Raw genomic sequence first — 71,602 nt, forward strand, 5'->3', positions numbered from 1 at the left:
TCAAAAAATCCTGGGCATGAGCCCCCTTGAGACAAGCTAAAACTGTCTTTTGTCTCGGGGTCATATCGAATCGCTCCTCCAAATCATGTACGTGTTTACCATAAAGAGCACTCGTCAAGAAAATAAACAAAAGTATGAAAATCTTAAAAACGGAAACGAAATTATTTTGTTTTAAGAACAAAATACACTCTTGTTTTTTCATTGAAAAACTTTTGGTAAATTGTGTGTTTGGAGGAAAGTGTAGATTGCGGTATATATAGTTGTTAAAATAAAACGAAAAGAAAAAAAGAAATGATATGATATGATATTATATTACAGGGGTCATAAGAAACACGTGTTTCCAAAATCAAAATGAAAATGTAATTATTACCGACAAAAAGCTAATTATTATTTATATCGGACACAGAGGGGACAACAACGGTGACCTGGCTCAAGCCGCCGCCTGATCTCGGTTAATACAACCGCCACGTGTCGGTAATTCTAATTCTAATTCACAAGCTGCAATTCATTCCCAAATTCTTCTGCTCTGGCACAATTCCAAACCCTAATAATTCAATTAAACTCTGATTTCCGATTCTTCAGTTTTCGATTAATTAATTGGAAATACTACGTGTAAGTGTTTCATTTGATTTAGGGTTACGGTTTGCCGAGTGATATCTTACTGCTGAATTTTTAATCAGTTTATTCATCACAGATTCCGTTAGTTTCTTATTTGTTTACTTCAATTTATAAATAAACCTGTTATTCATTAGGGCTGTAAATGATTTTTCACGGTTAAGCTTTTACTGGACAAGCAGCTAATGGTAATTAAAATGGTCCGTGTTAACGGTTCGGTCCGCTTCCAAGTTTGTCTTGGTGTTTTTTTTAACATTCATATATATAATATGTTAATCACATAATACTCGTATAGTTTTCTATGGTTGATAGTTTTGCTTAAATCTATATATATCATAAGGTTAGAAAAGTCATTACCAAATATAAGAAACCTTTAGTAAACAGACATTAACAAAGATAAACGGACCTATACGAACACGACTGAATGAACATGGTCTCTGTTCGTGTTGCTGAACGAACATAAATGAACTTCCCGCCAGACGCTTGGTTCGTTTACAGCCCAGCCCTACTGTTCATGTTCTCAAACTCCCCTTATTATAACCAACATAAGTTCTATGCGTATGGTGAGTTCGTGAAAGTCGAATTCTGTTTGCTGATTACTATTCTGTAATTTTCAGGGTGAAGAAATTGGATGATTTGTCTTCTAAGTTTTTTTTTTTTTAAATCGGTTATTCTTCATGGCTGATCACATAAACCGGCTTGCTTCTGGTTTAGCCCTAATATTAAATGCCCAAGAAGATAGGAAAGAAAGTAGTCAGAAAAACCGTCTTATCTCGTATTGTAGTGATTTTGGTGAACAGTCACTTGAAAGAACTCTTGAACACATATTTGACCTTCCATTCAAGACAATCAATCCACTGACGTGTCAAATTGATGCTAGTGTAATCTGTTCTATTATAAAGAACGATTACTTAAACCATCACAAGAACTTATTAACAACTGATACATCAAAAGGAGTATCTGCCACTGTTGATGGCTCTAGACCTTACACCGTTAAACTTGAAGAATCAAGCGTGTGTGGTGAATTATTAATAATAAAATCGCCTTCACTAGTTGAAAGCCATGCAGTATTCAGTTCTGCACGCGCAAATGCATGCGTATGGAAAGGTAAATGGATGTATGAAGTAATCCTAGAAACCTATGGTTTACAGCAGCTAGGGTGGGCCACTATCTCCTGCCCGTTTACGGAACACTCAGGTGTCGGTTATGGTGATGATTCATATGCGTTTGATGGGAAACGTGCCTTTAAATGGAACTTTAGTGCTCAACCGTATGGTCAGTCATGGGTCATTGGTGATGTCATTGGGTGCTGCATAGATTTAGAAACTGATGTGATTTCATATTATAGAAATGGTGTTTCGCTCGGTGTCGCATTTAAAGGAATAAGGAAAATGGTACCTGGGCTAGGCTATTATCCTGCTATTTCACTCTCCCAAGGTGAACGGTGCGAATTAAACTTTGGGGCCCGCCCGTTTAGATACCCAGTCGAAGACTTTCACCCAATTCAAATCCCACCTTCAAATAATCAATTAGCTGTTCATTTACTTCATTGCTTTTCAAAGCTATTGAATATGGAAAAACTAAGAAGATTAAAACGGTTTATGCCTGTTAACGAGTTATATAATCCTGTTTCACATGGGATTTGCATGGCGTTATTCTCTTCTCTTGATGCAAATGTGGAGAATGTAGAATACATAAGTTGGGGCCCGCTTATGTCTTTTCTAATGGGTGTTTTCAAGGATCAAGCGCCTCATGATTATGAAAGTTTGGATAAGGTTCTTGACGTCTTACTCACGTTCGCGGAGTCCACTACGATGTTTGAACATCTTCTATCTGCACTCTCTTATTACTGTAAGACTGCTTCTATTGTGTTAACAGATAGTCCGTATACGGGTTCATATTCGTATCTTGCATTGGCGTGTCACATTTTAAGACGCGAAGATTTGATGGTTGTTTGGTGGAAGATGTCGGACTTTGAGGTTTTGTTTGAAGGGTTTTTGACTCAAAGATGTCCAAATAAAGAAGATCTTCAGTGTATGATACCTGATGTATGGTGGCCTGGCTCATGTGAAGATATATGTCATCAAAGTAGCATGATGTTGACCACTAGAACTTTGACCGAAGCAATTGATAAGGTTCGGTTCTGTGCTCTCCATTTGTTGTTCTGTTATTTTTTGTTTTTTGCTAGTCGAAGATGAAGAGAAAACCCTTAATATAAGTACAAGATTTAAAATGCTAATGAGTGAAGTTCTTTTTTGTAATAATTTCACAATTTATGAGTCCATCACTTATGCATAGGCCTGCAAACGTACTGAACGTATAATGAACACTTTGTGAACCTTTTGGCGGGAAGGTCAACGAAGAACATGAACAAGAAAGTTGGTTCATTTTGTTAAACGAACAAACATGAACACATGTCTCGTTCGTTCATTTATGTTTGTGAACATTAGTTTACGTTTGTTCTTTTAAATTCGTTTATGTCTGTTAGTGTACGTCCTTTATGATATTCTTTTAAAATTTTTGGCTACCACAACTTTGTGTAGTTTTAATAACACTTTAGGGCCAACACAATGTTCTTCACGATTACTTCTAATTAGTTTTAGTCTTTTAGAGCAGTTATGTTCGTTCATCTATCTTCAGTTATGGTCATTCGTTGATGTTTGTGAACTGTTCGTTTACACTCTTAACTAACATAAAAGAACACGGACATGCTCATTTTCTTAATGAACGAACAAGAACAAAAAACCTTGTTCGTTTAATTGTTTGTGTTCGTTCGGTTCATTTATAATTATGCACTACGTTTGCAGATCGAGGAGAAACATCGGGAACTTTGTTGTCTAGTGATGCAATTCATTCCACCTGTCACACCTACTCAGTTACCCGGTTCGGTCTTTAGAACGTTTTTACAGAATATCATATTAAGAAACAGGGGAGCAGATCGTGACATACCACCGGATGGCGTATCAAGCAACTCAGTTCTTGTTTCGTTGTTCACAGTTATACTTCATTTCTTATCAGAAGAATCTGCAATGGGCTGGATAACCGGTTCGCGAACTGCTGGGACCACTATTGGGTTTCTTCACAGAGGTGGTCAACAAAGTTTCCCACTTCCATTGATTCTCAAAAACGACCCTCACCGAGTTGAAATCCCAAGACTCGGTGGGTCCTACACTCATCTAGCTAATTCACACCCTGTAAATGTGGACCCTGAATCAGAACTGGTTAGGTGGGAGGAAGGATGTGTAGATGATGTGGATCAAGAATCTAGAATCAGTCATGCTGGGAGTCGTAAACCGTGTTGTTGTTTAAGTTTGGATGTTTATTTTGCAAGAAGTTCTAAGAATCCGTTTAGATATACAACTAAAGCTTCTCAGAGTCATTGCAATTCCATTCCAGAGAGGTCTGCGCAGGTGGCAGCTGAGTGCAGTGCTGGCAATTTGAATGCTGACATGGCAGATAAACCTAGTACAAGTGACCAGTCAGATTCTGAGTTTGGTTATCGCTCTGTGCAGCAAATGAGAGTTGTAGCATTAGAGAGCACTTCATCTTCTTCAACATTAGTAGAAGAGGAGCTTCTGGATGCTATGCTTTTGTTGTATCATTTGGGCGTTGCACCAAACTTTAAGCAGGTCAAATTTGTTTGTATATTTTTCAATACAATTTTTTGTTGACTATTTATGTATGCAGATGCTTTATTTGTTTGACATGAGTTGTTTTGACTGCAGGCATCTGATTACGTGACCCACCAGTCACATTCAATTGCACAGCTGGAAGAAACGGAGAGACAACTAAGAGAACGAGGTAGTGGTGAACAGTTAAGGCGATTTAAAGAGGCCCGAATTATCTACCGTGACGAGGTTATTGATTCTGTGCGCCATTGTGCTTGGTAAATGCTTATATTATTTATAAAGTTTGCAGTCATTTTATATCTTAGCTCTAATTTTCTTTGATCAGTATGTAAAATGTGAACAGAAAATTAAAGTCTAATATATATATATATATATATATATATTGAAAAATATGATTATAGCTATTTATATCTTGTATTTGTTATGGGAAATTTCATTGTCCTTTCCAATGTGGTGTAGTGGTAGGTAGCTTGGGTTTCTCAATGGAGACCCAAGTTCAATTCCCACTTACAACATTTTGTGGGGGATATGGGTGGCTCAATGAAGGAAGACTGGTCTCCAGTTCGATGGGCATCCGGGTTTTACCACTAGTACGGTTGGGTTGGACCAGCTGGCGGTGGCCTTTAGCCATTGGGTCACCCCGTACGGAGTACCTAGGCATTCTATGTTTGTTGGCCGTTCAAAAAAAAATTATGGGAAATTTCATGGGTCCCTAAAAAGTTGCATTCGGGAAATTTCATATATGCCCCCCCTAAAACAGGCATAAAATCTATTTACCCACCAAAAAAAGATATATCAAACATATTGATACGGCCCCATATCTTGGTCAAATCAGTTATTAAAAGAGGGGATATGGGGTTAACGAGTGGCTGAAATTTAGGCATGAAATTATTCTATTAATAAAGGGTTGCTTAAGTTTAGGGCAAGTTATTATTCTACTAGTGCTTACTTATATCTATTGTTCTAGTGAGGAGGATGTCAATGTTTATTATTATCTAAGTATTAGGTTTTCTTTAACCTTATATTGGAGACTTCCCATCTCGAATCGGGTAATTGGAGACCTCCCATCTCGAAATGGGTTATTATGTTTTAGTGATTAAATCGTTTGTTTGAGTCCAGATTCTAGATTCTATGACATATCTATCCAAGTACTAATTTCATGTGCACCCATGTCAATACAAATTATGATTTGACCAATGTACCCTTTACTTTCCTTTTACTGGGCTTGTAAATGAGCCAAACGTCCAGTGAACCGGTTGTCCCGTTTGGCAGGCTGTAAGTTTATATTTGTTTATTTAATAAATGAACAAACACGAGCTTATCTTTTTTTTTCTCGCTTAGTTAAAAGAAAGAACGGGAAGACATGTCTTCTTTGTTCATTTGTGCTCGTTTATGCTCATTTATATTCGTTAGTTTACGTTCAGTTCATTCTTTTGCATTTGTTTATACATGCATTTATAATATTTAGCCCATTACAATTTAGTCATGTTTTATGAAACTAAAACATCACATCTTACAATTTAGTCTAGTTTTATCAACTTTTTAGGTGCAACAGATTGATGTTCACGTTTACTTTTAACTGGTCTTGGCTTGATTTTGATCCATCTATGTTCAGTCATGTTTGTTCGTTTGTGATTGTTTATGTTCGTGAGCCGTTCGTTTATACTATCAACAAACGAGAACAAACACACTAGCTTTCTTAATGAAAGTACATGAACAAGAAATCCTCAATCATTTAGGTGTTCGTGTTCGATTGTTTGTTCGGATAATAAAGCTAAACGAGCTATAAGGGATGGTATAAATGTCATAATTTGAAAATGAGTATATTTGATATTATGATTTTTTTGTTCATTAAATGTAACATCATACTTAGTTTTGAAGCAGATATATGAAATCATCTCTTAATCTCTTATAATAGCATATGCATGTATGCAACTCTTAACTTAATTTGACTGTTTATATTATAGGTACCGTCTCTCTCTTTTTGCCAGATGGAAACAAAGAGGAATGTATGCACTATGCATATGGATTGTGGAATTGCTTCTGGTCCTTAGCAAAATGGATTTCGTTTTCAGTTACATTCCTGAGTTTTATTTGGAAACTCTGGTAAACATCAACCCTCACTTTACTTTTCTTTTTCTTAATTACAAATGCTATAAAATCATAACTTTGATATTCCTTTTAGGTTGATTGTTTTCACGTGCTGAGAAAAAGTGACCCTCCATTTGTCCCTGCAGGAATGTATATAAAACAAGGGCTTAATTCATTTGTATGTTCTCCCTTTTGTAACTTATCATGAGCTAATTACATAAATAGTCCCTGCAGTGAAACCTTTGGAGTCTAATGCTTAAAAGCTGCATGTTCAGGTTTCATGCTTTTATTTTTGTAACAATATTGGGTATTAAGCCAAACGGACGCTAGTTATCAACAGAAAATACTCTCATGCGCAAAAAGTGTGAGGGTATATCTGTGATTATCCAAATACTATGAATATATATGTTTATTTTGCCCCTCTCGTCTCTAATTTCATTCTACTTATAACAGAGAGAAAATAATATGTGGGTAATGACAGAAATACTCTCACGTTTTTACACGTGTATATATGTCTATAAACAACACGAACGGGGGCATGTTCATGTCTGTTCATATAACTGTAATCGAACACGAACAACTTAAAGAACAGTTCTTCTTGTTCATGTGCGTTTGTTAAGAAAATGAACTTGTTCGTGTTCGTTTGTTAGCATTCTAAGTGAACATTAATGGACAAGTATGTACTAACATAAACAATCATAAACGAACACCAGTTGAAGTCTAATACATAAGTATCCAATAATGAACATATATGAACGGCCATAAACGAGCGTTCACAAATATAAATGAACGAACAAAACATTTGTTTGTGTTCATTCGTTTAATTAAATGAACAAAAGTTTGAGTTCATGTTGGCTCGTTTATTAAATTGTTGGAACAAAATGAACGATTCACTGAACGTCCATTTCGTTTTCAAACCTACATATGAGGGAAGTGTGTTAATAATTAACGTTCGTTTGGCTAATGCCCGTTATTGTCACAATGGTGTTACTTGGGTCAAGCCACAAGGACTATGTGTAATTAACTCATCTTTATTTAATAACTTTGTAATTCCACATTAATGAATGTTTTTGATTATGTGTTTCTTCAGGTTACTTTTGTTGTTACCCATTTTAGTGACCCGAGAATAACAAGTGCAGAATTAAAAGATTTACTTTTGCAATCGGTTTCTGTATTGGTTCAATACAAGGAGTTTTTGGCTGCTTTTGAGAGCAACCGAGCAGCAACTAGTAGTCTGCCAACATCATTATTATCAGCGTTTGATAGTAGATCGTGGGTTCCTGTAACAAATATACTTATAAGGTTATCCAAAGGCTGCGGGTTTGGAGTTTCAAAGCATGCAGTCTCTTCATCTACTTCTAGTATTTTTCAGGTGAAGTAATTACATTGTTTTGTAATAGATTATAGATGTCTTAAAAAGTGCATGTTACACGGATAGTCCCTGGGGTTTGGCCATATTGCGACTTATTTAAAATTTGTAACTTTAATCCATCTGTTTGCACAAACCTACCAGCATTGGTTTTGTAAATGGACGTTATCCTGGTCTGTTAAGTGGGTGTAAAATTACCAAAATACCTAAAGCATTATAAAAATATAATAATGTTGATTCTAACATCTATGCTTGATTATTGGCAGAAATTGTTACGCGAGGCTTGTCTCAAAGACGAAGAATTATTTTCAGCATTTCTCAACCGTCTTTTTAATACCCTTAGCTGGGCAATGACAGAATTCTCAGTTTCCGTCAGAGAATTGCAAGAAAAAGACGAGGTATGATAATATTTTTCAATTAAGTGCAATTTTCTTCTCTCTTATTATTTTTTTTAATAAATGCACATTTTTTTTTGCAGATAGAATTTCAGCAGAGGAAATGCAGTATTGTATTTGATCTTTCAAGCAATCTAGCAAGAGTACTGGAGTTTTGCACATGTGAAATTCCTCAGGCTTTTTTGTCGGGTGCAGATACAAACTTGAAAAGATTAGTGGAGTTGGTTGTTTTTGTTCTCAATCATTTGACTTTGGTTGCTGACATGGAATTCTCAGACTTGTAAGTTTTTTTTTAAATGGTTGACTTGCATTTATTTCTTCAGGTAATAAAGTTATTTCACTTTTGGTCTCTGTTTGGATGTTCAATAATAGATTGTAGTTAGGCCTGTTAATGAACCGAATAAACCATGTTTGTGTTCATTTGTTTAGCTTTAAGCAAGCAAATGACCGAATATAAATAATTAAACGAACGTGTTCATGTTTGTGCTTGCTCGTTAAGAAAATTAAGTTGTTCCTTTTCGTTTATGTTCGTTCATTAATAGTATAAATGAACGGTTCACGAATATAGCTGATCAAACATCAATTATAAGTAAACGTGAACATCAACCTGTTTGGCCTAAAAATCAGTAAAACCAGACTAAATTGTAATGGACTAACAAAATTTAAATAGATGTATAAACTAATGTTCTTAAACAAATGTAAACCAATGAACATAAACGAATTTAAATGAATTTAAATGAACAAGTGTTCAAGAACATAAATGAACGCATGACAAATGTTTTCATGTTCGTTCGTTTAACTAAATGAACAAACGTTTCTGTTCATGCTTGTTCGCTTATTACATAAACGAACTTCCCGCCGAACAGTTTACAAACAGTTAACTGAACGCTTGGTCCGTTTGCAGGCCTATTTTTAGTGTTTTATAGTCTTAAATGGTGTTAAAAGTTTAACCCTTTTACTTGTAAACGGGTTGCTTCGGGTTATCTTTTATCTTCAATGGGTCAAATGGTTAAACTCCAAAATGGCCAACTAAAGGAAACAAGCTGTGGTTTTGCAGGACACTTAGAAGACCTGATCAAATTCCAGAAAAAGTCAACAGAGGCATGATTTTGGCGCCTTTAGTTGGTATCATCTTGAATTTGTTGGATGCTAGTCTTATAACAGACTCTAGAGAGCAGAATGATATTTTGGAGACTTTTGCAAGCATGGACTGTTCCGATACTCTTATAACTGGTTTTCAGTACCTATTAGAATTTAATTGGGTTAGTATTTTTCACTTTCTCACCCTTTTTTTCTACCTCACGATAAAACAGGTGTTTGCTTCTTTAATGGTTAGCATTATAAAAGTTGGTTATCAAAATTGAGTCGAGTTGTAATGCATAAAATCTTGTTTATATATATGTTTTTAAAATTTTGGATTATTAATGAGTTTTGACACACTGTTTACGTTTAGATAGTTAAAATTCTGCCAATAATTGTTTTACCCATATTATTAGCCCACACAAAATTACCACTTTTGAGGGGTGTTCAATGGATCGTGTTTGCTGGTTGGTGAGTCGAACACGATACGGGCCTGAAAATCATGTTAAGGCACACGAACCTTAGTCGGACGCACGTATGTGTGGATTAACATAAACATGGCATGTTAAACTTGCTTTTTTAGCGTGCTAATTATATTTTACAATAAAAAAAGTGTGTATAAAACAACTACGTTTTAACTATAAAACTTGATGCTGATTAAACTGTCCTAACTTCTTGTCATAAAAAAACAATCAATTTATGTCATGTCATAAAACACTATTTAAATTATAAAAATTAGCCGGTCATTTTGACTCGTCTGTTGATCGTTATAATTATATTCTCACGTTCTTTTTAATTACTTTGCCAGGCTGGCACTTTTAAGGGGGATGTTCATCCGGCAAAACTGAGGCAACTAGAAGATTTCTCTAGCCATCTTATCTCAAGAACATTGGGGAAAAGGGTGGTGCACAAAGAAGAAACCGAAAGTGATGATAACATGTGTTGCATATGCTACACTCGTGAAGCAGATGCCAAATTCATGCCATGCGACCATGTTTCATGTTTTGGCTGCATCAACCGCCATCTCGTCAACTGCGAAAGGTGCTTCTTTTGCAATGCAACCATACGTGAAGTCGTTGAAAACACTAGTTAAAAATGATTCAAAAGAAATGGATAAGTTAGGAGTTGGTATTTATAGAAAGTGGAAATTCGTAGAATATACTTGTGGTATAATCCTTATTTTGTTAAAACATGGAAAGTGTCGGCCGGGTACCAGAACGGTTATGAATTTTGTTGGGGGTGGGTGGCTATTATAGTCTGTAAATTTGCAGTACACGGCCAAACCCGTTTTCCCATCCACATAATCCGGTGAAGCTACAGCGGCTCCGGCGACCCTCGTCCAGCCATAAGTCACGCGTCTTTGACCCATTTGAACTTAATAACGACTTTAATATTTGATTTTAGAATAGTTTGCCCGCCAGGTGTTTGACAAAACGTCTCAATGAAATAATCTTTGTTTTTGGTGTTTTGAGGAGGGGAGGGCAACGGGTGGTTGCTCTCCTCCTTTCTCTTTGGTTCGGGTGTTCATTCCTCAAACTCAACTCGAGTTTTGTTTTATTATTATTTTTCTTGGTGTGGTACTTGGCTACCGGGGTGTTTTGTGGGTCGGGGGTGGTATGACCGGGGCTATTGAGGAGGTTGTTTGGCCGTGTCCGTTTAGAGGCTTCCACTGTTGCCCGGATGGATTACCGGGGTCCAAGGGGGTTCGATTGGCCGCACATATTAAGCGGCTTCATTTGTCATCGGATGACAAGAAAGAGACCTTACGGGAGGCGATCTCGACAAATTTGGATTTGTTTATTTCGGTTGGTGAGGCTTTAAAGGTCTCGCGTAGGTGGATGTGTGGAGCGTGTATGGAGTCACATGCTCTCCGTCGGGGGTGCCATCATGATGACGGGTCGGTCTGGTACAAGTGTGTCACGGGAGATGTGGAGGAATATATAGTGGGGATTGCGAAGCCACATGTTGGGAGGGAAGTTGTCGCGGTGGGAAGGGTGGAGGTGGATGTAGCTCTCCTTGAGCGTGTCTTCACTCTTCCTATTACGACTGTTAAAAACATTCCTCATAGTTGTCGTATGGCTTTTTCCCAAGCCTTAGTGGGTGCTCTGGGTAAGGTGGCGGCTATGCCAGAGTCTGTTGAGGCGTGGGTGAAACTGTTGTTACCACGTTGCACCTTACGAGTTTTCAGACCTTCTAATCGTCAGCAACACAGGTCTGGCAATAGAAAGTCTGAGCAATGCCGAATTATTCAACGGTCGCTATCCGCTTGGGGTGACCGTGACGGTTTCTTTGAGCTCCTTATATCGCTTTTTAACCAACCCCTAGGAGATGCCCCGGGTGGTGGCGCGTTTTTACCCGAGTCTGACAACGTCGGGTTGGGCGCCAATGTTAAACAATGTTTGCGAAAAGTTGCGGACGGGCATTTCACTGCTGCGGTCAAGGTATTATGCTCTTCAGGGGTTGCACCTTTCGGTAAGGATACTTTGAACGCTTTGTTGTCTAAGCATCCCATCATGGCACATCTGATTATGCCTGCTTCCTTGCTTTCTGAGTCTCCTCTTGTCGTGGACGTTGATAGTGTGCTTGGCTGCATTAAGTCTTTCCCTAAAGGGACTTCGTGTGGGCGGGACGGTTTGCGAGCCCAACACATTTTAGATGCGTTGTGCGGAGAGGGGTCTCCGATTGCGGATGGTTTGCTCAAGGCTATCTCTGCGGTGGTTAATTTATTTTTGGGGTGAAGGTGTCCTAAGGTGTTGGCAGAGTTTGTTGCGTCTGCCCCACTTACGCCGTTGCTTAAACCGGACAATGGGATTAGACCTATTGCCGTTGGGGCCATTTGGAGGCGGTTGGTCTCTAAGGTGGCTATGAGGGGTGTCGGGAAGGAGATGGTTAAATACCTCGGTGACTTTCAATTTGGGGTGGGAGTCCCCAGTGGGGCAGAGGCCGTGCTTCATAGCGCGAACAGGTTTCTAAATCAGTTTCATTCGGATGGGTCATTGGCTATGCTTACTGTTGATTTCTTCAATGCCTTCAACTTAGTAGATAGGACGACCCTTCTACATGAGGTTCGGAGTCGATGTCATTCCATTTCTCTTTGGGTGGATTTTTTTATATGGGCAGTCGGCTAGGTTATATGTGGGTGATACTTTCATTAAATCCACCACTGGGGTTCAACAGGGGGACCCTCTTGGGCCTCTCCTTTTTGCCTTAGCTTTGCACCCACTTGTTCACCAAATCAGAGATCGGTGCAAGCTTCTCTTTCATGCTTGGTACTTGGATGATGGCACGATTATCAGGAATACTAGAGAGGTAGCCAAAGCATTAGATATTATCAGGTCTGAGGGGCCTCGTTTAGGTCTTGAATTAAACGTTAAGAAAACAGAGTTATTTTGGCCAACATGCAATGGGGTGAAGGCACAGGAGGGGTTGTTCCCTTGCGGGATTGGAAGGCCGGTGCTTGGCGTGAAACTCCTTGGTGGTGCTGTAAGCCAGGATGCGGGGTTTATCAGCAGTTTGGCTATGAAAAGGGCATCTAGCGCTGTGGAACTGATGAGCTGTCTCCCAAGACTTCGGGATCCTCAATGCGAGCTTCTTTTGCTTCGCTCATGTATGGGAGTCACCAAGCTATTGTTCGGTTTGAGAACATGCCAACCTATGTATGTGGGGGAAGCTGTTTCTATATTTGACAATGGTCTTCGAAGGGCGATTGAGGACATCGTGGTTTCTGGAGGTCCGTTCTTTGGGGATCTCCAATGGAGGTTGGCATCACTTCCGATCCGTTATGGGGGGTTGGGTCTCTGTTCGGCCGAGGATGTATCTACATATGCTTTTGTGGCTTCGAGAGCACAGTCGTGGTGTTTGCAAGACCATATTCTTCGGGGTTGTGATATTTATGGGTTGGACTCTGATTATGGGTGTGCGATGGATCGTTTACGTACTTCACTTCCAGATTTTGATCTTAGCGGGTTCTCTAATAAGGACACCGCCCCCCCTAAAGCCCAACATGTTGTGGCGAGTGCCTTATTTAGTGGAATCGTCAAGAGTTTAGAAGTGAAGTTTGATCTATCCCCTCGCCAAAAGGCGGTGTTTGAATGCCTTCGGGCTCCTCGGGCTCAGGATTTTCTAACGGCCATCCCCATTGAAGGATTAGGCCAACGTATGTCGGGTTTGGAGTATCGGGCTATCCTTAAGTACCGGTTAATGATCCCTATGTTCCCGACGGATGAACCTTGCCCAATTTGTCGCAAGGTCTGTTTGGATTCTTTTGGTGACCATGCGGTGCATTGCAAAGAATTGCCTGGCTTTAAATACAGACATGATCTGGTTAGGGATGTTCTGTGTGATGTTCTTAAACGGGCAGGGATTTCTGCTAAAAAGGAGGCCCCTGTTAACTTTCTCACGGATCCTATTGAAGGGAGGTCTACTTTACGACCAGCTGATATTCTTGTGTTCGGGTGGGCAGGGGGAAACACGCCTGTGTGGATCTTACAGGAGTGTCTCCTCTTGTTGGGCTCAGGGACCGTGGGTTTGTTGTGGGTCAGGCTGCGTTGAAGGCTGAATCGGGCAAAGTTGTTAAACACGAGAAAGCTTGTTTAGATAATCAACATGTCTTTCTACCATTTGCCTTTGATACATTTGGTTTTCTGGCTCCAGAGGCTGTGAAATTTTTGAGTAGGGTTCAGCGTGTCGTACACGGAACCTCTTCAGCTTCTAGGTCCCAAAGCTTCGTTTTTAGCAGGATTGGCTTTGCTGTTCAAAAGGGGGTTGCGGCGCAGCTTGTTGCCTGTTTGCCTGCCACTTTATTGTAATCGTTTTATAGTAAATTATATAAAACTTCGATTGTGATGGAAAAAAAATTATATTTCTTTTCTCATATTTTTATTGAACTTGGAACAAATCAGTAGTGACCATCTTTTTAAGCTGCAAGGCTTGCACAATTTTTGAGATTATCTCATGTAAACAATGGTTAGACTCTATTATTTGGTCATCATTCCCATCTGGATTTGGGTTTTGAATCTTTGTGGATTTGGTTGTAGATCTGTGAACTTTTGCGGACTTACATTGACTTGAGTCGAGCTATGATTTGAATCTTGGTTTTTACATAGATATGAGTTTAGATTTGATTTGAATCATGGTTCTTACAATGTTGAATTCCGCTTTGGTTTGAATCTTGGCTTCGGCGAGCTTTTGCTGTTGTCACTTGTGCTTCTCAGGCAATTTAGGTGAGCTTTTGTTGTTGTCACTTGTGCTTTTCGGACATGCCAAAAGGTTGTTTAGATTAAAACAGCCGCTTATGAGAGGATTCACAAATTGAAGAGTTTATGATGAAAAGTTGTGCTGATTTATCTCTTGAGAGTGAGAGTTGGATACATGCTAGCTCAAGAGTAGTGTTCTTAAAACCGTAGTGGTGTTTTCACCGGTTTCCACTATTTCTTCGAATATTTACTCCTTGTTTGATGCCATAGTATATATGTAGCAAATGCTATCACTAGGTCTCCAAAAACAAAATACGATCTTTGACTGACAGTAGCTGAGAACATTACAAACGAGGGACAACGAAAACTGATATTAGATAGAGACGAAGATGACTGAAAAGACAAAAAAGAAGCGAGGGGTTTAAGTAGCACATACATAAAAGTTGTTTAATATGTAGACAAATCTTTTTAAGGTAAGACCATTGATAACAATCCTTCACGCTTTTGCCTTAACCTTAAACTTAAACACCAGTCTTTTAAGGGTGATCATAGTTGGTTGAGGACAAGATATTTGATCTCCTTTCCTCGTCTCGCTTATTGATGATGGTCGTCAACCTATGGACTCTGCAACCAATGATAAACTAGATAGATGTGCAACCACTTTTGAGTAACCAACAAACCCAAACGATTCAGAACAAAGTATGAACCATTTGGTCCATCACATTTTAAGGTTTGATATGATTTGGGAGTTTGTGTTTAGGTTTGCTATTATTGTTAGTATTAGTTTAGGTTTAAATTTTATGATTATGCTATTTTGCTTTTGTCGTTTTACACGTATCTTGTAGTGTGCTTGCTTATCTAATTAGGTTCATAACTAGAGGCACACAGAATACCCGACCCGCGGGTACGACATGGTATTGGGACTTGTACCCGAACCCACCGAACCGGTTCCACCTTTGCCTGGCCAAAAACCGACCCTACCTGAAACCCCAAAAAAACCCAAAAAACTCATCCAAGCACCCGACTATACCCAAGAACTGGTCCTACCCGACCCGGTTTTGACTTTTGTTGATCATACCCAGAACCGGCTAAATACCCGGTTTGTGGTGGTGTTTAAACAATGACTGCATCAATTTAACAAAAACCATGGTCGGAACATGAGTGGGATCGCCGAATCTCAGTTTACTCCAACATTGTTCTTGAATCGGTATTTAAACATAAGAAACAGGCTAATGGTTTTACCAAGCCAGGTGCGGTTTTCACCTTCTCCTTCGAACATACAAAGTTTCAGTCAAATACTTGCTTTTCTACAATGTTACACCGAGAATCAAAATTAACCGATCTAAAACACGAAAACATGAAAACAAAACAGACTATACATTCATAAGGTGACCAAAAGAGTAGGGGCATAATCGTCAATCTTCTTTTTCATGGGTTGAATCGAACCCCAAGCACTTAAGAAACGCATGTTTCGCAATCCCAAAGAAATGACATGGATGGTGTGAATGTTCAAACCTCACCCCACTGCTCTCATTTGCAGTGGACGATTCTGTCCTTGGTCTACCGCCGGGTTTCTTTGCTCTTTGGACCACTTCACTTGTGCTTGTTCCTGTCTCCTTTATTTCATTTTCTCTAACCTACAATTATCATAAAGTTGTACAGATTTATATATATATATATAAAATGACGTGTCATTAATTAATACTAATATATTTATATTAACATAAGAACACAGTGAAAGAATTCAGATGTCAATGTCTATGAAGAAGCGTGGATCGACTTACTTGTGTACGATCAACGTTCCTCGGGTACGAGTGTGCTATATCACCGATGGTTTTCCGAGATACGAGTTCTTCCACCTACAAAACGAACAGCACCGTGAGCTTACCCCTCAGAAAGGGACAGAGGGGTCCTCTTTGGGGTAACCCTCCGGTGTGAGAATCAGGTATTGTAGGAGAAGATAATCAAGATGTGAAAATGAGTAAAGGACTTAGAGCATATTTTCTTGCCTGCCTCCAACTGTGGAGGTGGTGTGGTATTTATAGTATTAGGGTTTCCAATGATTTGGCTCAGACCCAATTAGGGCCTTTTTGGCCTCCTATTGCTTCGCGCCACGTGTACTTAGGACACCTGGTGCTTTTTTATTGATTATTCTCTGACCAAGGTATTTCACCTGACCCATGTGCCATCACGTGGTGGCACATGGGCTTTGCTGAGTTGTCCACCCTTCATTGGCAGCTGTCAACATCAGCACATTCTTTATTCCTTAAAAGATACCTTCTGAAATGTTGCCTGATGAGTACAATCATGGTTGTCCTTATCCTGATTTGGATTAGACTATTGTCTCATTTGTTGTGTGTCGCTTACGCGCGGCCTTTATGCGCCTATCCCGGGGATGCGCAAGGTCTTCTTTTTATTCTCCCAGATGTTTCATGCGCCTGCGCGTATGTGATATGCGCCACGCGCAGATGTTTCATGCGCTTGCGAATAGGTTTTGGCTTTGTGTCTTCATGACATCCTGATTTCAAGCCTCTTGTCTATATCTTGTGGGTTGACCCGCCCCGCTCGATGTTAAGGCGGGTGCATACCCCTTCAGTCTAAGCTCACAACTATATTATAAATCCAACATATCTCATATCTACTTTTTCAACTTGTACTTTGGTGACAACAAGACAGACAATTACACATTATTTACATGTTAGATAATTGCACATGCCTCGATATAATACACATCAAAACAAAGAATAGCATACATATAATATATGATGGATAATGCAGAAGACAATAGAAGACAAATGGTAATATATTAAAGCACTAAAAACAAGCACATAGGTTTTCTAGCACATTATTAAACCACACATAAACATTAGTCAAAATTAGTCAAAATTGGTCACAATTTGCTGGTTGGAGGAGGCTGATATTTAAAAACCACCAAAGGCATGAATGAGTTATGAAAAGTTTACTTGGATCAAAAGGCTAATATGCAAATTGTACACGGACAAGAAAGATGCTTCTAGAAAGTATTCTAAAAAAATCAGAAACAATCAAGAATCTTGATGTATTAAGTACTTAATTGGTTATGATTAATTGATAATACGGTCTAAACAACAATGCAGAACATGAATGTTTCAATATTTGCTTAAAGATAAAGGCTTGTTACTTGATAACAACTTTCGGGCCACTTCTTTTATCTTACCTTTCTAAATGAACAGGTGTTTTGTTATTTCTTAAGTAGGAATATCTTTGTTTACAAGAAAGATACATATTACAGCATATTTTCTTTGAAAAAGGCCAGGGGAAATCTTTATCTATAATTCGATATGTGATCTGCGACAAGAACAGGAATCTAGATTCTTGAAATTGAGTAATTTGTAATTTGAGCTTAAAAGTTAACAATTCTTTATGATCAACTTATAAAGTTAACAAGAGATCGTATACAAGGTAAACAATGATTACATAGCTAATTCTATAAATATAAGGAATTATATTTTGCCAATTGCATAATTAATGTTTCCAGAAATTTTAGAATAATACATTAGAACTTGTGGCAAATGCTTCAAAACGTAATTTGTTAGTACCAAATTCGTTAAAAATCCATGGCAACTTGAATTTGAAGAACAATCAAATCGAAAAGTGGACAAATCATTAGCAACAATTTTTATAAAAATTGACAGTCAGATTAACCTCCAATAAGTCAAGTATAACAATATTTTCTCAATCACAACATCAATATGCATTAATCCACAGGATTCATTAATTCAGCTCATCAAGTCGAAAATCGCAAGAAGTTCAAAGTCAAAATTGACATTCAGATTAACCTCCAATAAATCAACAATTTCTCAATCGCAGCAACACCAATATGTATCATATAGGTTTCATTAATTAAGTCTAATAAGTCAAAAACAAATGGAAGTTTGAAGTCAAAACTAACATTCAGAGTAACTTCTAGAAAATCAAGTAAAACAACAAATTCCCAACCAATTATCATCAACATGATTCTGCATCATACAGGATTCGTTAAGCCAGCTAATCTCAAGTTGAAAAGTGATAGCAGAAGTTAGAATCAACATTCAGATGAACCTAGATAAATCAATTATAGCAACAACCTCTCAATGGCATAAATATGCATCAATCATATAGGATTCGTTAATTCAGCTAATAATAAAGTCAAGAATTCATAGCAGTTAGTTCAGATTAACCTCCATTAATAATAAATAAAGTAAAACAGCAGTTTCTCAACCTAAACCACAACAACATCAATATGCAGATTCAGCAGCGAATCAAGTCGAAAAGCGATAGCAGTTGGAATTCAAAAAGACATTCAGTGAATCAACAATTTCTCAACCATATGATATATATAGTGTATCATGAATTCAGCAGCTAGCTAATAAGTCGAAAATCAAAATTTGAAGTGAAAATGAAATCAACTAATAATTTATAAATCTGAATCTGAACATGTTTTTCATTCATTAATTCAGCCAATTCAATTGCAAACGGAATAACGAAGTCAAAGTCAACATTCAGATTAACCTCCAATAATAATAATAATAATAATAATAATAATAATAATAATTCTCAACCTAAATCTCAACAACATCAGTATATAATTATACACACAGAGAGAGATTCATTAACTCATCGGCAGCTAATGAAATGAAAATGAAGTTATAATCGATAGCATACCTTGGAGTTACGGTGAGTGTTTGCGGTGGCTGACGGCGGTGAGTCGGTGGCGGTGAAGTTAAGAGAGAAATCGTCGGTGAAGGAATAAAGAAGGAGAAGAAGAAGCATAGCGAGCAGCTGGATCCATATCAGCCATGGAATCCTATAACTGCTGATTATCACTTCATCCCCAAATTCATACATTCTTATTATTATTATTATTATTATTATTATGCATCCACAAAGAAAGAGAGGCGACCGAACGAACCAAAGAACTCGCTCGACTTCCAAATAAAATAAAATGATCCACGCCACTAATTATTTATTTCTTTTCTTGTTTTTTAAGTGACAAACTTACCCCCCCCCCCCCCGAACCTTTTGGCTATGCGTGATAACTGGATGGAATTCGTAAACTTTTGTTCCCTCCTTTGTCGGGTTCGAACCCAAGATTAAAGCGTTGATTCATCCATTTATCAAGATGTCCTTCGAACTGGCTAAAATGGAAATCGAACATGTGTATCCACATTAGATGGAACGGCCTCTTACCATTAAACACACCATTTTATAAAATATATAAGAAAATGATAATAATAATAATAATAATAATAATAATGTTATAAAAAAAGACCTAAAATTAAATGTCAGTCTCGATATGAATAACTACTTAGAAAAAATAAATATCTTTCAATTTGTATTTAAGCCACCTATGTTAGTGCGTCTAATCTTTGGTTCATGTTTTTCGTTATATGAACTATTATTAACTAGTACTTTACCTGTTCGGTGGACGGAAATATCAACATGAGAATATGACGCCTATATTATTATAATAATCTACCGACTTTAGACATTTGTCAACTTATGTTTGAGATTAACACGCCTTATAGCACTTACTTTTTTTGTTAGATTTGAAAATAAATGATTTAAATGAAGGCCATAGGCCTTTCAACAGTGATGTATTAAAACTTAATAAAGGTAATACGTAACGTTCATATTTCTTGTCAACTCAGTTTTAATTATTAATGGTATTTTATAAAACAAATGATACATCACTTGTAACATGTTTAAACCCTAATATATAATATAGATATCGTAACAATTATAATAACGTATAGAAAAAACTTGAAATACCAAACTTAAAAAGGTAACATAGAGTAAATTAAAATTACATGCATACATTCTACCAATGTTATTATAAAAAGTAGTTAAACTCGAACAATCTTGTTGCGGCTTAGAACACCAACTCTTGAAATCTTGGAAATACTTACCCGTTCCGTGGACAGAAACAGTAACGGGGAAATATGATGGATAAAATCACTTATTCCTTGGCATTAAGGACCACCACAAATGAGATCAGCATCACCCATTTATAATAATGAATTTTATTTTCCATTACCATCATATATTAATTGTTATATAAAAACACATTTGTGTACTAATCATGTCATATACCCGACCATTTTAGTGTCAAATAACAAACACATTTATTGTTTAAGTGTGCGCGGGTAGAACCGTCACTTGCACTTAGTAGGATGGCAAAACTTTACCCATACCTGACCTGCGTGTAGGTTTTTCTCACCTTTTTAAGAATTTTGTTTTGAACCGTTCGACGCGCGGTTGTCGATAGGTTAGTGTTCATCTTCCTTTCATGATTCGTGCGGATAGACCGGCACTTTCATTTAATGGAATAATTGAACTCTTCTCCTTCAACTGACCTGCGTGAAGGTTTGCCATGTTATTGGGTTCGTGCGGGTAAGACCGCCTTCCCACGCAACGACTTCACGTAATGTGAATGCCGTCACCAGTGTTGGATAGTTTTAACCGTTCGACGCGCGGTTGTTGATAGGTTAGTGTTCATTTTCCTTTCATGATTCATGCGGATAGACCGGCACTTTCATTTAATGGAATAATTGAACTCCTCCTTCAACTGACCTGCGTGAAGGTTTGCCTGTTGAGGATAAGTTAACCTTTGAACGTGGCTGATAATAGGTGTGAAGTTTTGCTTCCTCTTTCGTGATTGTGCGGGTAGACCCGTCACTTGCACTTAGTAGGATGGCATAACTTTACCCATATCTGACCTGCGTATAGGTTTACCTTTTCCTCTTAAGAATTTTGAACCGTCCCACGCGCGGTTGTTGATAGGTTGGTGCAGTTCCCTCGAATGATTCATGCGGATAGACCAGCACTTTCATATGGTAACTTTTTTCCCCTTCAACTGACCTGCGTGAAGGTTTATCATGCTTTTTGGGTTCGTGCGGGTAGGACCGCCTTCCCATGCAATGACGTTTTTTGTAATTATGCGGTGAAGACCGGCATATTAGTGTGTACAAAAGTATAAATGTAAATCATTAGCTTCGACGTTTGAAAGAGAATCATTTCCATTAGAAGTGACTCTTGGCCTTTTCTGTATAAATTGGAATTGATTACATGCAAACTGTGTAATTGAACTCCCTTCCATGTTGGGACAGGAGTGCCATCGAGCCGACACGCACCTGTTTCGGGATCTCGTTCTTTACGCAGCATGTAGTCTCCATATTGAAGCTGATTTTTTATTCATGTTTACCCCAGCCATGGTTCCACACGCACCTGCCTGCCTGCTTAGCTTTTATTTCGCCACGAGGTGTGCGAGCGTCCCATCTCTGACGAATGTTTCGACCATGTCTTTTACGTCTATGCATTCTTCAGTGTTGTGGCCTTTTGTTCTGTGATAGTCACAGTACTTGCTCCGATCAGCATCGTGACGATGTCGGATTACTGGAGGCTTTGGCCATGGGAGCTCTTCAGTAGCAAATATGTCAGTGACGCTTTTGGTAAGTGGCGTCCATCTGGAGTTCCGGTGCAGCTTTACATTATCCCTTTCACCCAATCGGTGCTGTAAGCCGGATGAGGTGTCAAAGTTTACCCTTGACTGCCAAATGCCTTGCTTCCGTTTTTTGTTCAATCGGGCGGTGAGGACGTTGTCCTCTCTCGTCCTCTGGGTGTAAAGGTTTGTGCTCTGCGGAAGGTCTCTACCCAGTTGCTTCTCCGTTTCCGCATAGCGTTTGGCTGCTGTCATGATGCCATCCCATGTGGATGGCATTCCATCTTTACCCGTTAGGGTGCGGATAAGCTCTGGGTCCTGCGCGCCCTGGATGAAGGCTGCGCGAACAAGATCCTCGCTGATATTGCCCAAACTTAACTTCTTTGAGTTGAAGCGAGTGATGAAGTTTGGCAGAGATTCATCTTCTTCCCGTATGCATTTGAGGATTGTCCATTGCTCCTCGGTATACTTTCGCTGCTGGCTGAAGTGTTGGCTAAACTTCTGCTGGAAGTCTGCCCAGTCGTAAATGTGGTTAACCGGTAAACGATCAAACCAAACCCTAGCAGCCCCCACCAGCGTCATTTGAAACATGTAACACCACGTGGGTTCCGTCCAGTTGCTGACGGTTGCCCCTGCTATGAACCTGTTCAAATGGTCGTCTGGGTCGGACATACCATCATAAGTGCCTATGTTGGGCATTTGTTTGGCACTTTTTGGGGCAATTGCTTCCGCAATGTCCCTTGCAAATTTGGACGTTCCCGCATTTGCAACGTTCGGTCTGAACGTTTTGGAGAAGTCTCGTGAACTTCCACCTGTGCTTTTTGGTTTGAAGGCTTGTCCAAAATGCCTTCTCGGTTGGGAGTCCGTTTCCTTACGCTTCCCTTTTGCCCTATGGCGAGGGTTCGCGTCGGAGTCAGATTCCTCCGAGTCATTGTCCAAGTATTCTTCGAATTCGTCGGCCTGTTGGACGGAACGCAAGCGTTCGTCCAACTCAGCTTGGAATTCCTTTTGTCGTGCCTCCGCCCATGCCTTAACTTCATCGAGAGTTTGGCGGGGGAGTCTTGTTCGTTTTTTAAACTGGGTATCGGTGAATCCCAGTGGGCGATTATTTACTGCACTTGCCCCAGCTTGGGTAACTGGGGTAGTGTTCGTAAAATTTACTTCACTTGCCCCGGCTTGGGTAACCGGGGTGGTGTTTGTAAAAACTGTGTTGCCGGTATTCCCTCCAGTAGCTGGGGTTGTGGTTACCGGAGTTTCTTTAACCATCTTTCTAGAAGTTTGAAAAAACTGGAGAAAAATGAAGTTCTAGCTTTATGCACGGATGGCGCCAATGAAGAAACACTAACCAGACCCCGGGCAGATTACTGGTAACCTGGGGGTTGGAGAGCTGTTTCCCACGAGGGGTTAGACCCTTGGAAGATGGTTCTTCTGATAACCTGCAAAATAGACACCGTGAGCTCGTCACTGAGAAGGGGGGGTTCCTCCTTGTGACCACCCTCCGGCGTGAGAATCAGACTAGATTGCTCTTTAAATATAAAAGTATATTAAGAGATTGCTAGAGCAGATATCAGGTATATATGATAAGATAAGATGTTATAAGATGATCATACCATTGGGGTATTTATAGCCGAAGGTAGGTTTCCAAGGGGTTTAGCCGGCCCAACACGCTACCAACTGTAACCTATGCACGTGCCCTGCCTGTGAGTGGTGGATAGGTAGCGGCTGACTCAGAGCAGGCGTGTCGTGCACTCTTCCTCTTCTGCCAACTACAGGCTAGGCACGTGGTATGGCAGGAGTTGGTGGGTAGGCGGCGGCTATTGGTCACAGTGCTGTGGCGTGCTGTCTGCCATGCTGCTGTCAGTGAGCTGTCGCATTCTTGGTCAGATCTTTTGTCTGTACCTCGTCAGGTATCACACAAAAGATCCTCCATCATACGGACTGGCTCATTTAGGCGGGAGTTTTCCCCCTCCCGCCTTTGCTCATTCCTTCAGGTGACACTGGGGAGAGTTAAGTGCCTTGTGCGTGTAGCCATGCTGCGCGGGTGGCCTTCCCTAATGGCTTGTATCCGAGGCTGCGGGGACAGGCGGAGTCCTTCACCATTGGGAGGCATTTCCTGCGGGACCAGCTTGCGTACTGCGCGTAAGGACGTTACGTCTCTGAGCATGGTTGGTCCTGCGGATCCAGTTGGTCTCTGCGCAGACGTCCCTGTTTAAGGTGAGTCTTGCGGGTCCAACTGGGCTCTGCTGGGACCTACCTCTTCAATAGATGAATTTTAATAGGTTTATTGGAATTTAATAATCCAAACTTTGGCCTATTGGCCGATATTAATCCCAACTTAAGAAATTCCTAGAATAATCCTAACTTTCACTCTATAGGCCTCCGCTGAGTTTTTTGTTAACAGGAACTAACTCAGTTAGTTTTAAAACAAAATATGTCATTTCTACAAATTGAATGGGACAAACGAAAAATATGAATTAACTTACAAACTCAATGACACGAGCGCCACCACCACCGCTGTTGCCGCCACCGACACCGCGACCCTCGACACCACCACCACCACCGCCGTCAACACCGTCACCACCACCACTGCAGCCTCTGCCACCGGTGGTGGGGGTGTAGGCAGTGGCGGAGGTTGCGGTGGTAGTGGCGGTGTCGACGGCGGCGGTCATGATGGTGGCGGTGTCGAGGATCGCGATGTTGGTGGCGGAAACCGCGGTAGTGGTGGCGGCAACTCAATTTGTAGAAATGACATATTTTGTTCTAAAACTAACTGAGTTAGTTCCTGTTAACAAAAGGCTCAGTGGAGACCAATATAGTGAAAGTTGGGATTATTCTAGGGAATTTCTTAAGTTGAGATTAATATCGGCCAATAGGCCAAAGTTTGGATTATTAAAATCCAATAAACCATTTTAATAATCCCTATTAAATGGTATTGGCCGATAATAATCCATACCCAAATTCAAAAAAGTTGGCTTCCAATGGTCCCCTGTTAAAAATGAGTTAACGGCGTTATAGTTTTTTTTCTGAATTTCAAACCAGGGCTTTTGATCGTTAAGAGGATACGAATCGATTGGTGTAAAACTTAGTTTGAAATAGTGCTTCAAAATGACGAAACAATGCTTCAATTCGGGTGCTTGAACTTACAATTAACCAAAATCAAGTCTTTTGAATCATTGTTTCGAGCTAAATTTTACACCAATCGACTCGTATCCTCCTAACGATCAAAACCCTAAAACATTGGTTTGAAATTCAGAAAAAACTATAACGCCGTTAAGTCATTTTTAACGGGGGACCATTGGGGGCCAGCTTTTTTGAATTTGGGACAGCTAGTGGAGATAAAACGAATATGGATTATTATCGACCAATACCATTTATTAGGGATTATTAAAATCCAATATTCGTTTTTTTAATGATATATATATTTTCATATATCCATGATATATATACCACGTTTTCTTTTTCTAGTAGATATAGATATTACCTCATGTGGTAGAGACACTTGCCTTTAGATGGATAGTTTAGTGTTATTGGTGTAGAATATAGTGTAGGTGTAATATTTGCCGTTAGAATATATATCAATTACTATATATAAGAGATGCTAGTTGAAACCAGCACGATGCGGCGGTGACGACAATTTACAACGCGGTACTCGATTTCTGATAATATATTGTATAACATTTATGTTAGTTTTCTTTTTTTGTAACATTAGTGTGGTCTTTCTATGCCATGAGCTTTATATATCTCAATCAAATAATAATAAACATACGAAAATATCAGTTATAAACATAATAATTTAAAAAAAAAATCAGAAAAGAAGAATCACTGAATCACTTTAATCCAACCAAATTTAATCATATATACACTTTTAATTATTTGATAGTATACAACAAGGTAACTTACTCAATATCAATTTCACCATGTTAACTAACCAGTAAGATCTTGATCTTAATTAGTTGTCCATTCCCACTGATCAGCTACAAATAGTCGGCTCATGGATCTCGACTCAGCCCCGAGACTGAAACACCCTAACTTGTGCCATTTGTGGTACTATTCTGGCAACCACCAACCGCTACTATTTGGTCATCTTTTCTGACCTCTAGTACCTACTAAATGCCTGTAAAACACCTCGAATCGTACATCATGATTTGGCATAAACTCTGTTAGTGTAACAGAAAAAAGGCATTCAATTTCAATCAGTAACAGTTAATGAAATGTGTTAGAATAAATATATTTTATATATATTTATATATGGCCCTTATAATTATTTATCTTATTATTGATCATTGACCTAAATAACCTTATGTTTATAACTGGTAAATCCTTGATGGACGGAATTACCCTTACTAACATTAATAGGGTTTCCCCTTGGGTGTATATATAGAGAGCTTATTAGAGAGGTTAATAACTAATGATGAATAATAACACCATAAGAATCATCCCCTACCTCTCTCTCTCAAATCGTGTTCATCAAGAACACCTAATCTCCATCCTAACCATACACCCTAAAGGGGAACTCGATCAGATTAAGAAGATGTCAATCTCAAACATCACTGGATTATCAGGTATTACATATTTCCTTGTTTCCATTATATCATCGATTATAGAAACTGATCAACATGTGGTATCAGAGCATGATGTTGATTAATCAGTTTCTTCGATGTCCATAAAAACTGGAATTAAAATAGGAAACGAGTTTTTGATTAAAACCCTTATGTTTACGGTTTTGATCATCATCATAAAACTGATTGGATCTGATGTTCGTATTACTTCTAACGAATTGTTAGGTCTGATTAAAACCTGTTCATTATAAAAAACCTGATTATTTTCGAAATCTGTTTTACAAAACTTTCAGATTTCGATTCCAGTATTAAATCTGATAATATAATCGAAAACAGTTTCGTAAAATTCTTGAAACTGTTCTTGTTTTTTTCGAAGATGTTCTTGAAGAACATCATAATTTTCGAAAACTAACCTTAATTAGGATTAACTTGGGAAAATGAAATCTGTTAAAGAGATAATATTATCTCTAAGTTTAATTTCAAAATCTTTTAAATAAAATAAAAGATATAATTTTGAAATCTTATTAAAATTAGAGATAATCTAAAACTTTAAAGAAATAATATTATCTCTAAGTTTAATTTCAAAATCTTTAATATAAAATAAAAGATATAATTTTGAAATCTTATTAAAATTAGAGATAATCTAAAACTTTAAAGAGATAATATTATCTCTAAGTTTAATTTCAAAATCTTTTAAATAAGATAAAAGATATAATTTTGAAATCTTATTAAATTTTGAGATAATCTAAAACTTTATAACAGAATCTCCCAAATCCCTTAAAATTAGGAAAAGGTTATCAGGTTGATTATTCTTTTCGAATTCTGCTAATGTTGCGAATCAAGGCATCTATTCACAACAACTGGACTCTAATCGCAACAAATGAAATGTTGCGAAATCGCATGATGTTGCGAGAATTACATATTATCTTGCGAGTAACATGTTGCGAATGTCCACTAATTATGTTGCGATCAGAACCTAGCATCACAGAATGTTGCGAAGGGACATATGTTGCGAAAAGTCACTAATGTTGCGAACCTTAAGATGTTGCGAGTATTACTTAAGATGTTGCGACGAGCTAATTTTGCAAGTTGTTGCGAGTATTACCTATTGATGTTGCGATCAGCCCATAAAATCACAGGATGTTGCGAGTACTCTTAATCGCAACAATTATGTTGCGAGTGCTTTAAATCGCAACAATGCTGATTACATCACAACAACTCCATTCGCAACATCTCTCATAACAACATCATTCGCAACATCTCTTATAAAACATCAATCGCAACATTACTTATGACTGCACTGTTCGCAACATCTAAAATCCCCTAACCAAATTCGCAACATCACTTCGAAGAAATCGCAACTTTACTTATATCTTACATGTTGCGAAATGATCAGAAACCCTTATATATAACCTAACTGATTAAGGGGCCCTGCTCCGTTAAATTACTTAACTTAAATAACACTTATAGTTCACTTCTGCCCAACGGTGATGTGTAACCTAATATTGTTATTTAAGTCTAATTAAGTATGTCACTTAAAAGTGTATGTCCTAACATTATCAGACATTCGCATGACTTTAGTTTTGCTTAACTTAAACAACACTTCATGAGTTCACTTCTGCCCAATGGTGATGTGGTAGCTTAACAAAGTTGTTTTAGTCTAACTAAGCATAGTCATCTAAAAGATGAGTATCCTAAAATTGCTAGATACTCAAATGACATTAACTTTGCCTTAAATACCTTAAATGTCTCAATTCTGCCCAACGGTGATTTGTTACATTTATGTATTGCAAACTTACCTTGTGCATAACATCAATATGCAGATTCAGCAGCGAATCAAGTCGAAAAGCGATAGCAGTTGGAATTCAAAAAGACATTCAGTGAATCAACAATTTCTCAACCATATGATATATATAGTGTATCATGAATTCAGCAGCTAGCTAATAAGTTTCAAATCAAAATTTGAAGTGAAAATGAAATCAACTAATAATTTATAAATCTGAATCTGAACATGTTTTTCATTCATTAATTCAGCCAATTCAATTGCAAACGGAATAACGAAGTCAAAGTCAACATTCAGATTAACCTCCAATAATAATAATAATAATAATAATAATAATAATAATAATAATAATAATTCTCAACCTAAATCTCAACAACATCAGTATATAATTATACACACAGAGAGAGATTCATTAACTCATCGGCAGCTAATGAAATGAAAATGAAGTTATAATCGATAGCATACCTTGGAGTTACGGTGAGTGTTTGCGGTGGCTGACGGCGGTGAGTCGGTGGCGGTGAAGTTAAGAGAGAAATCGTCGGTGAAGGAATAAAGAAGGAGAAGAAGAAGCATAGCGAGCAGCTGGATCCATATCAGCCATGGAATCCTATAACTGCTGATTATCACTTCATCCCCAAATTCATACATTCTTATTATTATTATTATTATTATTATGCATCCACAAAGAAAGAGAGGCGACCGAACGAACCAAAGAACTCGCTCGACTTCCAAATAAAATAAAATGATCCACGCCACTAATTATTTATTTCTTTTCTTGTTTTTTAAGTGACAAACTTACCCCCCCCCCCCCCCCCCCCGAACCTTTTGGCTATGCGTGATAACTGGATGGAATTCGTAAACTTTTGTTCCCTCCTTTGTCGGGTTCGAACCCAAGATTAAAGCGTTGATTCATCCATTTATCAAGATGTCCTTCGAACTGGCTAAAATGGAAATCGAACATGTGTATCCACATTAGATGGAACGGCCTCTTACCATTAAACACACCATTTTATAAAATATATAAGAAAATGATAATAATAATAATAATAATAATAATGTTATAAAAAAAGACCTAAAATTAAATGTCAGTCTCGATATGAATAACTACTTAGAAAAAATAAATATCTTTCAATTTGTATTTAAGCCACCTATGTTAGTGCGTCTAATCTTTGGTTCATGTTTTTCGTTATATGAACTATTATTAACTAGTACTTTACCTGTTCGGTGGACGGAAATATCAACATGAGAATATGACGCCTATATTATTATAATAATCTACCGACTTTAGACATTTGTCAACTTATGTTTGAGATTAACACGCCTTATAGCACTTACTTTTTTTGTTAGATTTGAAAATAAATGATTTAAATGAAGGCCATAGGCCTTTCAACAGTGATGTATTAAAACTTAATAAAGGTAATACGTAACGTTCATATTTCTTGTCAACTCAGTTTTAATTATTAATGGTATTTTATAAAACAAATGATACATCACTTGTAACATGTTTAAACCCTAATATATAATATAGATATCGTAACAATTATAATAACGTATAGAAAAAACTTGAAATACCAAACTTAAAAAGGTAACATAGAGTAAATTAAAATTACATGCATACATTCTACCAATGTTATTATAAAAAGTAGTTAAACTCGAACAATCTTGTTGCGGCTTAGAACACCAACTCTTGAAATCTTGGAAATACTTACCCGTTCCGTGGACAGAAACAGTAACGGGGAAATATGATGGATAAAATCACTTATTCCTTGGCATTAAGGACCACCACAAATGAGATCAGCATCACCCATTTATAATAATGAATTTTATTTTCCATTACCATCATATATTAATTGTTATATAAAAACACATTTGTGTACTAATCATGTCATATACCCGACCATTTTAGTGTCAAATAACAAACACATTTATTGTTTAAGTGTGCTCGGTTTGGTTAACCCAAAATCAATGTTGCAAAAGTCGCTAGGCGGTCCCTAGGCGGCCGACCCAATTGGAGGGAGTACTTGGAGAGTACTCGGACATGATAAATATAAAGGAAATTAGATTTTGGGTAACATATATATTTCAAATATCATAAGTTTACTAATATTTATAACAAAATAAATGAATATCAATATAAATAAGAGATATATTTTTAAACACTAAATTAATCTAAAAAATGTTAATCATTAATTAAAAATAATGATATTCGTTCTTTAATATTATAGAAATACGAATTATGTTATATTTTTTTAAGTCAAAATAGACCCAAGTTAACCGACTAGATGTGATTCAGGCTAATGTTGACCATATTTGACTAATTTTTAGTAACTAGGCGGAGTTAAAGAAACTCTCATCGGCACCATACCTTATAGCGAGTACTCAGAGAGTACTCGGCCTTGTAGACCTACTTTTACAACATTGCCCAAAATTATGCCAACCCAAAAAGACATTGTATAATTAATACAAAAAATAACTAAACTACCAAAAACATGTCTAAAAGTCTCAGAATTTAAAGTAATTTTACACATTTTGACCCTACTCACCTGACATGTTCATGGTCTAGTTTTAACATCTCTGGGCAAACCGCAAACTTTGGTTTTCAAGAAAATGGAAAAGGAAACCGGACGGGTTGCTAGACCAACCAAAACGATTTGGATTGGTGATTGTAACATCTATGTTTTTAATAATGAGGTCTATTTAAAACGGGCCGTTCAACTTTTTTTATTATTCAACTATCACTTACTACCTAGCCAAATTTAATGGATTTTGTAATTAAAATTGATGATTTTTTCAAAAGGACCCGCCTGACCCTAACTCATTTTCAGATGGATTTGCTCCAACCCGAAATGAATTTGAACCAAACTCACTTTGACCCGTCACTCATCCGACCTGCCTGTTGTTCCATTCTTACTTTAGACCCATTTGACTTAATGTATCTTGTCATTTTAATACAATCCACCAAAACCAAATAGATACTTGAGGACTTACACCATGATAAACTGCATTACTACGGACCATTTCCTGTGACCTGTAAAACTGGCTTCTACTAATACAAAGCATGTCTCAAGATAATAAGAATGATATGCTTCATATTATTTGAAGAAATTCTAGGAGAATGACATCAGTTGAATTGGCACTGATAATGCACATTTTGCATGGTGTTATAAGAACACAATTATAAAGTTAAAAGAACCGATAACATAAACACATTTAAAAGAAATTAGAAAATTTCACCTCCTCGAGAAATCAAAGTCGACGCAGAACGAACATTTCCCACAGACTCTTTCCAGCTCCACCGCCCATAATTAACGAAAAAAAGCTATGTGATTAAAAAAGGATACCACTTAGGAAGCTAATACAAATCAACCAACCAGGTATTTGGCATGTTCTTGATCTGTAATATAGAGTTAAAACACAGCAACAATTTAAGCATCAAAGTATGTGATTGACTGATTTCAGCCCTAAATCTTTATGCGTTCCAAAGATGCAATTTTACTTAAATTGTGACAAAATTTTGAAACTTTAAATAATGTGCGATTTTATCCGTTTTGAGCTGTAACTCGAACCTGCCAGACCCTAACAGTTTGCCAGGCCTGCTTGCACCCCTTCAAACCAAACACGCCATAAGTATTTAAACAGGTAGGAGTCTCAAAACTTGTTAGCACCTGTCTTACTCTTTAATTTTGCACAATCTTACAATGATGTCTTACGCTTAAAAGGCGCACACATGAGTAAATACTTCCACTAAGTAATAACTGAGTATAATTCCTAGTTTATGAAACATGCATTACACAGAATCTCATAACTTGTTAGCACATCTGTTTTACTTTCTGAGTAGTCATGAATAATGTGAATATATTTGGCATGTTCTTGATGATCAATGAAGTGGTGTATGGAGTGGTATGAATTAATGGTGAATGATACCGTTAACAACTGCTAATGCAGTCGTTATATGTAAGCTAAATATCGAAAAACTAACTGCAATAGTGAATAACGAGTTTTTATTTAGAAAGTTCTTGATCGTCAAAGAAGTAGCGTCTGAAATGTATCTAGAACATGTGGTTCCAGAACCCGCTTCATCACCGGTAAGACTATTGGTTATCGTGTGTTTTCTCTACTAAAAAAATGTTTTCATTTAATAATTTATTGTTTTATCAGCCTTTACTCAATAAGTCCATCCAACGTAATGATTCTTTAGACCTTTCAATAATAATATAAAGCATATCAATTAACCGATTCATCAGTCTACTAGTTTTGAACTGGTTCAGTTTCAAACGTTACAGTGAATCGTGCTCAAACTTTGGGCATGTCAAAACAGTCAAATCCAAACAAGACCTGGGGAGCTTTAATTTATGTGTTATATAGTATCTGACACTTATTTTTCACGTGGAATATAAGAAGAGTGACCCCGATTCATCACATATATTTGAAAAGTGACCCTGGTAAGATAATAATCTTGGGTCCGCAACTAGAACCCAGTCGATTGATGTTGAACTGGACATTGACCTGGAACTGGTACCAGTTCGAACATCACGGGTTTGGGTTTACAAATACGTTAGCCATTAACAAGATCACACAGCAAAATTCAAGTAAATCCGTTACAAGTACCAAAATCTTAATTAAAACAAAAACCCATTATCAAATTTCTTTGTTGCAATCACCTCAGCAAAATTTAAGTAAATCTTCTACTGCCAAAAACCTGAACCAGAAACATTTAAAGGTAAAGAAATTTGTGAAACCCAACTAGAAGTGGCAAACCCGAACACTGGCATGCAAATAATAAGGTTTTTCAATAAACGGGACATGTTTGGGTTGACTTGTTTAGTTAAATACGTCGACCCGTTTTTACAACCCGCCAACAAGATTTACACATTTACAACTTGATTATTACCCGCCAACCTGTTTGACATGTTTAGATAAATCGGTTAAACGGTAATGGTTAATGTTTTTTACACGAATAAAAATATGCATCGTATTCAGGTTAAAAAAGAATATAACTTTTTGTCCGTCTTTCAAAACTTTTTTATAAATATGTAATATTCTAATTCTAAGGTTTAAATAGAAGACTATTTGAGTATTGAAGCTTACCCGATGATGGCTGATCATGCACCTCCTTTCTGCTTTAGTGTTATTTTGTCCCCTAAACTCAAAGCAATGCCTTGGGTTTTACTTCTAATGCAGATATAACCGCTTAGTTTACCGTCGGTTTGTTTCTCAACGCTTAAGTTTACCAAGGCGTCCTCCCCGAAAACACTCTTCGCATACAAATTAGCAGCCAGGAATCCACAGTAACCTTCCAGGGCAGACCTGAAGAAGCCATAGGGAATAAAATACATATAGACACAAAGTTTTAATTAATACTGGTTTAGTTTTCAACCTGTTTAGCCTAAACAGATTCAGATAATTTTTGAGTCAAACCCGAAAACATGTTTATCTGAATGGAGTGTGTTCAGGTTGACCTGGCAATTCGACCCGCTTGCTTTATAATTTTTTTAAATATATGTTCTCTGTCATAACTTAAGCTGAATAGGTACTTTATTTGGGAGTGTTATGGGTTCAACAACACAAACCCGAACACAAACGAACTCGAAGATTGCACGACCCGCATATTCACGGGTTGACCCAAACACGACCCATTTGACCCGAATTTTTTTTTATTGTTTCACATATTAATACTTTAAACTTACATTTAACAAAAAATATAAATTTTTATAAAACAATTACATTTTAGTTATAGAATCTTACAACAAATTTCTTTTTAGTTTTATATTTTGGCATAAGATACCCGACCCGATTATACCAAGTCCAAATCCGTGAATTTCGTGCAGTGTTAGAACACAAATATGCAAATCAAATGTGGATAGCTTACGGTGGAGTTAGACACTTCATGTTTGTTGATCTAATAATATGCTCAAGAAACTCTTTCTCATCTTGAATGATAGTGTTCACAGCAACCTGAAAAATAAAAAAAATAAATTAAACTAAATTAATAAATCAATATATATTAAACAAGAAGTAACCCATACCTTGTTTTCCCATTCGAATTCGGCCCACATACTTCTATAAGCCGCATCACCACAAACAGCAGGAGATATATAATCCATAATATCAATATGAGTATCATTTAACACAACAACATTACGGTCAGAAACTTTCAAAGTCTCGTAAACAATGTTTCCAAAAATGACCCCAGTTTCAGTTGAGGAAACCTTAATGTTTGCCTTAATCTGCTTGCTTGACTCAGGGGCAAGAGTGTAATTTTGTGGACGCTCAACAAGCTTAAGGTCACCCATTGTTGCTAGCTCCAAACAAAGGTTCTGCAGGGTGTCTTTCGTTCGGTTGATGATTGTGACATCGAGGATAATGTCATAATGATGAACGTTGACGTATGCTTCAGCGTATACCGGGTCACTGAAACCAGTTAATTTAACAATATGGTTTAGGTTGTTTGCAGCATCCCCGTGTTTTATAAACTCACCGGTTGCACGTTTTAAGTCGTCTTGAACCTCGTCTTCTAACTCCAGCTGGCTCATGCCCTAAGAAGTTGACCAAGTAAACAAAAAATCTAACGGTTTGGTTTTATGTGCTTTAGAAAATCAATTTTTTGATTCGGTTTTGCATTAACCAAAAACTGAACTGAGCCAAATTAGTTATAATTTATAAAAATTAAAAATGGTTATCAGTTAGTTATTAGTTAGCAAAAAAATTAGGCCCTAACATTCAAGCCAAATTCATTATATTGGGCCTTTTTTCGCCCAAAAATATCAAGCCCAAGTGGTACCGACAAAAGTGAAACCAAACCGAGAAAAAAAAAACCCATTTTAAGTAATTTATGAGAAACTGATTAAAATAGTAATCAATTAGCCACTTACTACTCATTAATAAAAAAAATTAGGCGCAAAGTTCCAAGCCCAACTTCATTATTTTAGGACTTTTCTTGGCCGGATATTTTCAAACTCAAATGGTATAAAAGAAATAAATGAAACTGAACCAAACTCATCATGAAAACGAAAAAACCAAAACCAAGGATTTCAGTTCTGTTTAGGATTTGCATCAATCAAAACTTAACTGGACCAATCCTAGCCAAAAAAACTCAATATAAATTAATTTATAAGAAATTAATAAATGATAATCAATTAGTTACTCATCAACAAAAAAATTTAGGCCCAAAGTTTAAAGCCTAGATTCTTTATTTTGGACCTATTTATGGCCTAAAATTTCAAGCCTGATTGGTACCAGAAAAACCCGAACCACACCAATCCCGTCATGAAAACCGAAAAACCAAAAAAGGCAAAAGCAAACAGTTTTTATAACCCAAAAACCTAGTTTTTGGTTTGACTTGAACCCAAAACCGATTCAAACTGACCCATTCACACCGCTAACAAGATGCCAAGAACCAAGAATATGATGCAACTTACAATGTTAAAAACAACACATGTTTAACGCAAAAAAAATTTTACCTTTCTGCTCTTCAAATGATAAAAGTCAATGAGCTCATCAGGCTGTGCATGTAAAACCTGAGCCTTAGCTTTAATTTCCTCCGCTTCACGCCTTTGTTTCTCCACAAGCATTTGAACAAAACTTGCATGACAACGCTGCAGCCATATTTTCCTCATACGTTCATCAGGATTACACAACAACCTTATACAAACAACAATTCTGTCATATGAATCATTATCAATCGGGTGAGGAAGAAACGAAGATTGACCAAGTTGCAACATTGAAACAATAATCAACAACACTTGAGTCGACGCTTTGTTGACTTCAACTTTTGACTTCTTAGCCTCGGTCAACCGCAACACGAGCCTGGTCAATGCACAAACCACAACCGCACCCAAAAAGAAATCACCAGTTAAAAAATCAAAGACCTCAAGTTTCCTGAATTTAATGATGCTTGGACAATTGGATAAGAAGCAGTTTCAGAAGCTGCACTCTGTGTAGCATACGTTCCATCTGCAAGAATCGCAGGCCGTTTAGAAGATATAGTTATTGAGTTGACTTGTTGAGACCTTTTGGAAGCTTCTAGACCATCATCCCCTTCTGAATCCAAGTAAAATGGGAGGTCACCAAGACACTGTTTTATGATTGTAATCCCACTTTCAACTTCAGAAACAGAAACACAATACTCACTAATAATCCAACGAGCACACGAACAAACGCGTGCAGACCGTATCTGGTAAAACGTATCCAACAGCCTAGTTACAATAGCAACCCTCAACTTTGGATTTGTTTCAATTATCTCCCTTACAAACACAATCACATCCATTGCAGAACCAACATTACAATCACCCAAGAAATCCATCAACATATGCACAACAGCGCCTGCAACTTCAGGAAACTTAACCGCACACGAATGAATCGCTTGAATAAGCATTTGACGATACTCACCGTCTTTCTCAAACTCCCCACTCTGAGTTCTTACAACTTCCTTCTTCAAAGTAAGAACCACTTCATTAATGTTTTGGGGAGTTATTAAATCAAGAGCAATATCAAGTGTTTTCTTTCTGATATCATGATTTGGGCTTGTAACTGCCCTCAGTACATCCATTATCATTTCAACCATAATTTCCTTGTGTAAAGTTTTTAGTTCCTCTAACCGATCAAGCACGATAAGTTTCACATTGTTGTCACTTTGAGTGAGTAACAGCTGGCAGTAAGTATTGGCTGCAGCCCTAATGGCAGTAGGAGCAGAGGATAAAGATACCAAAGTTCCAGCACATTCAAAGACAACCGCAGCCGAAGGTGCGTTTAACAGAGATATGATAATGTTTATATACTTCCCTTTTTCACCCGTATTCGCTCTGCACACTTTGCGTATCAAATCCAACACGACCATTTGTAACAATTCTCCCCATTCAGACACTTTATCCACATGGGTCAAAAGGTAAGTAACTGCATAATCTTGTGCACATGTGTAAAGCATAAGAAACGCGTTTCTTTTTGCAGATTGATCAGCTTCGGTTGACAAAACTTTTTCAATCATTTCAGCTGCATCAACCAAAAGATGGTCGCCATTTGGAAGCTTGTAGATGGAACTCACTGCAAGGATTGCATTCCTCCTAACAAATGGATTTCTGTGGTCCAAATTGGTCACTACAGAAGGAACCAAAGGCTCGATAATCTCGGTTTCATTAATACCCCGAAGAAACCTTAAAGTCACACCACGAATGTATTCGTTCGGATGTTGAAGATTGTTTCTTAAGTTCTGGCAGATTAATATCATTTCGGCTAAGACTTTGCCTTTGGAGTCTGTTTTTGCAATGCTTTCAAGGTAAAGAAGTAGTAGTTTCTTAACTGTGTGATCCTCTGAAGGAAGAACGTAGCGAATGATTGTGATAAAAAGCTGTGGAAGTGTCTCTCCATTCAAAACGAGCATAACGGCTTTTTTCATGGCGTCTATCTTTGCAGTATCGTCATTTCCTTCAAGCGCCTCTTTGATCTCATTGGCAAGTGCAGGTGTTCCTTTGTCAAAATGAACAAGCAGAGAGCATGATTTCTCCTCCATATTTTGTGCTGCAAATCAAATGACAAGTAATTGTTTAGTTAAGAACGTAAGTTAGAGTTTCTTGTTTGTATGCTTTGATATTATTCGGAAAATGAACTTATCTATTCTTTCTTGTTATCTCATTTTACCAAAAATGCATCAATTAATTCAATCAACTCGGTCATAATTCTATCCAATTTTCGGTATCATCTAAATATATGAATTCGCAATAATCACAAGTCGGATGAAATGATTCATAGTTAAATTCCAATAACTAAAAATTCCATCCGATACACAAAGTAATCTGACATCGGAGTCGTAGTAACGATGTAAAAACAAAATCGATATGCAATAATAATAATAATAAAACAAAGTTAGTCGATCGGGATTCCCTAAACATAAAATGCAACAATAATCACTAAAATTCCATCAGATATCGAACTGGTAAATGGATACGTAATTCGAAACATCAGTAGCTTACACATGAAATCAATACAGTTACCAACAAACAAAGAGCACAAGTTAGATTTCAAAATAAGCTTAATCAGATTGATCTAGAGATCCTATTGATCAAGCACGTACAATATAACATTAATTAAAAAAAAAAAAACTAAAGTTCTATTTATAGCCAAACAAAATGTGTATGTATTAATAAGACGTAGAACGTAACGTTAATTAGTGGAGATCTGGATGCCCTAAAACAAAGATATACATGCATCAGCAGCAGCAGCTAGCAATAATATCCGATTAATGACATACGTCTATATATGAAAACCTAACCTAACGTAACGTAACGTAAAACGAAACGTATGAGTGTATGAGATTGAAACGGAGGGATGAAATCATGTAATGGAAGAAAGATGTTATGATTATGAGGACGTTAATTAATATCATAATAATAAACTATTAGTATTATATTGTGATCGTGTATATATATACCTGATGATCGACGGCGGTGCGATGGCGGATCGAGAGAGAGAGAGAGAAACTAAGGGAAGAAGGAAGTTTCTTTCACAATTGCTTGCAACATTTCATTTCATTTTAATTCAACCTATCGACACGACGCATCGGCATGCACATATATATATATATAGATGAAGAAACACTAACCAGACCCCGGGCAGATTACTGGTAACCTGGGGGTTGGAGAGCTGTTTCCCACGAGGGGTTAGACCCTTGGAAGATGGTTCTTCTGATAACCTGCAAAATAGACACCGTGAGCTCGTCACTGAGAAGGGGGGGTTCCTCCTTGTGACCACCCTCCGGCGTGAGAATCAGACTAGATTGCTCTTTAAATATAAAAGTATATTAAGAGATTGCTAGAGCAGATATCAGGTATATATGATAAGATAAGATGTTGTAAGATGATCATACCATTGGGGTATTTATAGCCGAAGGTAGGTTTCCAAGGGGTTTAGCCGGCCCAACACGCTACCAACTGTAACCTATGCACGTGCCCTGCCTGTGAGTGGTGGATAGGTAGCGGCTGACTCAGAGCAGGCGTGTCGTGCACTCTTCCTCTTCTGCCAACTACAGGCTAGGCACGTGGTATGGCAGGAGTTGGTGGGTAGGCGGCGGCTATTGGTCACAGTGCTGTGGCGTGCTGTCTGCCATGCTGCTGTCAGTGAGCTGTCGCATTCTTGGTCAGATCTTTTGTCTGTACCTCGTCAGGTATCACACAAAAGATCCTCCATCATACGGACTGGCTCATTTAGGCGGGAGTTTTCCCCCTCCCGCCTTTGCTCATTCCTTCAGGTGACACTGGGGAGAGTTAAGTGCCTTGTGCGTGTAGCCATGCTGCGCGGGTGGCCTTCCCTAATGGCTTGTATCCGAGGCTGCGGGGACAGGCGGAGTCCTTCACCATTGGGAGGCATTTCCTGCGGGACCAGCTTGCGTACTGCGCGTAAGGACGTTACGTCTCTGAGCATGGTTGGTCCTGCGGATCCAGTTGGTCTCTGCGCAGACGTCCCTGTTTAAGGTGAGTCTTGCGGGTCCAACTGGGCTCTGCTGGGACCTACCTCTTCAAGTCCCCCCAGTCCAATGTTCTTCTCATGAGTGTTTAATAAAATGAGGTGAACTTTTGGACTTGAGCAAAGGGTTTTGAAAAGGGTTTTGTAAGGTTTTCCATGGGGATTCTTTCCGCGGAAGTCCTTGTCACTTGCAGAAATGCCCGAGTTTCCTGCTTGGTCTTTGGGTATGATGCGGGTAGGTCTGTAACCTCCTCGCAAGTCAGGAGCATTGAGTCCCAGTTGTATGTATTTTCCATGAGGTTTTGGTAGTTTTGAACATAATGATCAATTATGTTAAGACCACCAATTCCATCTTGGAGCTTCAAACAACGTAGTTCTCGACGTTCCCGCTATGCGGGGATGTTATTTCCGTTTCCGCAAGCATTGCCCAGAAGATCCTTCTTGGTTTCAATTCCCAGCGGAGCGCTAGGTATGTGAAGGGTTTTGCCTTAACACTGTACCTGTGCTTGTCTTACGGTTACTTTACTTCCAAGGTATTCCTGGCGTCAATTCCCTGCGGGTGCTAGGTATGTGAAGGGTTTTGCCTTTACACTGTACCCGCACCCGTCTTATAGTTACTTGGTTGCCGAGGTACTTGGCTTCAATTCCCTGCGGGTGCTAGGTATGTGAAGGGTTTTGCCTTAACACTGTACCCGCATCCGTCTTACGGTTACTTGTTCACCAAGGTTTTCTTGGCTTCAATTCCCTGCGGGTGTTAGGTATGTGAAGGGTTTTGCCTTAACACTGTACCCACAGCCGTCTTACGGTTATTTGCTTGCCAAGGGGTAAGGGGTATTTTCCCGCTTACTTTTTAATATTTTCGAATTTTGAATTTTGAAATTCGAAGAGTTGGTGAAAAGATAAGTCCAAACCTCTGAAACGTCGTGCGACGGTTTCTTCTGACTGTGTCAGGACGTGCAGGGAGTTATGGTGACGTGACAGAACATGGTCATTCCAGTTGCTTTTTCAGGACGTGCAGGGAGTTATGGTGACGTGACAGAACATGGTCATTCCCTGAACCTCTCAATGCTGTGCCTGCTGCTGGAGTTGACATTTCTTCTTCTGAGGAATCCGCAGAAGGTCCTCCACTGGTGCGGAAGAAAAAGGCTGCCGTCGGGAAAGGCAAAGAGAAGGTGGCCTCTACGGCCGACCCGGTAGTCCTATCTGACTCGGAGTCAGATAGTGCAGAGGTGGCGGGGAAGCCCGGTGGTGAGGAGACCACCGCTCCGGAGGCTGTAGCTGTTACCTCCGGGGAGGCAGCGACGACGACGGTTACCGGTGTCAAGAGGCCGGCTCCATCGGGTTCGCCCCCGCTCGTCCGTACGTTCAAGCTCAAGAAACCCCGTAAGTACCCCCATAATTCTTGTCTAGATTTGTTGTTTCAAATAAATTTTTCTAACACTTTTGCTTGTGCAGGTGTGGATGTTGACGCATTCCCGGGTGTAGTTGGAGCAAGTATTCCCCCGCCAATGAGGGAAGGCTCGGTCAGCCTTCCCGAGGCGTCGACCCAGGCGTCTGCGCCTGCTTCCGTTGGTTCCAGCCTTCCTGAGGCTGTTCCAGCTGAGGTGTCTCCGCCGGCCGTGAGTGCAATTTTTACAGCATCTTTCACGGAGCCGGCGGTTACTGTTGCTGAGGAGGCGACGCCAACAATGGCTACCACAGCGGCTGCCACTATACCTGCGCCACCGGCACCGACGGCCGGACCATCAGGTACGCGCCGGGCTTCCCGCCGATCTATGCCACCTTCCCATCTGCCTGACCTGTTGGATGGATTTCCTTTAGGTTCAGGTGATGGGTTTGGCGGCTATCGGCCTGTTATTGACCCTACAGGTACGTAGGGTTCTTTTTCCTTTGTATATTTTTGTCATCTTTTCCTAACTGCCTTTGTTTCTTTTGCAGTGTCGGATTCCAATGAAGTGTATGTTCCAAGATGGAACATACGCCGAGGAACAACCCTTCGCACCCCTGTGGAGTGCGTGGATTGGGCTCGCCACGCTGCTCCTCATGGTGCGTTGGGGGAAGCCATGGCTAGCTACCAGGAGGGTAGGCTAACCAATGAGCTCCGGGTTCTCCAAGCCCGGATGCAGCCCCGCGTCGAGCTGCTTTGTCGTGAAAACGACAAGTTAAAAGCAGCTCGCGCCAAAGAAATATCTGAGACGCGGGCTCTGCGGGAGGAGAACCGGCAGTTGGCCGCTGCCGCCGCCGAGAAGGAGAGAGCATTCAAGGCCCTCGAGGTTGAAGTCCAGGCGCGACTCGAGGCCCGCTCCAAGGCTGCCCAAGCTGTGAATGAACAGCTTCGGCTGGCTAAGGAGACTGCGCGAAACTCAACTGAGAGGGCTGCCAAGGCTGAAGCTGTTGCTGAGCCGCTTCGCGAAGAGAATGAGCAGCTTAAATGCAAATTAAAGGCTCTTCAGCATGCTCATGACGCCTTGGCAATGGAAGATGCCAAGAAGCTGCAGGAGATCCTTGACCAGAGGGGGGTGCTTGACCGCACTGAAAGGAAACTCAAAAGCGTCGAAGAGGCTGCCGCCAAGGAAGTTCAACTTGCCAACCTTGATAAAAGCGGAGCCGAACGTGCTTACAAAGAAAGTCAAGCTACCCTCCAATGGCTGCTTCGAGAAGCGTTGCCTCAGGTATCTTTATCTTTTTCTTTACGCTTTCCGCTCGTAATTAGAAAATGTTCTAACTTGTATTCTTTTGTAGGTTGTGCGTCGGGTCCTTTCAGAGACCTCTTATGACGATGCGATGAGCGCAGCCCTCAACGCTTCTCATGAGGATGGGGAGAAGACTGGCTTCCTGCTTGGTCTTGGGTTTGCTGAGAGAGGCTTTCCGCCCTCCAACTTCCCTTTATTCAATGTTAATACTGAAGCTGCTTATGACCAAGCTGTGAACCAGTACGCTGCCTTCCCGCATCCAGTGGTGGAGAAGGTGAATGAAGCTGCTGCTGCTGATGATGGGCTAAACATCCTTAAGGCTTTCCTTGGGCAGCCGCTCTCTGACGGTGCTGGTCCAAGCGGAGGTGGCCCTGAAGCCTGATCCTGAAGATCCCTTCCCACTGCTAGGGTAGACTTAGCTTTGTATAGATTTCTTTTAGGCGGGTAGTTACCCGGCCACTGTTGTAATATATCATTGAAATATACGATTGTTATTCCTTTCATTGGATTCTTTGCTTTATAAACTTATGACTTGCATACTTAGTTTAAAATAGCAATTTTCCAAGTGTTTAGAATAAGAACCTTTGAACGTGGTTGATAGTGGGTTAAAGTTTCGCTTCCTCCTTCGTGATTGTGCGGGTAGAACCGTCACTTGCACTTGGTAGGATGGCTAAACTTTAACTTTTATCTAACCTGCGTGTAGGTTTTTCTTACTTTTTGAGGATAAGTTAACCTTTGAACGTGGTTGATAATAGGTGTGAAGTTTTGCTTCCTCTTTCGTGATTGCGCGGGTAGAACCGTCACTTGCACTTAGTAGGATGGCAAAACTTTACCCATACCTGACCTGCGTGTAGGTTTTTCTCACCTTTTTAAGAATTTTGTTTTGAACCGTTCGACGCGCGGTTGTCGATAGGTTAGTGTTCATCTTCCTTTCATGATTCGTGCGGATAGACCGGCACTTTCATTTAATGGAATAATTGAACTCTTCTCCTTCAACTGACCTGCGTGAAGGTTTGCCATGTTATTGGGTTCGTGCGGGTAAGACCGCCTTCCCACGCAACGACTTCACGTAATGTGAATGCCGTCACCAGTGTTGGATAGTTTTAACCGTTCGACGCGCGGTTGTTGATAGGTTAGTGTTCATTTTCCTTTCATGATTCATGCGGATAGACCGGCACTTTCATTTAATGGAATAATTGAACTCCTCCTTCAACTGACCTGCGTGAAGGTTTGCCTGTTGAGGATAAGTTAACCTTTGAACGTGGCTGATAATAGGTGTGAAGTTTTGCTTCCTCTTTCGTGATTGTGCGGGTAGACCCGTCACTTGCACTTAGTAGGATGGCATAACTTTACCCATATCTGACCTGCGTATAGGTTTACCTTTTCCTCTTAAGAATTTTGAACCGTCCCACGCGCGGTTGTTGATAGGTTGGTGCAGTTCCCTCGAATGATTCATGCGGATAGACCAGCACTTTCATATGGTAACTTTTTTCCCCTTCAACTGACCTGCGTGAAGGTTTATCATGCTTTTTGGGTTCGTGCGGGTAGGACCGCCTTCCCATGCAATGACGTTTTTTGTAATTATGCGGTGAAGACCGGCATATTAGTGTGTACAAAAGTATAAATGTAAATCATTAGCTTCGACGTTTGAAAGAGAATCATTTCCATTAGAAGTGGCTCTTGGCCTTTTCTGTATAAATTGGAATTGATTACATGCAAACTGTGTAATTGAACTCCCTTCCATGTTGGGACAGGAGTGCCATCGAGCCGACACGCACCTGTTTCGGGATCTCGTTCTTTACGCAGCATGTAGTCTCCATATTGAAGCTGATTTTTTATTCATGTTTACCCCAGCCATGGTTCCACACGCACCTGCCTGCCTGCTTAGCTTTTATTTCGCCACGAGGTGTGCGAGCGTCCCATCTCTGACGAATGTTTCGACCATGTCTTTTACGTCTATGCATTCTTCAGTGTTGTGGCCTTTTGTTCTGTGATAGTCACAGTACTTGCTCCGATCAGCATCGTGACGATGTCGGATTACTGGAGGCTTTGGCCATGGGAGCTCTTCAGTAGCAAATATGTCAGTGACGCTTTTGGTAAGTGGCGTCCATCTGGAGTTCCGGTGCAGCTTTACATTATCCCTTTCACCCAATCGGTGCTGTAAGCCGGATGAGGTGTCAAAGTTTACCCTTGACTGCCAAATGCCTTGCTTCCGTTTTTTGTTCAATCGGGCGGTGAGGACGTTGTCCTCTCTCGTCCTCTGGGTGTAAAGGTTTGTGCTCTGCGGAAGGTCTCTACCCAGTTGCTTCTCCGTTTCCGCATAGCGTTTGGCTGCTGTCATGATGCCATCCCATGTGGATGGCATTCCATCTTTACCCGTTAGGGTGCGGATAAGCTCTGGGTCCTGCGCGCCCTGGATGAAGGCTGCGCGAACAAGATCCTCGCTGATATTGCCCAAACTTAACTTCTTTGAGTTGAAGCGAGTGATGAAGTTTGGCAGAGATTCATCTTCTTCCCGTATGCATTTGAGGATTGTCCATTGCTCCTCGGTATACTTTCGCTGCTGGCTGAAGTGTTGGCTAAACTTCTGCTGGAAGTCTGCCCAGTCGTAAATGTGGTTAACCGGTAAACGATCAAACCAAACCCTAGCAGCCCCCACCAGCGTCATTTGAAACATGTAACACCACGTGGGTTCCGTCCAGTTGCTGACGGTTGCCCCTGCTATGAACCTGTTCAAATGGTCGTCTGGGTCGGACATACCATCATAAGTGCCTATGTTGGGCATTTGTTTGGCACTTTTTGGGGCAATTGCTTCCGCAATGTCCCTTGCAAATTTGGACGTTCCCGCATTTGCAACGTTCGGTCTGAACGTTTTGGAGAAGTCTCGTGAACTTCCACCTGTGCTTTTTGGTTTGAAGGCTTGTCCAAAATGCCTTCTCGGTTGGGAGTCCGTTTCCTTACGCTTCCCTTTTGCCCTATGGCGAGGGTTCGCGTCGGAGTCAGATTCCTCCGAGTCATTGTCCAAGTATTCTTCGAATTCGTCGGCCTGTTGGACGGAACGCAAGCGTTCGTCCAACTCAGCTTGGAATTCCTTTTGTCGTGCCTCCGCCCATGCCTTAACTTCATCGAGAGTTTGGCGGGGGAGTCTTGTTCGTTTTTTAAACTGGGTATCGGTGAATCCCAGTGGGCGATTATTTACTGCACTTGCCCCAGCTTGGGTAACTGGGGTAGTGTTCGTAAAATTTACTTCACTTGCCCCGGCTTGGGTAACCGGGGTGGTGTTTGTAAAAACTGTGTTGCCGGTATTCCCTCCAGTAGCTGGGGTTGTGGTTACCGGAGTTTCTTTAACCATCTTTCTAGAAGTTTGAAAAAACTGGAGAAAAATGAAGTTCTAGCTTTATGCACGGATGGCGCCAATGAAGAAACACTAACCAGACCCCGGGCAGATTACTGGTAACCTGGGGGTTGGAGAGCTGTTTCCCACGAGGGGTTAGACCCTTGGAAGATGGTTCTTCTGATAACCTGCAAAATAGACACCGTGAGCTCGTCACTGAGAAGGGGGGGTTCCTCCTTGTGACCACCCTCCGGCGTGAGAATCAGACTAGATTGCTCTTTAAATATAAAAGTATATTAAGAGATTGCTAGAGCAGATATCAGGTATATATGATAAGATAAGATGTTATAAGATGATCATACCATTGGGGTATTTATAGCCGAAGGTAGGTTTCCAAGGGGTTTAGCCGGCCCAACACGCTACCAACTGTAACCTATGCACGTGCCCTGCCTGTGAGTGGTGGATAGGTAGCGGCTGACTCAGAGCAGGCGTGTCGTGCACTCTTCCTCTTCTGCCAACTACAGGCTAGGCACGTGGTATGGCAGGAGTTGGTGGGTAGGCGGCGGCTATTGGTCACAGTGCTGTGGCGTGCTGTCTGCCATGCTGCTGTCAGTGAGCTGTCGCATTCTTGGTCAGATCTTTTGTCTGTACCTCGTCAGGTATCACACAAAAGATCCTCCATCATACGGACTGGCTCATTTAGGCGGGAGTTTTCCCCCTCCCGCCTTTGCTCATTCCTTCAGGTGACACTGGGGAGAGTTAAGTGCCTTGTGCGTGTAGCCATGCTGCGCGGGTGGCCTTCCCTAATGGCTTGTATCCGAGGCTGCGGGGACAGGCGGAGTCCTTCACCATTGGGAGGCATTTCCTGCGGGACCAGCTTGCGTACTGCGCGTAAGGACGTTACGTCTCTGAGCATGGTTGGTCCTGCGGATCCAGTTGGTCTCTGCGCAGACGTCCCTGTTTAAGGTGAGTCTTGCGGGTCCAACTGGGCTCTGCTGGGACCTACCTCTTCAATAGATGAATTTTAATAGGTTTATTGGAATTTAATAATCCAAACTTTGGCCTATTGGCCGATATTAATCCCAACTTAAGAAATTCCTAGAATAATCCTAACTTTCACTCTATAGGCCTCCGCTGAGTTTTTTGTTAACAGGAACTAACTCAGTTAGTTTTAAAACAAAATATGTCATTTCTACAAATTGAATGGGACAAACGAAAAATATGAATTAACTTACAAACTCAATGACACGAGCGCCACCACCACCGCTGTTGCCGCCACCGACACCGCGACCCTCGACACCACCACCACCACCGCCGTCAACACCGTCACCACCACCACTGCAGCCTCTGCCACCGGTGGTGGGGGTGTAGGCAGTGGCGGAGGTTGCGGTGGTAGTGGCGGTGTCGACGGCGGCGGTCATGATGGTGGCGGTGTCGAGGATCGCGATGTTGGTGGCGGAAACCGCGGTAGTGGTGGCGGCAACTCAATTTGTAGAAATGACATATTTTGTTCTAAAACTAACTGAGTTAGTTCCTGTTAACAAAAGGCTCAGTGGAGACCAATATAGTGAAAGTTGGGATTATTCTAGGGAATTTCTTAAGTTGAGATTAATATCGGCCAATAGGCCAAAGTTTGGATTATTAAAATCCAATAAACCATTTTAATAATCCCTATTAAATGGTATTGGCCGATAATAATCCATACCCAAATTCAAAAAAGTTGGCTTCCAATGGTCCCCTGTTAAAAATGAGTTAACGGCGTTATAGTTTTTTTTCTGAATTTCAAACCAGGGCTTTTGATCGTTAAGAGGATACGAATCGATTGGTGTAAAACTTAGTTTGAAATAGTGCTTCAAAATGACGAAACAATGCTTCAATTCGGGTGCTTGAACTTACAATTAACCAAAATCAAGTCTTTTGAATCATTGTTTCGAGCTAAATTTTACACCAATCGACTCGTATCCTCCTAACGATCAAAACCCTAAAACATTGGTTTGAAATTCAGAAAAAACTATAACGCCGTTAAGTCATTTTTAACGGGGGACCATTGGGGGCCAGCTTTTTTGAATTTGGGACAGCTAGTGGAGATAAAACAAATATGGATTATTATCGACCAATACCATTTATTAGGGATTATTAAAATCCAATATTCGTTTTTTTAATGATATATATATTTTCATATATCCATGATATATATACCACGTTTTCTTTTTCTAGTAGATATAGATATTACCTCATGTGGTAGAGACACTTGCCTTTAGATGGATAGTTTAGTGTTATTGGTGTAGAATATAGTGTAGGTGTAATATTTGCCGTTAGAATATATATCAATTACTATATATAAGAGATGCTAGTTGAAACCAGCACGATGCGGCGGTGACGACAATTTACAACGCGGTACTCGATTTCTGATAATATATTGTATAACATTTATGTTAGTTTTCTTTTTTTGTAACATTAGTGTGGTCTTTCTATGCCATGAGCTTTATATATCTCAATCAAATAATAATAAACATACGAAAATATCAGTTATAAACATAATAATTTAAAAAAAAAATCAGAAAAGAAGAATCACTGAATCACTTTAATCCAACCAAATTTAATCATATATACACTTTTAATTATTTGATAGTATACAACAAGGTAACTTACTCAATATCAATTTCACCATGTTAACTAACCAGTAAGATCTTGATCTTAATTAGTTGTCCATTCCCACTGATCAGCTACAAATAGTCGGCTCATGGATCTCGACTCAGCCCCGAGACTGAAACACCCTAACTTGTGCCATTTGTGGTACTATTCTGGCAACCACCAACCGCTACTATTTGGTCATCTTTTCTGACCTCTAGTACCTACTAAATGCCTGTAAAACACCTCGAATCGTACATCATGATTTGGCATAAACTCTGTTAGTGTAACAGAAAAAAGGCATTCAATTTCAATCAGTAACAGTTAATGAAATGTGTTAGAATAAATATATTTTATATATATTTATATATGGCCCTTATAATTATTTATCTTATTATTGATCATTGACCTAAATAACCTTATGTTTATAACTGGTAAATCCTTGATGGACGGAATTACCCTTACTAACATTAATAGGGTTTCCCCTTGGGTGTATATATAGAGAGCTTATTAGAGAGGTTAATAACTAATGATGAATAATAACACCATAAGAATCATCCCCTACCTCTCTCTCTCAAATCGTGTTCATCAAGAACACCTAATCTCCATCCTAACCATACACCCTAAAGGGGAACTCGATCAGATTAAGAAGATGTCAATCTCAAACATCACTGGATTATCAGGTATTACATATTTCCTTGTTTCCATTATATCATCGATTATAGAAACTGATCAACATGTGGTATCAGAGCATGATGTTGATTAATCAGTTTCTTCGATGTCCATAAAAACTGGAATTAAAATAGGAAACGAGTTTTTGATTAAAACCCTTATGTTTACGGTTTTGATCATCATCATAAAACTGATTGGATCTGATGTTCGTATTACTTCTAACGAATTGTTAGGTCTGATTAAAACCTGTTCATTATAAAAAACCTGATTATTTTCGAAATCTGTTTTACAAAACTTTCAGATTTCGATTCCAGTATTAAATCTGATAATATAATCGAAAACAGTTTCGTAAAATTCTTGAAACTGTTCTTGTTTTTTTCGAAGATGTTCTTGAAGAACATCATAATTTTCGAAAACTAACCTTAATTAGGATTAACTTGGGAAAATGAAATCTGTTAAAGAGATAATATTATCTCTAAGTTTAATTTCAAAATCTTTTAAATAAAATAAAAGATATAATTTTGAAATCTTATTAAAATTAGAGATAATCTAAAACTTTAAAGAAATAATATTATCTCTAAGTTTAATTTCAAAATCTTTAATATAAAATAAAAGATATAATTTTGAAATCTTATTAAAATTAGAGATAATCTAAAACTTTAAAGAGATAATATTATCTCTAAGTTTAATTTCAAAATCTTTTAAATAAGATAAAAGATATAATTTTGAAATCTTATTAAATTTTGAGATAATCTAAAACTTTATAACAGAATCTCCCAAATCCCTTAAAATTAGGAAAAGGTTATCAGGTTGATTATTCTTTTCGAATTCTGCTAATGTTGCGAATCAAGGCATCTATTCACAACAACTGGACTCTAATCGCAACAAATGAAATGTTGCGAAATCGCATGATGTTGCGAGAATTACATATTATCTTGCGAGTAACATGTTGCGAATGTCCACTAATTATGTTGCGATCAGAACCTAGCATCACAGAATGTTGCGAAGGGACATATGTTGCGAAAAGTCACTAATGTTGCGAACCTTAAGATGTTGCGAGTATTACTTAAGATGTTGCGACGAGCTAATTTTGCAAGTTGTTGCGAGTATTACCTATTGATGTTGCGATCAGCCCATAAAATCACAGGATGTTGCGAGTACTCTTAATCGCAACAATTATGTTGCGAGTGCTTTAAATCGCAACAATGCTGATTACATCACAACAACTCCATTCGCAACATCTCTCATAACAACATCATTCGCAACATCTCTTATAAAACATCAATCGCAACATTACTTATGACTGCACTGTTCGCAACATCTAAAATCCCCTAACCAAATTCGCAACATCACTTCGAAGAAATCGCAACTTTACTTATATCTTACATGTTGCGAAATGATCAGAAACCCTTATATATAACCTAACTGATTAAGGGGCCCTGCTCCGTTAAATTACTTAACTTAAATAACACTTATAGTTCACTTCTGCCCAACGGTGATGTGTAACCTAATATTGTTATTTAAGTCTAATTAAGTATGTCACTTAAAAGTGTATGTCCTAACATTATCAGACATTCGCATGACTTTAGTTTTGCTTAACTTAAACAACACTTCATGAGTTCACTTCTGCCCAATGGTGATGTGGTAGCTTAACAAAGTTGTTTTAGTCTAACTAAGCATAGTCATCTAAAAGATGAGTATCCTAAAATTGCTAGATACTCAAATGACATTAACTTTGCCTTAAATACCTTAAATGTCTCAATTCTGCCCAACGGTGATTTGTTACATTTATGTATTGCAAACTTACCTTGTGCATAACATCAATATGCAGATTCAGCAGCGAATCAAGTCGAAAAGCGATAGCAGTTGGAATTCAAAAAGACATTCAGTGAATCAACAATTTCTCAACCATATGATATATATAGTGTATCATGAATTCAGCAGCTAGCTAATAAGTTTCAAATCAAAATTTGAAGTGAAAATGAAATCAACTAATAATTTATAAATCTGAATCTGAACATGTTTTTCATTCATTAATTCAGCCAATTCAATTGCAAACGGAATAACGAAGTCAAAGTCAACATTCAGATTAACCTCCAATAATAATAATAATAATAATAATAATAATAATAATAATTCTCAACCTAAATCTCAACAACATCAGTATATAATTATACACACAGAGAGAGATTCATTAACTCATCGGCAGCTAATGAAATGAAAATGAAGTTATAATCGATAGCATACCTTGGAGTTACGGTGAGTGTTTGCGGTGGCTGACGGCGGTGAGTCGGTGGCGGTGAAGTTAAGAGAGAAATCGTCGGTGAAGGAATAAAGAAGGAGAAGAAGAAGCATAGCGAGCAGCTGGATCCATATCAGCCATGGAATCCTATAACTGCTGATTATCACTTCATCCCCAAATTCATACATTCTTATTATTATTATTATTATTATTATTATGCATCCACAAAGAAAGAGAGGCGACCGAACGAACCAAAGAACTCGCTCGACTTCCAAATAAAATAAAATGATCCACGCCACTAATTATTTATTTCTTTTCTTGTTTTTTAAGTGACAAACTTACCCCCCCCCCCCGAACCTTTTGGCTATGCGTGATAACTGGATGGAATTCGTAAACTTTTGTTCCCTCCTTTGTCGGGTTCGAACCCAAGATTAAAGCGTTGATTCATCCATTTATCAAGATGTCCTTCGAACTGGCTAAAATGGAAATCGAACATGTGTATCCACATTAGATGGAACGGCCTCTTACCATTAAACACACCATTTTATAAAATATATAAGAAAATGATAATAATAATAATAATAATAATGTTATAAAAAAAGACCTAAAATTAAATGTCAGTCTCGATATGAATAACTACTTAGAAAAAATAAATATCTTTCAATTTGTATTTAAGCCACCTATGTTAGTGCGTCTAATCTTTGGTTCATGTTTTTCGTTATATGAACTATTATTAACTAGTACTTTACCTGTTCGGTGGACGGAAATATCAACATGAGAATATGACGCCTATATTATTATAATAATCTACCGACTTTAGACATTTGTCAACTTATGTTTGAGATTAACACGCCTTATAGCACTTACTTTTTTTGTTAGATTTGAAAATAAATGATTTAAATGAAGGCCATAGGCCTTTCAACAGTGATGTATTAAAACTTAATAAAGGTAATACGTAACGTTCATATTTCTTGTCAACTCAGTTTTAATTATTAATGGTATTTTATAAAACAAATGATACATCACTTGTAACATGTTTAAACCCTAATATATAATATAGATATCGTAACAATTATAATAACGTATAGAAAAAACTTGAAATACCAAACTTAAAAAGGTAACATAGAGTAAATTAAAATTACATGCATACATTCTACCAATGTTATTATAAAAAGTAGTTAAACTCGAACAATCTTGTTGCGGCTTAGAACACCAACTCTTGAAATCTTGGAAATACTTACCCGTTCCGTGGACAGAAACAGTAACGGGGAAATATGATGGATAAAATCACTTATTCCTTGGCATTAAGGACCACCACAAATGAGATCAGCATCACCCATTTATAATAATGAATTTTATTTTCCATTACCATCATATATTAATTGTTATATAAAAACACATTTGTGTACTAATCATGTCATATACCCGACCATTTTAGTGTCAAATAACAAACACATTTATTGTTTAAGTGTGCTCGGTTTGGTTAACCCAAAATCAATGTTGCAAAAGTCGCTAGGCGGTCCCTAGGCGGCCGACCCAATTGGAGGGAGTACTTGGAGAGTACTCGGACATGATAAATATAAAGGAAATTAGATTTTGGGTAACATATATATTTCAAATATCATAAGTTTACTAATATTTATAACAAAATAAATGAATATCAATATAAATAAGAGATATATTTTTAAACACTAAATTAATCTAAAAAATGTTAATCATTAATTAAAAATAATGATATTCGTTCTTTAATATTATAGAAATACGAATTATGTTATATTTTTTTAAGTCAAAATAGACCCAAGTTAACCGACTAGATGTGATTCAGGCTAATGTTGACCATATTTGACTAATTTTTAGTAACTAGGCGGAGTTAAAGAAACTCTCATCGGCACCATACCTTATAGCGAGTACTCAGAGAGTACTCGGCCTTGTAGACCTACTTTTACAACATTGCCCAAAATTATGCCAACCCAAAAAGACATTGTATAATTAATACAAAAAATAACTAAACTACCAAAAACATGTCTAAAAGTCTCAGAATTTAAAGTAATTTTACACATTTTGACCCTACTCACCTGACATGTTCATGGTCTAGTTTTAACATCTCTGGGCAAACCGCAAACTTTGGTTTTCAAGAAAATGGAAAAGGAAACCGGACGGGTTGCTAGACCAACCAAAACGATTTGGATTGGTGATTGTAACATCTATGTTTTTAATAATGAGGTCTATTTAAAACGGGCCGTTCAACTTTTTTTATTATTCAACTATCACTTACTACCTAGCCAAATTTAATGGATTTTGTAATTAAAATTGATGATTTTTTCAAAAGGACCCGCCTGACCCTAACTCATTTTCAGATGGATTTGCTCCAACCCGAAATGAATTTGAACCAAACTCACTTTGACCCGTCACTCATCCGACCTGCCTGTTGTTCCATTCTTACTTTAGACCCATTTGACTTAATGTATCTTGTCATTTTAATACAATCCACCAAAACCAAATAGATACTTGAGGACTTACACCATGATAAACTGCATTACTACGGACCATTTCCTGTGACCTGTAAAACTGGCTTCTACTAATACAAAGCATGTCTCAAGATAATAAGAATGATATGCTTCATATTATTTGAAGAAATTCTAGGAGAATGACATCAGTTGAATTGGCACTGATAATGCACATTTTGCATGGTGTTATAAGAACACAATTATAAAGTTAAAAGAACCGATAACATAAACACATTTAAAAGAAATTAGAAAATTTCACCTCCTCGAGAAATCAAAGTCGACGCAGAACGAACATTTCCCACAGACTCTTTCCAGCTCCACCGCCCATAATTAACGAAAAAAAGCTATGTGATTAAAAAAGGATACCACTTAGGAAGCTAATACAAATCAACCAACCAGGTATTTGGCATGTTCTTGATCTGTAATATAGAGTTAAAACACAGCAACAATTTAAGCATCAAAGTATGTGATTGACTGATTTCAGCCCTAAATCTTTATGCGTTCCAAAGATGCAATTTTACTTAAATTGTGACAAAATTTTGAAACTTTAAATAATGTGCGATTTTATCCGTTTTGAGCTGTAACTCGAACCTGCCAGACCCTAACAGTTTGCCAGGCCTGCTTGCACCCCTTCAAACCAAACACGCCATAAGTATTTAAACAGGTAGGAGTCTCAAAACTTGTTAGCACCTGTCTTACTCTTTAATTTTGCACAATCTTACAATGATGTCTTACGCTTAAAAGGCGCACACATGAGTAAATACTTCCACTAAGTAATAACTGAGTATAATTCCTAGTTTATGAAACATGCATTACACAGAATCTCATAACTTGTTAGCACATCTGTTTTACTTTCTGAGTAGTCATGAATAATGTGAATATATTTGGCATGTTCTTGATGATCAATGAAGTGGTGTATGGAGTGGTATGAATTAATGGTGAATGATACCGTTAACAACTGCTAATGCAGTCGTTATATGTAAGCTAAATATCGAAAAACTAACTGCAATAGTGAATAACGAGTTTTTATTTAGAAAGTTCTTGATCGTCAAAGAAGTAGCGTCTGAAATGTATCTAGAACATGTGGTTCCAGAACCCGCTTCATCACCGGTAAGACTATTGGTTATCGTGTGTTTTCTCTACTAAAAAAATGTTTTCATTTAATAATTTATTGTTTTATCAGCCTTTACTCAATAAGTCCATCCAACGTAATGATTCTTTAGACCTTTCAATAATAATATAAAGCATATCAATTAACCGATTCATCAGTCTACTAGTTTTGAACTGGTTCAGTTTCAAACGTTACAGTGAATCGTGCTCAAACTTTGGGCATGTCAAAACAGTCAAATCCAAACAAGACCTGGGGAGCTTTAATTTATGTGTTATATAGTATCTGACACTTATTTTTCACGTGGAATATAAGAAGAGTGACCCCGATTCATCACATATATTTGAAAAGTGACCCTGGTAAGATAATAATCTTGGGTCCGCAACTAGAACCCAGTCGATTGATGTTGAACTGGACATTGACCTGGAACTGGTACCAGTTCGAACATCACGGGTTTGGGTTTACAAATACGTTAGCCATTAACAAGATCACACAGCAAAATTCAAGTAAATCCGTTACAAGTACCAAAATCTTAATTAAAACAAAAACCCATTATCAAATTTCTTTGTTGCAATCACCTCAGCAAAATTTAAGTAAATCTTCTACTGCCAAAAACCTGAACCAGAAACATTTAAAGGTAAAGAAATTTGTGAAACCCAACTAGAAGTGGCAAACCCGAACACTGGCATGCAAATAATAAGGTTTTTCAATAAACGGGACATGTTTGGGTTGACTTGTTTAGTTAAATACGTCGACCCGTTTTTACAACCCGCCAACAAGATTTACACATTTACAACTTGATTATTACCCGCCAACCTGTTTGACATGTTTAGATAAATCGGTTAAACGGTAATGGTTAATGTTTTTTACACGAATAAAAATATGCATCGTATTCAGGTTAAAAAAGAATATAACTTTTTGTCCGTCTTTCAAAACTTTTTTATAAATATGTAATATTCTAATTCTAAGGTTTAAATAGAAGACTATTTGAGTATTGAAGCTTACCCGATGATGGCTGATCATGCACCTCCTTTCTGCTTTAGTGTTATTTTGTCCCCTAAACTCAAAGCAATGCCTTGGGTTTTACTTCTAATGCAGATATAACCGCTTAGTTTACCGTCGGTTTGTTTCTCAACGCTTAAGTTTACCAAGGCGTCCTCCCCGAAAACACTCTTCGCATACAAATTAGCAGCCAGGAATCCACAGTAACCTTCCAGGGCAGACCTGAAGAAGCCATAGGGAATAAAATACATATAGACACAAAGTTTTAATTAATACTGGTTTAGTTTTCAACCTGTTTAGCCTAAACAGATTCAGATAATTTTTGAGTCAAACCCGAAAACATGTTTATCTGAATGGAGTGTGTTCAGGTTGACCTGGCAATTCGACCCGCTTGCTTTATAATTTTTTTAAATATATGTTCTCTGTCATAACTTAAGCTGAATAGGTACTTTATTTGGGAGTGTTATGGGTTCAACAACACAAACCCGAACACAAACGAACTCGAAGATTGCACGACCCGCATATTCACGGGTTGACCCAAACACGACCCATTTGACCCGAATTTTTTTTATTGTTTCACATATTAATACTTTAAACTTACATTTAACAAAAAATATAAATTTTTATAAAACAATTACATTTTAGTTATAGAATCTTACAACAAATTTCTTTTTAGTTTTATATTTTGGCATAAGATACCCGACCCGATTATACCAAGTCCAAATCCGTGAATTTCGTGCAGTGTTAGAACACAAATATGCAAATCAAATGTGGATAGCTTACGGTGGAGTTAGACACTTCATGTTTGTTGATCTAATAATATGCTCAAGAAACTCTTTCTCATCTTGAATGATAGTGTTCACAGCAACCTGAAAAATAAAAAAAATAAATTAAACTAAATTAATAAATCAATATATATTAAACAAGAAGTAACCCATACCTTGTTTTCCCATTCGAATTCGGCCCACATACTTCTATAAGCCGCATCACCACAAACAGCAGGAGATATATAATCCATAATATCAATATGAGTATCATTTAACACAACAACATTACGGTCAGAAACTTTCAAAGTCTCGTAAACAATGTTTCCAAAAATGACCCCAGTTTCAGTTGAGGAAACCTTAATGTTTGCCTTAATCTGCTTGCTTGACTCAGGGGCAAGAGTGTAATTTTGTGGACGCTCAACAAGCTTAAGGTCACCCATTGTTGCTAGCTCCAAACAAAGGTTCTGCAGGGTGTCTTTCGTTCGGTTGATGATTGTGACATCGAGGATAATGTCATAATGATGAACGTTGACGTATGCTTCAGCGTATACCGGGTCACTGAAACCAGTTAATTTAACAATATGGTTTAGGTTGTTTGCAGCATCCCCGTGTTTTATAAACTCACCGGTTGCACGTTTTAAGTCGTCTTGAACCTCGTCTTCTAACTCCAGCTGGCTCATGCCCTAAGAAGTTGACCAAGTAAACAAAAAATCTAACGGTTTGGTTTTATGTGCTTTAGAAAATCAATTTTTTGATTCGGTTTTGCATTAACCAAAAACTGAACTGAGCCAAATTAGTTATAATTTATAAAAATTAAAAATGGTTATCAGTTAGTTATTAGTTAACAAAAAAATTAGGCCCTAACATTCAAGCCAAATTCATTATATTGGGCCTTTTTTCGCCCAAAAATATCAAGCCCAAGTGGTACCGACAAAAGTGAAACCAAACCGAGAAAAAAAAAACCCATTTTAAGTAATTTATGAGAAACTGATTAAAATAGTAATCAATTAGCCACTTACTACTCATTAATAAAAAAAATTAGGCGCAAAGTTCCAAGCCCAACTTCATTATTTTAGGACTTTTCTTGGCCGGATATTTTCAAACTCAAATGGTATAAAAGAAATAAATGAAACTGAACCAAACTCATCATGAAAACGAAAAAACCAAAACCAAGGATTTCAGTTCTGTTTAGGATTTGCATCAATCAAAACTTAACTGGACCAATCCTAGCCAAAAAAACTCAATATAAATTAATTTATAAGAAATTAATAAATGATAATCAATTAGTTACTCATCAACAAAAAAATTTAGGCCCAAAGTTTAAAGCCTAGATTCTTTATTTTGGACCTATTTATGGCCTAAAATTTCAAGCCTGATTGGTACCAGAAAAACCCGAACCACACCAATCCCGTCATGAAAACCGAAAAACCAAAAAAGGCAAAAGCAAACAGTTTTTATAACCCAAAAACCTAGTTTTTGGTTTGACTTGAACCCAAAACCGATTCAAACTGACCCATTCACACCGCTAACAAGATGCCAAGAACCAAGAATATGATGCAACTTACAATGTTAAAAACAACACATGTTTAACGCAAAAAAAATTTTACCTTTCTGCTCTTCAAATGATAAAAGTCAATGAGCTCATCAGGCTGTGCATGTAAAACCTGAGCCTTAGCTTTAATTTCCTCCGCTTCACGCCTTTGTTTCTCCACAAGCATTTGAACAAAACTTGCATGACAACGCTGCAGCCATATTTTCCTCATACGTTCATCAGGATTACACAACAACCTTATACAAACAACAATTCTGTCATATGAATCATTATCAATCGGGTGAGGAAGTAACGAAGATTGACCAAGTTGCAACATTGAAACAATAATCAACAACACTTGAGTCGACGCTTTGTGGACTTCAACTTTTGACTTCTTAGCCTCGGTCAACCGCAACACGAGCCTGGTCAATGCACAAACCACAACCGCACCCAAAAAGAAATCACCAGTTAAAAAATCAAAGACCTCAAGTTTCCTGAATTTAATGATGCTTGGACAATTGGATAAGAAGCAGTTTCAGAAGCTGCACTCTGTGTAGCATACGTTCCATCTGCAAGAATCGCAGGCCGTTTAGAAGATATAGTTATTGAGTTGACTTGTTGAGACCTTTTGGAAGCTTCTAGACCATCATCCCCTTCTGAATCCAAGTAAAATGGGAGGTCACCAAGACACTGTTTTATGATTGTAATCCCACTTTCAACTTCAGAAACAGAAACACAATACTCACTAATAATCCAACGAGCACACGAACAAACGCGTGCAGACCGTATCTGGTAAAACGTATCCAACAGCCTAGTTACAATAGCAACCCTCAACTTTGGATTTGTTTCAATTATCTCCCTTACAAACACAATCACATCCATTGCAGAACCAACATTACAATCACCCAAGAAATCCATCAACATATGCACAACAGCGCCTGCAACTTCAGGAAACTTAACCGCACACGAATGAATCGCTTGAATAAGCATTTGACGATACTCACCGTCTTTCTCAAACTCCCCACTCTGAGTTCTTACAACTTCCTTCTTCAAAGTAAGAACCACTTCATTAATGTTTTGGGGAGTTATTAAATCAAGAGCAATATCAAGTGTTTTCTTTCTGATATCATGATTTGGGCTTGTAACTGCCCTCAGTACATCCATTATCATTTCAACCATAATTTCCTTGTGTAAAGTTTTTAGTTCCTCTAACCGATCAAGCACGATAAGTTTCACATTGTTGTCACTTTGAGTGAGTAACAGCTGGCAGTAAGTATTGGCTGCAGCCCTAATGGCAGTAGGAGCAGAGGATAAAGATACCAAAGTTCCAGCACATTCAAAGACAACCGCAGCCGAAGGTGCGTTTAACAGAGATATGATAATGTTTATATACTTCCCTTTTTCACCCGTATTCGCTCTGCACACTTTGCGTATCAAATCCAACACGACCATTTGTAACAATTCTCCCCATTCAGACACTTTATCCACATGGGTCAAAAGGTAAGTAACTGCATAATCTTGTGCACATGTGTAAAGCATAAGAAACGCGTTTCTTTTTGCAGATTGATCAGCTTCGGTTGACAAAACTTTTTCAATCATTTCAGCTGCATCAACCAAAAGATGGTCGCCATTTGGAAGCTTGTAGATGGAACTCACTGCAAGGATTGCATTCCTCCTAACAAATGGATTTCTGTGGTCCAAATTGGTCACTACAGAAGGAACCAAAGGCTCGATAATCTCGGTTTCATTAATACCCCGAAGAAACCTTAAAGTCACACCACGAATGTATTCGTTCGGATGTTGAAGATTGTTTCTTAAGTTCTGGCAGATTAATATCATTTCGGCTAAGACTTTGCCTTTGGAGTCTGTTTTTGCAATGCTTTCAAGGTAAAGAAGTAGTAGTTTCTTAACTGTGTGATCCTCTGAAGGAAGAACGTAGCGAATGATTGTGATAAAAAGCTGTGGAAGTGTCTCTCCATTCAAAACGAGCATAACGGCTTTTTTCATGGCGTCTATCTTTGCAGTATCGTCATTTCCTTCAAGCGCCTCTTTGATCTCATTGGCAAGTGCAGGTGTTCCTTTGTCAAAATGAACAAGCAGAGAGCATGATTTCTCCTCCATATTTTGTGCTGCAAATCAAATGACAAGTAATTGTTTAGTTAAGAACGTAAGTTAGAGTTTCTTGTTTGTATGCTTTGATATTATTCGGAAAATGAACTTATCTATTCTTTCTTGTTATCTCATTTTACCAAAAATGCATCAATTAATTCAATCAACTCGGTCATAATTCTATCCAATTTTCGGTATCATCTAAATATATGAATTCGCAATAATCACAAGTCGGATGAAATGATTCATAGTTAAATTCCAATAACTAAAAATTCCATCCGATACACAAAGTAATCTGACATCGGAGTCGTAGTAACGATGTAAAAACAAAATCGATATGCAATAATAATAATAATAAAACAAAGTTAGTCGATCGGGATTCCCTAAACATAAAATGCAACAATAATCACTAAAATTCCATCAGATATCGAACTGGTAAATGGATACGTAATTCGAAACATCAGTAGCTTACACATGAAATCAATACAGTTACCAACAAACAAAGAGCACAAGTTAGATTTCAAAATAAGCTTAATCAGATTGATCTAGAGATCCTATTGATCAAGCACGTACAATATAACATTAATTAAAAAAAAAAAAAACTAAAGTTCTATTTATAGCCAAACAAAATGTGTATGTATTAATAAGACGTAGAACGTAACGTTAATTAGTGGAGATCTGGATGCCCTAAAACAAAGATATACATGCATCAGCAGCAGCAGCTAGCAATAATATCCGATTAATGACATACGTCTATATATGAAAACCTAACCTAACGTAACGTAACGTAAAACGAAACGTATGAGTGTATGAGATTGAAACGGAGGGATGAAATCATGTAATGGAAGAAAGATGTTATGATTATGAGGACGTTAATTAATATCATAATAATAAACTATTAGTATTATATTGTGATCGTGTATATATATACCTGATGATCGACGGCGGTGCGATGGCGGATCGAGAGAGAGAGAGAGAAACTAAGGGAAGAAGGAAGTTTCTTTCACAATTGCTTGCAACATTTCATTTCATTTTAATTCAACCTATCGACACGACGCATCGGCATGCACATATATATATATATATAGATGAATTTTAATAGGTTTATTGGAATTTAATAATCCAAACTTTGGCCTATTGGCCGATATTAATCCCAACTTAAGAAATTCCTAGAATAATCCTAACTTTCACTCTATAGGCCTCCGCTGAGTTTTTTGTTAACAGGAACTAACTCAGTTAGTTTTAAAACAAAATATGTCATTTCTACAAATTGAATGGGACAAACGAAAAATATGAATTAACTTACAAACTCAATGACACGGGCGCCACCACCACCGCTGTTGCCGCCACCGACACCGCGACCCTCGACACCACCACCACCACCGCCGTCAACACCGTCACCACCACCACTGCAGCCTCTGCCACCGGTGGTGGGGGTGTAGGCAGTGGCGGAGGTTGCGGTGGTAGTGGCGGTGTCGACGGCGGCGGTCATGATGGTGGCGGTGTCGAGGATCGCGATGTTGGTGGCGGAAACCGCGGTAGTGGTGGCGGCAACTCAATTTGTAGAAATGACATATTTTGTCCTAAAACTAACTGAGTTAGTTCTGTTAACAAAAGGCTCAGTGGAGACCAATAGAGTGAAAGTTGGGATTATTCTAGGGAATTTCTTAAGTTGAGATTAATATCGGCCAATAGGCCAAAGTTTGGATTATTAAAATCCAATAAACCATTTTAATAATCCCTATTAAATGGTATTGGCCGATAATAATCCATACCCAAATTCAAAAAAGTTGGCTTCCAATGGTCCCCTGTTAAAAATGAGTTAACGGCGTTATAGTTTTTTTTCTGAATTTCAAACCAGGGCTTTTGATCGTTAAGAGGATACGAATCGATTGGTGTAAAACTTAGTTTGAAATAGTGCTTCAAAATGACGAAACAATGCTTCAATTCGGGTGCTTGAACTTACAATTAACCAAAATCAAGTCTTTTGAATCATTGTTTCGAGCTAAATTTTACACCAATCGACTCGTATCCTCCTAACGATCAAAACCCTAAAACATTGGTTTGAAATTCAGAAAAAACTATAACGCCGTTAAGTCATTTTTAACGGGGGACCATTGGGGGCCAGCTTTTTTGAATTTGGGACAGCTAGTGGAGATAAAACGAATATGGATTATTATCGACCAATACCATTTATTAGGGATTATTAAAATCCAATATTCGTTTTTTTAATGATATATATATTTTCATATATCCATGATATATATACCACGTTTTCTTTTTCTAGTAGATATAGATATTACCTCATGTGGTAGAGACACTTGCCTTTAGATGGATAGTTTAGTGTTATTGGTGTAGAATATAGTGTAGGTGTAATATTTGCCGTTAGAATATATATCAATTACTATATATAAGAGATGCTAGTTGAAACCAGCACGATGCGGCGGTGACGACAATTTACAACGCGGTACTCGATTTCTGATAATATATTGTATAACATTTATGTTAGTTTTCTTTTTTTGTAACATTAGTGTGGTCTTTCAATGCCATGAGCTTTATATATCTCAATCAAATAATAATAAACATACGAAAATATCAGTTATAAACATAATAATTTAAAAAAAAAATCAGAAAAGAAGAATCACTGAATCACTTTAATCCAACCAAATTTAATCATATATACACTTTTAATTATTTGATAGTATACAACAAGGTAACTTACTCAATATCAATTTCACCATGTTAACTAACCAGTAAGATTTTGATCTTAATTAGTTGTCCATTCCCACTGATCAGCTACAAATAGTCGGCTCATGGATCTCGACTCAGCCCCGAGACTGAAACACCCTAACTTGTGCCATTTGTGGTACTATTCTGGCAACCACCAACCGCTACTATTTGGTCATCTTTTCTGACCTCTAGTACCTACTAAATGCCTGTAAACACCTCGAATCGTACATCATGATTTGGCATAAACTCTGTTAGTGTAACAGAAAAAAGGCATTCATTTCAATCAGTAACAGTTAATGAAATGGACACGAACTCTTTCCCTGCAACTCTAGTGATGTTTACTCAATTTGCTAAAGTGCTTTATGAAGAAATAAGTTGTTAAATGAACTATAAATAAAAAGGTGTAAAAGTTGTTAAAGCAATAAAATACTTTGATAACTAAATGTAGTTTGCATTAATTGAATTAAACCTTGCAGTCATCATGAAATGTACTTTGCAAATTTATCTAGAAATGGATTACATAAAAATATAGATTATCAGCAAAAAACATGAAAATTCTAAGTAACTTACAGTTCTTCAAAGTCGCTTAAAAGGTTAATCCTTGTTTGAATTAGTCTCTCCAGTCAACTTCTAAGATATAGGTAACGCATTCACCTTGATCATCTTCAACTCGCACAACTACCCTTTTTACTCGTGACAAAAAGCAATCAAAAACTGACCTGCAGGTAAATCTAACTCGTTAAAACCTACATCTTTGACTATTTATCAGTCAAACTGTTGGATTCTAAAATCTACATTTGAAAAAGAGTATCAATAATAAAAAGGGTGCAAAGATGGTAACAAATATATAATTTGTTGACACAAGTTATGGTCCTTTTAATAAATGAACGAACATAAATAAAAATTTTCGTTTGGCAAGCCTAACTAACGATAATGCGATCGTTTAGGTTTGTTTGTTCATGTTGACACCTTTGACTTTCCAAAGTTAGAACTGAGTGAACCGAACACAATTACTTCAGCTTATTTGACACAATTTTACACTTGGAAAAACAAAACATTACAACCCTAATGACTTCTTTTACACCCTTTTCTTTCTATTTTACAATTCACAAGATCTAGAAGTATAACAAAGATATATATTTCAGCAATAAAAATTAAAGAACAGCATAATCAACTCAAAATAGATGTAACATATCTCGTATTCATATAAAAATACAAGAGTCAACGGGTGAATTTTATCCAAGGCTAATACAGTCCTTGAGGAGTAAGGCGCGCTTTAATACTGGTTATTAACCGAACTGGTTTTGGTAAAACTAGTTGTGACTGCGTTGACCAATAATCATTTCGGTTAAGTACTGGTTTTCTTATCTCAAAACCCAGACGGATCAAACAGGTTAGGTTATAACCGAAATCGGTCCGGTTAAGCGGTATCGGTTTTAAACCTATTTTTCATCCATTATTCTGAATTAAAAAAATAAATGTGTGAAATACTATTAGAAAAAAAATCTACCCTTTTTAGAACAACTTAATTCATTTCTATTAGAAAAATTACCTCTTCTAGATTACCTTACTACCTTTTAACTTCAAAGTTTAGTAAAGGGAAATTGTACTTCACAGATGAAAAAAACAAACAAAAACTATTATCCCTTTATTTTACTTAGACAAAATAAAAATAAAAATAAAAATAAAAATATAATTTACTTAATTATTTGAATCAACAAAATAAAGAAAAATTAATTTAGTTTCCCTCTAGTTTTTATGTTCCTGCTTTTTATTCTTATAATGAGTTTACGTGTTAGTAATTCTCATTTTATCTATATGTAAATAAATTAAATTATGAGTACTAATAACGGAAAATAATGATTAACTAGCTCGATGCTCATACTGAAAACCAATTAGGAACCACCGGTTAGAATTGGATTGGGACCGGTTTTTGAGTTCGGTTAATAACCGTTTCGTTCATTAACCATTTTTGGTTATTAACCGGTTCCTATATGGAAACCGGTTTTTCATACAACCATATATGCAGGTATTCTATGTTCAAGACGTCCCATCATCGACATCGTCCAAGCTATGTACACTATGCCGCTTATCCACCGAATAATAATTGGTACATGGATACAAGGAAAACGTCTTATATGACCAACTCGACAAGTATGCTAATTAACGAACTCGTCTCAGTTTTTTAATAATTCATTGACCGATATAAATATAGGTAATGGTTCCAAAATTCCATTCGAGGAACTCTTCTAAGTAATATTGTTTACTCACGAAAAGATCAAACGTATTTGAAACGGTATATACCTGAGAATCTATTCTATAATAAATATTTATCATATCTAATAATATTATTTATCGTTATAACTATATATCTGGCAATTCTTTTCATTGATTAATATGCAAAGGATTGACAATTCAACCGCTACCGTAAATAATATTACATCCCACCTGCTACTCTTAGTCTTCCAAATGCAACAAACAAAACAACAATAATACTCTATTTTTCGTGAATTCAATATATAATGTTGTAAAAAGCCTTGATGTAACATGTTTTTGCTGGAGAGAAACAATTGCCACACAAAGAACAAGAGACTACTTAAAAGTATTTTATTAACTTCATAACTATCACCATATTATTGATTCATACTTATAGTACTGGAAACCTGCATACAAAAAGACTTGACATAAATGAATCATAAAACAAAATAACTACTAGAATTAAAAAGAAAATAACGTAAACCTCTTCACCAACCCATAATAAAGATTAGACCTTTCAATCACCCCCTTAATCTTTGTTTGCATCTCCCAAGTCCACCAACCCAAGTAGGGCCCGCATTTCTTCAAACTTAACCCTTGACAACGCTTTTGTCAACTGGTCCGCCTTTTGTAACTCGCCACTAATATGCTCGACGTGAACATCTCCCCTTTCAACACATTCTCGTATAAAATGGAATCGAGTATTTATGTGTTTACTTCTTCCATGAAAAACTAAGTTCTTCATAAGAGTTATAGCCGAGTTGTCTACACGTAGCAAAATTGGTTTTTCTTTGTCTTTTGTTAATTCACTCAACAAACCTTTTAACCAAATTGTCTGTTGAGCTGTTGCAGCTGCTGTCATGAACTCCGATTCACAAGATGAAAGAGCAACAATATTTTGTTTCTGAGAATTCCATGAGATTAAGGCATTGCCAAAATAAAACACCATACTAGTTGTGCTTCGTCCATATATCACTTGGATCTAATTTATGACTACTATCACTATAGCAAACAAGATCATTTCCGCCATCACGTCCATATCGAATGCGCATGTTAAATGTACCTTTTACATACCTTAGTATGTGCTTCACCAAATTTAAGTGTGTGACTTTTGGCTCCTGCATAAAACGGCTAGCCAACTCGACCGAGTAAGACAAGCCCGGTCGGGTGTGTAGTAAATACCGTAAGCTACCAACAATGCACCTATAATTAGTTCCATCCACCGTCTCTCCTTCATCGTTTTAATTCACTTGCAAACATTGTTCCATCGGGTATCTTGAGGAGTTGCAGTCAAGCATGCATGCACCCTTCAATATATTAGCATAGCTTGATTGCTTTAATGTGATTTCCCCATTTTGTTGGACATACTTCAATACCCAGGTAATACGTGAGAAATCCCAAGTCACTCATGCTAAACTCACCCATCATTTGACACTTAACTTATCAATTTCATCTTTACTTGTTCCTGTAAGAATGGGATCATCTACATAAACCCAACTATGATTAAAGACAATTTACTTGATCTCGTGTACATGGCATGTTCTTTCTGGCAATGACTAAACCCCGAATTCTTCAGAGTTTTATCCAACTTTTCATTCCATGCTCTAGGCGTTGTCGAAGCCTAAAAAGCGCCTTTTTCAAACGGTATACCTGTTGTTCATTACCAATCACTTTAAAACCGTTGGGTTGTTTATGTATACCACCTCATTTAGTTCACCATTTAGACATGCAGTATTGACATCCAAATGGTGCACCACCCAACCAAATTTTGCCGCTAAAGCGAGTATTAAATGAACTGTTTCAAGCCTTACGGAGCAAATACTTCTTCAAAATCAACACCTTGTTCTTGTGTTTTATGCTTGGTCACTTTACCATTTGCATTGTGTTCCACCTTTAATACCCACTTTAAGCCAATGACCTTCGCATCGGGAGGTAAATCGCATAATTCCCAAATTTCATTGTCTTCAATTTAAATCGGTTCAACCTTCATAGAATCTCGCCAAACTTTAAATTTATTTTCTTTTATAAAGTCTGTTGGTTCACCATCATATTTCATTTCAGATGGTCTTCTTGTAACATTACAAAATCACCATATTTCTTGGGCTTAATTGAAGGTCTTATTGACCGTCTAAGTGGTATTTGTTCAACATGTTCTTCAAATTGTTCACTCTCATCTCCTTAGCTCTCTTTAGTTTCATCATTCAGTGGGCTTATGGGTTGTAAATCAACCTCTTTATTTGGGCCTAGCATGGGCCTAATTCAGATTCTGGAAGTGTAGTTGATGGGCTCAGATTTTCAGCATCATGGTGGACAATAAATTCAGTCCATTCCAACACGTTCCCAATCTCCAACATCTGCAAGTGTAAAGACTAATCAAACGGTTTAGTCTCTTCAAACACCACATCTTTGCTGACCCATATTCTTTTCTTTTCTTTTCTGTTTCAAATAGTTGATAAGCCTTTGTTCCAGATTCGGTTCCAAAGTAGACAACCAATCTACTTCTATTGTCAAGCTTACTGAGGTGAACTGAGGGAACTTTCATGTAAGCGGAACAACGAAAGCCCTTAAATGTGAAATATTAGGCTTTCGTCCTTCCATGCTTTGTACGGGGTTACAGTTTTTAATTCCTTCATAGGTACTCGGTTTAAGATGAACACCGAATACCTAACACTTTCTCCCCACATGCTTTGGGGTAGGTTCATCGCCTTCATAATGCTTCGAGTTGTATTTAGAACTGTACGATTTGACGTTCTACGACACCGTTTTGTTGTGGTGTGTAAGGCGCCATAAACATACGTTTAATTCCTGTTTGATCACAAAATTTCATGAACAAGTTGTATAGGAACTCTCCACCACAATCGCTTCTCAAGCACTTGATCTTCAAAGAACTTTCAAGATCTACCGCCTTATTAGACTTAATAAAAACAGTTAGAGCATCTTTTTATTTTTTAAAGTATAAATCCATATGAATCTTGATAAGTCATCAACAAGTAACATAAAATAGCGATTACCGCCCATCGTGGTGGAGAAATTGGTTCACATAAATCCGTGTGGATTAATTCAAGAGGATTCGTTGCTCGATAATTTGCTTGTGATGGGAACGGATTTCTACTATGTTTTCCCACTAAGCATGCATCTCATACCTTTGATCCATACGACAAGTGAGGTAAACCTCTAGCCATGTTAGAGCTACTCAGCCTATTCATATCGTTGAAGTTCAAATGACCAAGTCTTGCATGCCAATGCCAGCCTTGGTCATTAATTGAATTAAGTGGACATACCGGTGAACCGATCTTTAACGATATATTGTAGAGGCGGTTTATCGAACCTTCATTAGAAGAACCCCATCTTCATAATATAGCCACAGAAAGCCATTCTCCATTAAAATCTTGCTTCCATTTTCGGTGAGTTGGCCAAGACTAATGATGTTGCTCTTCAATTCCGGGATAAAATATACGTCATTCATTACTCTTTGTTCTCCGTTTTTACAATAAAAAAACAATTGTCCCTTTGCCTCGAATTTGTATCTTTGACTCATCTCCAAAACGTACCACTCACTTAACATATCAATCTCTGTGAAGTTCGACTCGTGTCCGATCATGTGATTTGATGCACCATTATCCAAATACCACAAAGTGTTATCACTTGAATCATTTGCATAAATATTTAGATGTACCTTCTCTTCATTGAGTAAAATCATTTCAACAGGAACCTCCATCATCATCAATGCCAGTCCTTCCTTGGTCTCATTCTGATTGGATTAAACCTATTGCCCTTCGTACACTCCCACGAATAATTCCCAAGATTGTTACAATTATAACAGGTTATTTTCTTCTTGTCTCTCCCTTTAGTCTCATACCATTTTTGGTTATTACGATTCTGGTCATCACAGTTTTGGGGAGTATAATTTGACCGACCACGTCCTCGACTATACCCGCGACCACTTCCTCTACTAAACCTGCAGCCTCATCCTCGATTATTTGAGCTTTAGCCCCAAACTTAACCTTTACGGTTATGATCAAATCTTCTTTCACTTGAATCCATCCTTGTAAACATCAACTTGTTTTCGACAATCTCTTAATTTCCTTTTATCGTCTCCTCAAATGCCTTTAACCTTGCCAAACACTCTTCAAAATCATTTTTTCTAAATCAGTGACTTGTTTAATGGTGGCCACGATTCCAATAAATCTGGCCGGCATGGAATCGAGTAGCTTTTTAACAACAGTAGGTTCTTCCAAAGTTTCTCCCAAGATATTAAACCAGTTAACAATCTCGGATAACTTACCCTCAAAATCTTCTACCGACTCTCCTGGCCCCATCTTTAACAGGTAAAACTCATGCTTAAGAGTCTGCAACTTTGCTTGCTGCACATGTTCGACACCAACATACTAAACCGGAGTGCCTCCAAAATTTCTCGAGCACTACGGGTTGTGGCTACTTGAGCCAAAATATTTTCTGGAAATGATTGATAAATCATGGCTCGAGCGATCTTATTTTTCTTGTTATCTATTCATCTTCACTATCGGGATCAACCATTTCCCATAGATCTTGTGCATCAAGTACAGCTTCCATCATAATCATCCATGTTTTGTAGTTGGAACCAGGTAATTTTGGAACTATCAAGGATGACGTATCAGTTCCCTTTGATGTATAACGATTTGATTCTGTGGTGGAGCACCGCCATCAAACCCATCAGCCATACTTTACGTGTTTGATTCTTCACAATCAAGTCGATAGCCCTTAGCGACCTTGTGACCATGGTTTTGCACTCACGTCTTCTTCAACTGGATCTTCGTTCTAATACCAATTGTTGGAGAGAAACAATTGGCACACAAAGAACAAGAGATTAGTTAAAAGTATATTATTAACTTCATAAAACCATTACATTATTGGTCCATACTTATAGTACTAGAAACTTGCATACAAAAAGAGTTGACATAAATGGAATCATAAAACAAAATAACTAGTAGAAATTTAAAGGAAAATAACTTAAACTCTTCATCAACCCACAATAAAGATTAGACCTTTCAATTTCAGTTTTCATTAATAGAGACATTTGAGACAGGTTGTCACCTAAAACACACAATATCCAGATCTCAAACAACAATGGTTGAGAGATCCCCCAATCAACATCAAAATAGGCCGTGAGCTTGGTTGATTTGGATTGGTAATGTGTAAGACGTGATTCATTCCCCTTTAAAGTACCGGAGCATCCATTTGAGAAGTTGGAAATGGGGCTTGCGAGGTGTATGCATAAAATGACAAATCTACTAAAATGTAAATGCAATGTCAGGTATGTTTAAAACGAGGTACTATAGAGTTCTGGTTACTTTTCAATAAAGAGTTCCATGGGGGTTGCCAACATCGACATTAAGCTTAGATAATGTATAAACAAACATTGAATATGGTTTGAAAGTAATCATGTTTACCCAAGTCAAAATGTACAGTTCGTAGGAATTTGGAAAGCTTCTCATTTTGTCATTGAACGTTGATGCCAAGAAATGGTGCGGGGATCCAGGTTAGATATGGTAAATTCCTAGATACACAGCTAATAATTTGTCGTGCAGGAGTTATCATTGACTTCAAGACGATGTCATCAACGCATAGAAGTAAACAGGCTATCCAGTACCTTTTTTGTGAAAAAAAGGACTATCACCGATGGTACTTTGAAGACCACAGTTTGTGCATATGTAGCAACCCTTTGGTACACGCTATAAGGCCTATTTTGGTCCATAGAAAGACATCTAACTAATAGTGAAGAGGTATGTACCCGCCTCAACACCGAGCAAGGCGGGTCAACCCACAAGATAAAACATCATGAAGGCACAAAGCCAAAACCTATGCGCATGGCGCATACAAAACATGCTCAGGCATCATATGCCAGGCACACATATGCTCGCGCATACATATGCGCGCGGCGCATATCACATACTCGTGCATATCACATCTGCCAGGCACACATATGCTCGCGCATCACATATGCGCGCGGCGCACCAGCGCGCGGCGCATATCACATGCTCGTGCATATCACATCTGCGCATGAATATCTGCGCGTGAGAATAAGAGAAGACCTCGCGCATCCTCAGGAGGGCGCATATCACACGTGCACATAATCAACATCGTCCTTATCAAATCAGGATTAGGGCAACCTGATTGTGCACGTCAGACAACCTTCAGAAGCATCTTTTTAAGGAATAAGGATATGCTGATGTTGACAGCTGCTAAATGAAAGGTGGACAGCTCAGCATGACTCATGGGTTACCACGTGATCATAACCAATGAAAAAGCACCAGGGGACACGTGGCGCAAATCGATTGGAGGAGGCACCAAACACCTAATTTGGTTCAGACTCAATCAGTGGAACCCTTTAGCACTATAAAAAATCAAACGT

General features: G+C 38.1%; 1 protein-coding gene and 2 pseudogenes across 2 annotated transcripts; 1 reads left to right on the forward strand and 2 right to left on the reverse strand.

Annotated features, from left to right (window-relative positions):
* Window positions 1-399: 399 nt before the first annotated feature.
* LOC143592479 (E3 ubiquitin-protein ligase RKP-like) lies at window positions 400-10,446 on the forward strand. 2 transcript variants are annotated; one of them, XM_077072384.1, is made up of 11 exons: window positions 400-474; window positions 1,233-2,750; window positions 3,423-4,244; window positions 4,341-4,501; window positions 6,212-6,350; window positions 6,430-6,513; window positions 7,426-7,707; window positions 7,971-8,102; window positions 8,183-8,379; window positions 9,157-9,361; window positions 9,988-10,446. In XM_077072384.1, the coding sequence occupies exons 2-11, from the start codon at window positions 1,293-1,295 to the stop codon at window positions 10,270-10,272; spliced, it is 3,765 nt and encodes a 1,254-aa protein (XP_076928499.1). In that variant the 5' UTR covers window positions 400-474; window positions 1,233-1,292; the 3' UTR covers window positions 10,273-10,446. The 2 variants fall into 2 exon arrangements, with proteins under 2 accessions (XP_076928499.1, XP_076928500.1); XM_077072385.1 differs by lacking the exon at window positions 400-474 and having other exon boundaries at window positions 1,057-2,750.
* Window positions 10,447-33,277: 22,831 nt separating this feature from the next.
* LOC143592480 (coatomer subunit beta-1-like) lies at window positions 33,278-37,917 on the reverse strand (annotated as a pseudogene).
* Window positions 37,918-55,835: 17,918 nt separating this feature from the next.
* LOC143592481 (coatomer subunit beta-1-like) lies at window positions 55,836-60,474 on the reverse strand (annotated as a pseudogene).
* Between the last annotated feature and the right edge of the window lie 11,128 nt (window positions 60,475-71,602).

The sequence above is a fragment of the Bidens hawaiensis genome, unplaced genomic scaffold (assembly GCF_021521415.1).
Source record: "Bidens hawaiensis isolate Kalapana, Puna unplaced genomic scaffold, B.hawaiensis_p1.1 tig00040839_1, whole genome shotgun sequence".
Classification (NCBI taxonomy): domain Eukaryota; kingdom Viridiplantae; phylum Streptophyta; class Magnoliopsida; order Asterales; family Asteraceae; genus Bidens; species Bidens hawaiensis.

What these genes read in the sequence shown, in the direction of transcription:
- LOC143592479 (XM_077072384.1), top strand. Translation starts at nt 1,293, where the DNA reads ATGGCTGATCACATAAACCGGCTTGCTTCTGGTTTAGCCCTAATATTA. An exon ending in TCTGTGCGCCATTGTGCTTG is followed by an intron (nt 4,502 to 6,211) that starts GTAAATGCTTAT and finishes TTTATATTATAG; the next exon opens with GTACCGTCTCTCTCTTTTTG. An exon ending in AACAAGGGCTTAATTCATTT is followed by an intron (nt 6,514 to 7,425) that starts GTATGTTCTCCC and finishes GTGTTTCTTCAG; the next exon opens with GTTACTTTTGTTGTTACCCA.